At 42.6% G+C, this 64,825-nt stretch overlaps 1 protein-coding gene across 13 annotated transcripts; it reads left to right on the forward strand.

Moving 5' to 3' along the window:
- Nucleotides 1-18,817: 18,817 nt before the first annotated feature.
- On the forward strand, nucleotides 18,818-48,627 carry LOC307121108 (complement factor H-like). 13 transcript variants are annotated; one of them, XM_079808536.1, is made up of 17 exons: nucleotides 18,818-18,883; nucleotides 19,363-19,492; nucleotides 19,674-19,841; nucleotides 19,927-20,032; nucleotides 20,113-20,189; nucleotides 23,649-23,831; nucleotides 23,942-24,109; nucleotides 30,593-30,787; nucleotides 30,866-31,042; nucleotides 31,129-31,299; nucleotides 31,434-31,607; nucleotides 31,682-31,837; nucleotides 31,960-32,139; nucleotides 33,210-33,353; nucleotides 40,817-40,946; nucleotides 47,769-47,808; nucleotides 47,981-48,627. In XM_079808536.1, the coding sequence occupies exons 2-16, from the start codon at nucleotides 19,420-19,422 to the stop codon at nucleotides 47,782-47,784; spliced, it is 2,118 nt and encodes a 705-aa protein (XP_079664662.1). In that variant the 5' UTR covers nucleotides 18,818-18,883; nucleotides 19,363-19,419; the 3' UTR covers nucleotides 47,785-47,808; nucleotides 47,981-48,627. The 13 variants fall into 13 exon arrangements, 9 of the variants coding, with proteins under 9 accessions (XP_079664662.1, XP_079664663.1, XP_079664658.1 ...); XR_013815928.1 differs by lacking the exon at nucleotides 18,818-18,883 and having other exon boundaries at nucleotides 18,887-19,492; nucleotides 31,960-32,144; nucleotides 33,206-33,277; nucleotides 47,981-48,621; XR_013815929.1 differs by lacking the exon at nucleotides 18,818-18,883 and having other exon boundaries at nucleotides 18,887-19,492; nucleotides 33,210-33,277; nucleotides 47,981-48,621.
- Nucleotides 48,628-64,825: the final 16,198 nt, after the last annotated feature.

The raw sequence follows: 64,825 nt of genomic DNA on the forward strand, positions 1-64,825 counted from the left end.
TGTGTTCCGAGGATGAACGGAGGTCTTACGGGTGTGGAACAACATTGGGGTGAGTCATTAATGGAAGAAATTTCATTTTCGGGTGAACTAACCCTTTAAGGTGATGTTTTACCATTTTAATAGTAATTGTGATTATAATTAATATGCATAATAAATTAAATGGCCTAGAAATAATGCCATACATGCGTGAAATGTTTAAATTGAGTGATGTTTTTCTATTTTAAAAGTGAATTATTGTAATTGCATTCAATGTAAACAAATGACATGAGCTAATAAATTCCATTAGTGAAATACTGTATTGTCTTGCCAGTTTATATACATGAGTCATGACACTTTTAGTTATTTACATGTGGCTAGGACAACATCCACTCAATCAAAATATGACTAAATAACAAATTACATTAGCAATTAAAATTAAAACTGGGACACAGCAAAGCGTTCTGCAAGATAACCCTGGAGTAGATTCAACTTTAGTTTCATCATGGTCATCAATATTTGATCCATTACGTATATCTTAAAGTTTGCTTTATAGAACTGTTCCAGAAATTTAACATGATCAAAAAAGGCAATGAGAGACAGGCCTGTGTACAACACACAGCTAGTGTCATTCTTCAGGATGGCATGGGCAAGGGGTTCTTCTCCACCACATTGTGTTTCTCTGTCGCATACATCTTTCAACTTTTCTCTTAATGTGTATGTGTGATCCATCAGTGCCTGAACCTCCCACTGAGTGTCAGCATCTTTATGCATAGGTGACTCTGACTGTGGAATGGTCTGGTCAGCCTCCTCATCACAGTGGCGGTCATCTGCCAAACACAAGCCCACAACCAGTTTAGCAAACAACATAAAACATACCTAGACTACTTTAAACTACGTTAGCACCAAGCTAATATAGCAACACCTGTATTAGTGCTCATTCAAATAATTATATTGCATTTATTGCTTCCAATTTTTACTAGCAGGGATGGAAAAAAAATACAAATATATTAAATGACAATATACTGTTGTCAGTGATATACATACAGTTCCTTTAACATTGCCTTGCGTGGCAATTGAAAATCCGTTATCTTACCTGTCTCTGCTAACCTCTTGACAAGTCTCCTTGGATTATTTATCGGGACTTCGTAGCCCAGCCACTTTTCTGGTATCGGATGGTCTTCTGTTGGTCTTGTGTGCACGAAATGAAAAGAACAAACATACGGTCGCTTCGGTGGTTTCTTCAAATTTAAAGCTTTTAACCACAGGCGAAGGGATTCCTCATTCTTCGGCGGGGGGTAAAGGTCGTAGGGCGCTTCGCATCCACAATCAGCTCTCGTACGCGTTTGATGAACAAAACACTCCTGCTCCAAGTAAATCTTTCTTTTGTACCTTTCTTTTGTACCAGTTATTATGACAACCTCTAACTGCACAAACAATCCCGGTCTTCCTCGAAGCCATAACGACGAGTTAGTTGTTACGAACGAACACTTGTTCTACGATGAAAGGTGGGTTAGCTAGGAAGTGCCAGACCGGAAGTGCCAGACCGGAAGTCTCGGACAAAAAAACGTCAAGTGGCCGTGTCCGTATTTCCGTTAAAAATAAGGTGAATAAAATGGTAAAAGGGAAATATATCTTTATGATATAACAAAAAAAGCTTTGAATCTTTACTCGTATAACGATTCGTATTCTTAAAAAAAGATTTCATGACGGATTCATAAATATTTGACGTTTTTTAGCTGTAAAAATGTTTTAATGCTACATTTCAATGTTGCTGAAGTCCATATTCTAAGTTTTAGCACTTCTCCAAACGTACAAAAACATTTGTTTTGCTTCTTTGAAAGTTACGTATTACAGTTGTTTACAATCACTTAGTTACTATTTTCAGAACCTTGATGCCATTTTTCACAACTCTAGACACAAAACTCACAACGGTTATCACTTGTAACACAGGCTATCTAATGTTCAAAACATTACATTGTGCATTCACATATTTAAAGAAATCTTGCACTTGCACAATCATTGGTTCAAAAAACAAATTTACTGTGAAATACCATTGAAACATAACTATAGATCACCCACACAGAAGCAACTGATAGTTTCACTGTGTTATTGTTCGTACAATCATTAAATATTGTAGAACAAAATAAGTGATACAGGTTTCATTATGGTACTACATGTACAGTAAATCTCTGTAAAAGTACTGCAGTAGTAGAGAGAATACTACAGACACAGTGGAATCATTGAACAAAGTTTTTAATATATTGATGCAAAACTACAGTACAATCACAACATAGGTTTATTTATAAAACTAATCATCAAAAATAATTATCTATGAAATAGAAAAGAAAAGACAGTACTGTAAAACATCAAATGTAGTGTTCTTGCTTGCTTGTACTAGAAACAAAACATGAGTGATTACTGTACTTCTGCATTGTCATCAACTCTGTGTTGTGGATTTGGCCACAGGTTCTCATCTACATCACAATGGATGTTTTCATTAGCCAAACATCTTGGGAAAAACCTTCGGGCATGGCGAATCCAGGCCTGACACTGGTCTGCTGTAATGTCATTGCAGGCTTCATCCATGGCCTGGAGAAGAGTGACTTGTTCATGAGGGTGCCTATCATGAACCTTCCATCTCCATGCGGAGAAAAATTCCTCAATCGGGTTAAGGAAGGGAGAGTATGGGGGTAAATACAGGGTGGTAAATTGTGCATGGGCCTGAAACCATGCTTGCACCACATGAGCATGATGGAACCTGACATTGTCCCACACAATGACATAGGTCACACCTTCAGCTCTACAAACCTGATCGAGCTCATCAAGAAAGGTGACAAGGAGAGCTGCATTATATGGTCCAAAATGAGGTCTGCGTCCCACCACACCATCTTCTGATATAGCCGCACACATGGTGATGTTGGCCCCACGTTGTCCAGGTACTTGGATGGTTGCCCGCTGGCCAATGAAATTCCGACCTCTCCTCCTTGTCTTGGCCAGATTAAAACCTGCCTCATCCAAATATATGAATTTGTGATGGTCGTCATCAGCATCCAGCTCCATCACCCTCTAAAAATACATTTTGGAAAGAGATTTAGAGATACTGTACAAGGTAGAATTTTGGGGAAATGTTTTTACAACAGCCATCTTGAAACTGAACTCACCTGAACATACTCAGTCCTCATTTGCTTCACTCTGTCTGCATTTCTTTCGAAAGGCACATGATATAGTTGTTTTATAGATACCTGGTGCCTTTTCAGTATGCCTGCAATAGTCGGCAAACTTATGGATCCCACATTGTTGAACATGTCTTCATTGTCCAAGATATGCTGGCGAATTTCTGTAAGGCGAATATCATTTCTGGCCCGAACCAAATCGACCACAGCCTGCTTCTGTTGGTCAGTTAGAATTTTGCCTCTGCCTCCACTATTTGGCCTGGTCTCAATTCTACAGGGAAAATTAGAGTAAGAAGACACTTGGTCACATCACCTATTCTGTGATACACGTTGGTATGCAGTCATTTGACAATTGAGAGTAGCATAATGTTTAGTGCATGCTGATAACTTACCGGTTCTCATTGCGGAATGTTCTGATTATTGAGGCCACGGTTGACCTTCTGAGGTTTGGTTGAATCATTGCAGCCGCCTCAGTCATTGTCATGCCATGATTTATGACATGGTCTACAACTATTGCCCGAATTTCATTGGACACTCTATGCTGTTGCTGCCGCTGTCTTGGTCCGTGGTCTTGTCCTCTACCACGTTCCCCCACACCTCTCAAACGAGGCCCACGACCACCTCTCAAAAGGGGTGCCTGTCCTCTACCACGTTCCCCCACACCTCTCAAACGAGGCCCACGACCACCTCTCAGAAGGGGTGCCTGTCCCCTGCCATTCCTTTGACCAACACGTCTTCCTCGTCTTCCTCCCACCACTGCTTGACCTCCATTGTGACCTGGATCACCTGCTGGCTCCATGTTACATATCACTACGCTCTTGCAATTGGATCCCAATCAACTCTTTATATACTCATTCCACAAAGTGCACTCAATCATTAGTAACGAGTTGGCAGAATTGGACAAGCAATTACAAGGGCCTGAATACAGTGCAGTGCTGTCAATACTGTAAATAGTCTGAAAAGGTGTAACAGTATTTGGGACCATAGACACAGTGTCTGATGAAGCATTATGATACAGTAAAATATTACTGTAGGCTACATCCATGGGTATTGTAGTCTAATTGGTTCATGCTTCACACTTATTAGTGACAAGGAATCTCGTTATCTTGAAACTTTCATGATTGAACAAACATTGAACAAACTGTTCATGATTTACTGTAAACATGGAAGATTGTTTGTCTGTTTCCATACAACTATGCATTAAGAGTAATGCAACAGTTACTTATCATTTTGAGCAGTTGTATCAATTGATAGTTAGATCATTGTAAGGAAATGAATAGACACTCATTTGAAATGTAATGTGTGAATTGCCTTTTGAAATAGTAGTAATTTGATAGGTGATTTTTGTTGAATGAACAAATGATCTAAGTTTTATGTGTATTGTATCCAAGCAATTGAGAAAAGGGTTAGAGTTTTGAAAAATGTGCATTTTGATCATTGGTTGTGAGTTTTGTGTCTAGAGTTGTGAAAAATGGCATCAAGGTTCTGAAAATAGTAACTAAGTGATTGTAAAAAACTGTAATACACGTATTAAAAATGAGAGGGACTCTGGGTTTTCCGTTTCAGAATGGGAGATCCAGTATGTTAAACCCGAGAAAGCAGGGTAAGTCAAGTCTGTTTCTGAAAGAGAGGTTACTTATTCTCAAAGTCAGTTACTAGGGTAACTTACTCTGTGAACCTAACCTGGGGTGCGTTTCCCAAAAGCATCGTTAGCCAACTATGGTCGCAAGTTCCGTCGTAATCAACGTAGTTCAACCAGTCGGTGTTTCCCAAAACCATCGTTCCAACGAACATTCGCAAACAACGAGTAAACCCAAAGTTTCTTTGAGGGTGCTTTCACACTAGCAGTTTTGGTGCGCACCTGGGTTCGATTGACGTCAGAGTTCGGTACGTTTGGATGATGTGAACACGGTCTTCCGAACTCGGGTGCGCACCCGCGAACCGTACCAGAGTCTGCTTAAAAAGGGTGGTCTGGGCTACGGTTCATGTGAACTCCGGTACGGTTCGCTGCTGATGTGAACGCAATCGTACTAAATCGCGGAAGTGAACCGCTATTAATGACGTATGATTTGATAAAAATGTGTGTTTGTGTGTGTTTCACTCATTTTCCTGACGAGTGTGACTGACATACTGCAAGCAGAGAGCTGTAAACCTCATTTCTGCTCGTCTTCAGCATTCTTTAGAGCATTGCAGTACATTTGTGGCAAATGGACGCAAGTGCCATTACGTACTGAAGCTTTAGAAACAAAACCAACGGTTTAAAAACAAAAATATAAAAGTGAGGTGAGCAACGCTATGCATTTTGCCGCCTTCACACTCGCTGTCGTTACTAAGCAACCGGGTAAACAGCTGCTGCTTTGATGAAGCAAACGCACCCCGGTTCGGATCCAAATAATATAATATGAACACAGTCCAGCGGGGGCAGGGGGAGGGGGGAGCAATCGAACTCGGGTTCGGTCCAGGCAATCGAACCAAGTGTGAAAGCACCCTGAGTCTCCTCCCTCCTTTTAAAGCACCAGCGGCTGCACAAATGCTTTTAATACTGCATATTTTTTCTTACCCTATTGGCAGATAATTCGCAAAATAAGAAAAAATGCACTTAAATTAGCTTTTTTTTTCTTTTCAGGAAACAAGGCTAAATACTTATGTAATTTCTTATGTGGAAATGCACATTGATTTAAGAATCTTTATAGATAGGAAAGCAAGGAAAGCATTTTTTGCAGAGCAGGTATGTTCATTCACTGCAAATATTTTCATCAAGAGGACACCGTCAAAATGTCAAAAATAGCATCCTGTAGAGGAGGCTGCAATAATTTGTAGGGAGTTACATTCATGTAGGAAGAGGATTTTTGCTTGCTATATCCACATGCATATTTCTTTGAGTAGTACCTGTTTTAATGATATAATATAAGGGATGCAGAGCATATTAGTAAGGCCACTGTATGCAGAGAAGTAAGGAAAGTTTGCCTCACTCACATGAGCTCTTTTTGAATATGTTTGTTTCCTGGGCAAAAACCCATGAGAGCATCAAAGAGGAGTTCCCCTTCGAGGGAACTCGAACTGCGTCATCGTGACGACACTTTGGGGAACGCCCCTCGCGTAAAGCGTCTGAAGAAACAGTAGAATCAGCCCAGTCCGATTGGTGTTGCGTGATGACGTAGTATGTGACGGCATACCCGGAAGACACAAAGAGACGTCTAAACACAACAGAGATAGCTTTTTTGCTCTTCAGCGTTAGCGCTCTGTGTTACCAGTCTGAGAGTATTTGGTGTTGTTATCTACCAACGTTGTTTTCACAAGCATTCAGGGCTCGCGAATTCCGTGGCTGGTCTATCATGGACTTGCAGATGGGTCTGTCAAGGGAACTTGAGAGTGCTGAGGCATCTTCTCCTTCCCAGTGACAGCTCCATTGTTCTCCTTCCCCGTGTGGAAGCCCGCGCTGCGGCTTCTTCCCCCGGGGTGGAGGACCCGATTCGTGAGCTGTCTGATTCTGAGGAATTAGATGGGCTCCGTATCAAGGCTCGCCTTTCCTAATGCAGATTCAACCTCGCGTTGCCGAGGCGGCGCGCAGATTTGGGTCTGCTATTAGAGTGATACAACGTGACACGGTGAGAAGGCATGTGATACTGTGGGTGCGAGGCATGCAGTCAGCTCCTGAGGGGGCGGGCTGTTTTCATTGAGAAATGCACCTGTTTGGCTTTCTTCTCGAGGGATGAAAGCCAATTGTATTATAACGGCTTGAACCACGTTGCTGAGGCAACATGTGGTTTACGAGTCGTAAATGATACAATAAAACAGTATCGTCTGATGATTATGGCTGCATTTAATTCTAAGGAATTAAATAAATGTGATCTGACTATAAGGAGTTAGATATTCAGCCTGTCATTCAGACCATGTTTCACCGTATTATGGCTGCATTTAATTCCGAGGAATTAAATTAAAATATTATCTGACTTTGAGGAGTTAGATGTATTTTTTACTCAGCCTATCATTCAGACCAGGTTGCACGGGTTGGGTGATTATGATGACATTTAATTCTGAGGAATTGAGTGTCATGTTATCTGACTTTGATAAGTTAGATACTTTAATCAGTCTGTCGCCTAAGCGTGTTTGACTTGTCTAGATATTCATCTAAGATTGGAGGTTGCGGCCCTGTCGAGCTGCTCCCTTAGATGAGGCCCCTACTGGCCAGCCCCCTCTCCCGGGTAGGAGCGATCGAGGTCGCCTCCCCTGTGGAGCTATTGGGAATCGATGTTGTGCTCCCACCGTCTAGTACGCTTCGGGCCACATCGTTTCTCAGCACATGCGCGCTGCACCAGCCGCCTCTAGCAAGACCTGCGGCGGTCCAGTAAACGCGTACGCACACCGAAAATCTTCCTCGACTTCGCCCTGCCGGTTAGCCACTTCAGGGGGTCGGGGAGGAGGCTCGGTTGACACCCGAGGCCGGCCTCGAGAGGCTGGTCCCCTTAGCAGATTATCTCGGCACATGGTTATGCCTCCGAATATATCTGCATGGGCCCTGCGTACTGTGGAACGGGGTTACAGGCCGCAGTTCAATTCCCTCCCTCGAAGTTCAACGGGGTGGTCTGGACTGTGGTCGGCCCAGAGCAGGTGCGGGTTATGGAACAGGAAGTACACTCCCTGTTGGTTAAGGAGGCTTTGAACGTATTCCTCCACCAGTCAGGGAGTCCGGGTTCTACAGCTGGTACTACACCATGTCCTGATACGATCCGACAACATGTCGGCAGTATCGTATCCAAACCACCAGGGGGGCCTGAGGTCGCGCCCTCTTTGCAGACTGGCGCATCAGGTTCTCCTGTGGTCCCAGGGGAGGTTGTCATTCCTCAGGGCGATGTACATCCCCGGGGGCCAAAACTAGGGAGCAGACATCCTGTCGAGGCAGGGGCTGAGGCCCGGGGAATGGCGACTCCACCCCAAGGTGGTGGAGGCTATGTGTGTACGCTTTTCCCCCGATTACTCTGCTCCCGGGAGTTCTGGAGCGTGTCCGCCGGGAGGGCATCAGCCTTCTCTTAGTAGCACCCCGGTGACCCACTCGAGTATGGTTCTCCGACATCATCTACCTGCGGGACGGTCCCCCATGGCAGGTCTCTCTGAGGAGGGACCTGCTATCTCAGGCCGAGGGCACGATTTAAGCCTACCCCCGGCCAGAGATGTGGGGTCTCTGGGTCTGGCCCTTGAGGGGGCCCAGTACCTAGTAGAGGGCCTGTCGGCGGGTGTCGTAAAGACCCTACTCAGCTCCAGAGCTCCTTCCACCAGGAAGTTGTACAGCCTGAAGTGGAATGTATTTTCCGGCGTAGAGAGCGGGAGGTGAACCCAGTTATCTGCCCGGTGGCTTCAGTGCTGGAGTTCCTTCAAGACCGCTTCTCCGCCGGTCTTTCCCTGTCCACACTTTAGGCGTATGTGGTTGCCATTGGGGCTTTCCACGTACCTTTAAGTGATGGGCCGTTGGGAAGGCACCATCACCATGGTTGTACGATTCCTCCGTGGGGCTTGGAGGATGAGGCCTGCGGCTCATTCCAGGGTCCCAACCTGGGACCTGGCGGTGGTGCTCGAGGGTTTGGCTAAGGCCCCCTTTGAGCCACTGGAGTCGGCTGAGGCGAGAATACTGACCTTCAAGGTTGCCTTTCTCCTTGCCATCACTTCTCTGAGGAGAGTGGGGACCTCCAGGCCTTGGCTATCACGCCAACTTGCCTGGAGTTTGACCCTGACATGGTGAAGGCCATCTTGCATCCCAGTCAGGGCTACATGCCCAAGGTGCCATCTAAATGTGGCATGGTCAGTGGTTCTCCAGGCGTTCCATCCTCCACCTCACGTGACGGCGGAAGAGAGTAGACTTCACCTTCTCTGCCCCGTGCGGGCATTGAGGATTTACTTGGAAAAGTCTGCTCAGTGGAGAAAGTCAGACCAGTTGTTGGTGTGTTTGGTTCACCCAAGAAGGGGCTGCCTGCATCAAAACAGACAATCAGTAACTGGATTGTCCAGGCTATAGCCACGGCTTATTAGGTGCGCAACTTGCCTTCACCGTTAGCCGTGAAGGCCCATTCTACCAGGAGCATGGCCTCCTCGGTGGCCCTCCTTTCTGGGGCCTCTATGCAAGAGAACTGCGAGGCGGCTGGGTGGGCCACCCCGCACACACCTTCATTCGTTACTACAGTCTGCATCTCCCTGAGACGCCTGGCGCTAGAGTGCTCGCCCCCTAGTTGTGCCTGGTATCCAGCTTCACACTGGGTTGGGTATGATTGGTGCGGGATAGTTGGTACTCGTTCCCCAAAGTGTCTTCACGATGACACGGTTCGAGTTCCCTCGAAGGGGAACGTCTCGGGTTATGACTTGTTATAACTATATATATATATTGACTTATAACCCTTGTTCCCCGAGAAGGGGAACGAGACACTGCGTCTCGTGTCCACCCAATCATCAGAGCGCTTGCTTCATCGCAAAGAACGCTATCTCTGTTGTGTTCAGACGTCTCTTTGTATCTTCCGGGTATGCCGTCACATACTACGTCATCACTCAACACCAATCGGATTGGGCTGATTTTACTGTTCAGACGCTTTATGCGAGGGGCATTCCCCAAAGTGTCATCACGATGACACAGTGTCTCGTTCCCCTTCTTGGGGAACAAGGGTTATAGTCATAACCCGAGACGTTTCACAGGATTGCAGGTCAGTGGTGTAAAATGGTAAATTAATTTATATAGCGCTTTAAACAGACCCATGGCCATCCAAGGCACCATCCAGCTCGGTTAGGTGTCTTGCTCATGGACACGTTGACATTTGGTCAGGTGGAACCAGAGATTGAACCACCAAGCTTCTGGTTTATAGACAACCTGAACCACTGAGCCACTGCCGTCCTACACTGAAATCAGGCAACCTCTGGAAGTGACCTAATAATTAGAATTTCCTTTAGGATTTCCACTGTTGTTGGATGCATTGATACTATATTCCCATCTTCTCACCTTCCGAAAATTAAACAGATTAAGTAAGGGAAGGGTATATAAATATATGCCATACACCACAGGTGTTGAATAAACAAATTAATTCGCAATTTATTTTGTCATCTTTATTTGTTAAATACAAAAGCAAGAGGTTTTTTTTTTTCTGTTGGATTGTAATATTCTTCTGTCAGTGGTGGTAGTGCAGGTGCTCCCACCTCTGCCTTCTTGCTGTTGGCTGAGAAGAAGTTAAATATTAATTTCATTACCCTAATTCAGAAATGTAACGGGTAGGATTAGAGAACATTACGTGAAAAGAGCATTAGACTATGTGTAAAAAGCTGCTGCATATTGAAAAAGACTGAATGATATTTATTTAACATGTCAAATGTTTGTAAAGTCTTAACCTACACCCATGAACCTTTTATGTTTAAAGTTTTACCTGTTTGAATTATATTTTTAAACTTCATTTTTTGCTGCTACCACATTCTCTCTTTTTTTGCCTGTAGGATACCATGAAATTGAATATTAGTTCAATTACTTACCGTTCTGCCAGTTTTCACCTCTGGTATTATAACAGTTGTGGTGCAACGGATCACAAAACTCACGGTTCGGATCGCACTACGGATCATGAGTCACGGATCGGATCATTTTTCGGATCAGAATAAAAGGGGGATGAGACTATTTTTATTTACTTTCCATTTATTACATGAAAACTTTTGGTGTGAACATAACCTATATGTTTTATAGGTTAACAAGGAACTTTTGGTGTTAACATAACCTATATGGTTTATAGGTTAACAAGGAATTTTTGGTGTTAACATAACCTATATGGTTTATAGGTTAACAAAGAACTTTTGGTGTTAACATATCCTATATGGTTTATAGGTTAACAAGGAACTTTTGGTGTTAACATAACCTATATGGTTTATAAGTTAACAAGGAACGTTTGGTGTTAAAAAAAATAAAATAAATAAATAACTTTGTTTTTCCACCTCCAAGAAAGGACAGGTGCTCTCCATTATTTCTCCTTGTTTACTTAAAGACCGTTTTCCTTGCTTTACTCGAGGCAAAAAGCCATGTGTTGACTTTAAAACCGAGTAGACTTTACATTATATGCATCTGTGGTGGAATTACTAGATTTTCGCATCGATACATGTTTGTTTTAATGCGGATGCGCTGTCACTTTAATTCAGCACCAGCACATCAAACAATAGACTGTGCGGAAATGATCGCAGCACAGCTGTACGTTATGGCCACGCGCTCCTGGAACGCACTGACGGGCCGAAGCCCTGTGCAGTGTGAAAACTGTACCCGTTAACAAGGGTACGGAAAAAATATGCACCGCATACGCATTGCAAACGGAGTGTGAAACGGGCGTCAGCAGGTGCCATGCTCGATGAATGCGCCACTTTCATACGGCTTTCTCGTGCCACAGTGCCTACATAATGTTACAGTTTTGTCCACACCCTTCTTCCGTCATCATTATATTTTACGGGGAAGCCAAAATGTTCCCATACACGCGATTTGAATGATGTGGGAGGATTTTCAAGTATTTCAGCTTCTCTGCCACTGTTGACTGATTAACATGCCCTGTTCACATGAACACATTTGTTTCTCTGAAACTCAGCATCGAGTTTAAAGGAACGAGATCACTTAAAAAGCAATATCGGCAGAAAAACTGTATTTTAGTCTGCGATTGCTAAACAATTCAGATTAATCCACAAGTTTAAAAAAAAAGCACAATAAATCCGCGGGTCACGTGCGTGCCGAACCGTGGGATCACGGATCAACTGCGATCCGTTACACCCCTATATAACAGTGATTAAGAATTAAACTTGACCCGGAAGTATGCAGACGTCTTTTTGTTGGGTGCTGTCGCCATGGTGAATCGTAAATTCGGAGCTCCATTGGTCATGGCTTTTCATAGTTGTGGTACACGCGCTTAAAGGAACACTCCACTTTTTAAAAAAATAGGCTCATTTTCCAACTCCCCTAGACATAAACAGTTAAGTTTTACCGTTTTCGAATACATTCAGCCAACCTCTGGGTGTGATGGTAGCGCTTTTAGCATAGCTTAGCATAGATCATTGAATTTTCTAGCCCGATATGGCTAGGAACTATACTCTCATTCCTGCGTAATAATCAAGGAACTTTGAGCCGTACCATGGGTGCAGCAGACGCAATGATATTACGATATTACGCAGACAGGAGGTGGAGTCCACATGACTTCAGGATTTAGAAGGGCGATCTTGGCAGAACGAGAAATCTGGAGGGCTGGTCTCGACGGGGCGAGACTCTGGAACGTGGACAGGAGACATTACAGGACGGGAGAAGAAGTCCACTCTGGACTCCGGACGGCAGAAGAAGTCCTCTCTGGACTCTCGTTGTTCTCGACGACTCCCACGTTGAGGGAGGATCCGCACACCCATAATTGGTGTAATCGATGAAAGGAAGGTGATTCTCCCCCAACAGCAGCATCTGGCTGAGTATATTGTCCATCCCGCTCCAGAAATGCTGTTTCAGAGTTTCACCGTCCCAGCGCGCCTCATGATAGAGTTCCAGGTAATCCTCCACATAATCCTCCACATAATCCTCCAGCGACCGGTCGTTTTGTGAAACATAGTCCTCTTTATCCATTCTTGGGTCTTGCATTCTGTCACAGTTGGTGTGACTGTTATAAACCACACGACTCACAAACAGTCTTTTAATTGAAGAATCAAACTAGGGGACACGTAGGAGATAACTTGGAGAAAAAATACACAAACCACAATACCTTTACTGCTTCTCAATAACATCAATGCAAGATAAAGAACAGACTGAAACTCAGGGAATTTATACATGGCAAACAATAATGAGACTAATGAGACTAATTAACTTCACACAGCTGAACAGAACTTAACTAACAAGGGTAACCAAGGAAACACAGGAGTGGCAGGAAAATTAACAAAGGAACATGTGACACGGAAACAGGATGACAACACAAACAGACCAGCATGTGACATACAAATATAAAGAAAAAAAAACACTTAGCAGAGGAGGGTTGGAAATACTGTTGTTTTTATATATAAAAATATATGTTTTTAGTTGGGATTTGAATGAGGATATAGTAGCACTGTCGCGCAGAGTAAGAAAGAGAGAATTCCAGAGTTTCGGGGCCTCAGCACTAAATGATCTACCACCCATAGTAGAAAGACGGAAATGAGATACAGTAGTCTTAAGTCAGATGACCAGAGAGAAAGAGGAGGAGAATAATACACTCTAAAAACATTTACTATGATTTACTCAATTTTTTTGGTGAAACATTTTTACACTAATAAAATTGAGTACATTTTAAAGCAGTGTAATCAATTACATACACCGTATAAGTTGAACAAATGCAAGTAAAAAAATTAAGTAGATCTGAGTAACTACATTTGGCACATTTACAAATAAAATTGAGTAGAAGAAATTTTCTTCTAGAAGAACTAATATTTATGAGTAATATTAACTGTTTTTATTCATAGTAATATTAACTCTCATAGTATAACTTTAATATTAACTTTAATTTCCTCTAAACCTTTGTAAAATACTCCACACAACCACACTTATACATGACATTGGCCATTATTGTCGATGAGTGCAATACAGCATATATTACAGTTTTGACATGTCTACAATATTGGCAACATTTAAACTCATGTAACAAACATTTTAGAAGTAAAAATTAAACATTTAAGTGTAATTCAAGTGTAATCAACCTGTCTGTTCTCCCATTTCCACCGTATCAGCGCTGTTTCTCAAGCCTGAAATGGACTTGCGGTCCGCGGGTGGACTTTGAACTTCAGACCGCCGTCCTGCGTTTCACTAGTAGCTCAAAGATGCTGCAACGCGCCTGACTCCATAACCTGCCAATAAACAAACAGTGCACAGTTTTAAGAACATTTCATCATCCAAATTAATCATATTCATTATCTTAAGGAATAAAGTCGTGTGTTTGGCTTCAAAGACAGATGCCACACCCGTTTAGGTGACTCACATTGCATCCCTGTATGTTGTTTTGCATTAAATAAAATTATTTTAAGCACAGTAATGATTTTATAGATAAAATAAAACACACAAACCTGAATTTCACCGAGGAAATGTTCCAATTCTGCGACGCCGAGAAGAACGAACTGCTCTGGAGACTGAAGAGAATTCAAACATCCTGCGCTCAATCAACCGTCGAGCTGTCGTCACGTCAAGGGGCGGGGGAGGGGTGCAGTGTTATAATCGAGTAAAGTTACTCAATTTCTTCAGTGTGTGTTAGAGATTAATAATCTTGATTTGAATTAAGTAATATTTGTGGTTCTTGAAACAGATCGATTTAATTCTCCTTGCTCAAATATTTTGATGGAAATTTCACAAATATATTAAGTATATTTTAAATAAATAATTGGTTATTCGAACACTAAATTATTTTAGTGAAAAAAAACTTACATATAACTGTAAATTTGAGACAAAATTAACTGTTTTTTAGTCAATTATTTTGGTATGTTCAACTCAAAACATCAAGTAAATTATATTTAGAGATTTTATTAAGTTAATAAAGTTAACTATTACTGTGATATTTACTAAGCCACTGAATTTTTTTTTAGAGTGTAGTGCAGAAGTTCAGATAAATAATGGGGAGCAAGTCCATGCAGACATTTAAAAGATAACAATAGAATGTTATACTGAATGCGGACAGAAACAGGTAGCCAATGTAGATTATAGAGCAATGGGGTAATGTGATCAGATTTCTTGACTTGATTTCTTGATATAGAAAAGGAACTGGCCCCCAGGTGTGTCCAGAACATCGAATCTGGCCCCCTTTTAAAAAATTCTGGACATCCCTGGTACAAACAATTGTGGAGCACTCTTGGAGAATGCGTTTAATTGTCATTTTAACTGATGGAAACAGGGCATAAAAGTGGACTTCAAAGAAATTGTATCCATATTCTCTGTAGGACAGCATTGGTATTAAAAGCTATGGGTTTTTTTTTGTTTGTTTTTTTTGTTTGTTTTTTGTTTTATGAGAGCTTATAAGAAAACTGTTGTCCGATCAGTTAGAAAACACATATGTCGTTAGTGTCAAAATCTTATGATCAGTTATAGTCGACGTCAAGCTTAAAACGTCATGGCAGAGCATTAAAGTCGACACGTCCCCTACAGCCTACTATACTCATGTTGTGTTGCAAGGTTGGTTGTTTTGTACATTGTAATGGACAAGAATTTTCTTAGCAGAAGCTTAAGAATAATAGGGTACAACGGGGCTAAAGGCTCCATGGGGTAAAAGGCTCCTTTGATTTTATTTTCCTCTAAACCACTAGATGGTACAAAAACTTGCCTCAGCACTTTCCAAAACATCAGCTTTTCAAGATACTCCTTGAAATGTAGTGATCTTTGACGCAATCGCAGGCAGTTGATTCTGTGCAAATTTGATCTGATATTTGATGTTTTTAAAAATGTTGTATACGTAAGTAGCAAATAAGACTCGCTAAAATTATTAAATATATTTTGAGACAAAGGTTTAATGATTTTGAGGTATTTAAAGGTGCATTATGTAAAACATTTTCAGTAAAATATCCAAAAACCACAAGGCCAGTGTTATATATTTTGTTCAGTTGAGTATTTACAACCTCCCAAATCTTTCCAACTACTTGTAAATCTTGAGAAAATTGCTATTTTAACCAAGGAACCGGGGCGTGTGAGGGAGTCGGCTGTCAATTGTGTCATATCTGCGTTACCCTCGTTTTCCGGTTTTATTTTGCAGAAACGCTTTACTCTGACTGCAGTGTGCAACAAGTGTCATGGCAGCCGCCGAGCGAACGCACAGAGTAACGCTATAACATAATTTTCAACACACTCAGATGTATCTACTATGATAAACAGAGCTGCGTTACCTCATACTCATGACTGTGGCATAATAAAAATCACGCTGCTCGCGAGGCGTGTGTGTGTTCATTTTATTAACAATCGCTCCAGCGGCCTTATTCAGCTCCCACAACGCTCGGTCCTGCTCTGCTTCATACTACAGTAACGTTAATAATCACATCCATGAACATGATTTCTGCCCGAGTCCTATCCCGATTCCAGATTCTGCACTCAAACTTGGCGTCATCAAACTACGTCTTTGTTTTGAATAGACGACCTCTGGTGGATGGAAAAATTACATAGTGCACCTTTAAAGCAACAGTTTTTCAACAGCGGAAGTAAATGTAAAAGTATGGTATTTGGGGTAAAAGGCACCCTGCTGTTGGGGCTAAAGGCTCCATATTTAACATGATAATAAACAGCTGGCTGACTGTTCCATTAGTTGACATGACGTAGTTAGATTCAGATTGTAAAAATCCTAAGCCGGTCCAAGGCATAAGCGAACTAAGCGGCTGCTTAGCCACCAGGGGGCCCCCAAGAGCACATTAAATTACTTTTTGCTGAATGTTATTTTATGATGATTGAAATCGCGAAAATGGCCATGAACAATTACTAAATAAACAGCAAAATGTTAAGTTTTCTAATATATGCACGGATTGATTCTGACAGCACTGCACAAGCTCACGGCACCATCGGCCGGACACTATTCGCTTGTTAGCCAGGGTTCAAAGTCCAAAGTGCAAAAAAAATCGGCACTAAAACGGTAACCTTTTTATGAATGGATAGATTTGAGAATGCACTGTGGTTTGGTGCGAATATCTTGTCTGACGTGCTACATGTTTTGTACAGCATATAGCTTCCAGTTTCTCAGTAAATGTTTTTCTGCAAGTGTTATATCCAGGCCCGGTTCTACGGGGGTGCTATGCACCCTCAAACGCAAGCAAAAGCACCCTCAGTTGATACTGTAATAATATTGGCGAAACTAGCAGATTCAAATGCATCTCTTTACAGCATGTGTTTGTAGAGGACATTATTTAGCGAATTTCTCTGAAAACAGTTTTAAGTCTGGATATTCTTATGAAATACAAGACATTCTTATGAAAGTATTGTTACACGTCTTTTTTACATTTACATATTGTCCCAAAATCCTTTAATATGCAAATTAGATACAGTGTATAGATGCATTGCCTAGAATGGGAATGGCATTTATGGCCATGTTTACACACATATTGCATAAAGTAAAATGGTATATCAAATTATTCTGTATCTTTCATAAAATTGAGAATCATCTACAAAGTTTGGATAAAACAAACTTGAAGCATAAAAATTGATTGGTGAATAAAAACAAAAATCCCATTGTTTGTCTATTCATGTCTTTTAATTTTCTCAATAAAGGGGTTCTGGTGTCCTCTACAGAGCAGAGGATATAGCATATAACATAGGAATTAAAAAAAAAAACATGAGTTTTTTATGCTCCAAACAATAATGAACAGGGAAAAACAAATCTAAATTCACAAAAACTTTTTTTCTGGTTCTCTGGTTAATAGACAATTTGTAGCAAAATATTTTTGAAATTCCTATTATTGGTAAATGACTTGTAAATAAATAATCATACATTTCTCACTGTACACTGGTTGAGCCGTTGCTTAGCTTATCTGCACTTTACTAGAGCACCCTCAGTGATTTGATTCTGGAACCGGGCCTGGTTATATCGTCCCCTTGGAATTATAAGTTGTGTAGCCATTTTGGAAGTTTTTATTTAGTTTTAGTTAATTTTGTCTAATTATATTTTTTTTTTTTCGCCAAAAAGAATGGTCACTCTGTTTAATGTTTGAAAGAATTCAACATTTCTTTATTTTCTTTTTTCCTTGAGTTAAACAGTTGAGTTTTACCGTTTTCGAATCCATTCAGCCGATCTCCGGGTCTGGCAGTAGCACTTTTAGCATAGCGAGATCGGCTGAATGGATTCGAAAACTGTAAAACTCAACTGTTTAACTCTAGGGGAGTTGGAAAATGAGCCTATTTTCAAAAAAAAGTGGAGTGTTCCTTTAAGAGCTAGGACACTTGACTACAAAATCATATGGATACCATGTAAAATGTACATTATCTAAATGAATCTCATTTATAGATACCTATATGTGACATTACAAAACATACAGAGAATTCATGACCGCTGCTCACTTCTATCCAACATTTTACATATTAACCAAGGGTTCAGGGTTTGGTGGGTTAATAACTGTCTGTTGTGATGAAATTGCTGACAATCTTGTTGTTTGTCGCGGTCAATACACCAGAAAAGCATGGTGTATGTTTAAGATAATAAATTATTGCAAAAATTTAAACTTCACACAGGGATCACTTTGTGGTGCAATTGATCAACAGATTCTGAAAGTAGATATTAAGCAGCTATCTATTGTTTTGAGAGGAGAACCAAGCTTTTTCATTTAGTGAATTGTGTCGATTTCATTTAGACATTTATGTAATGCTTATTGCTGTAAAATAATCTATTCAAATCCGAATTTTTAGTATTTAGACGTTTCTCAAATTCTGGGAACAGGGTTGCAAAAACAACAAACCTCAGAAAAAAACTTCTTATAATATTTAGTTTGACATTTATGTTAAGAGTCAGCATTTTCTGAAGGTTAAGCACTCGTTTTTTCAATATTTCTTGAAAAAAGACAAAAAAATAAAAAAGTTTGTGGTCCTATGTCGAACACATTCATTGTGTGCCAAGAATCTGTTATCACGACAAATGTGCAAATAAAGACCTTCGAGTTAAACAATTCAGTGTTTACCAAAAGTCCAGTATGTAAGATCCAGTAAATGACATCCAGCTATTTTTTTTCAGTGAGAGATAAGGAGGATCATCTAGGTCATAAGAGACAACAACAATTTAAGCACAGTCAGTCTTTAAGTGTCAAACTTAATACTTTAAGTGTTAAACTCTTCTTCTGCATCTTTTCTTCCCCATTTCAATAGGCTGCTCAATTCTTTGCAATGGCAGTTACAGATATATGTTGCAATGACTGTACTTTTGCAATGTTTAAAAGTTCAATAGTGTTGTGAATATGCTTCAATTTCACTCATTTATAATGCTCTATGGGACAGATTCATTCATCACATACTAGATGATTTGATAAGCATGAGCCAGTGAAAAGCATTAACAGGATTAAGCTACAGAGTTCAGAAGTGAAAATGGCAATTATTTTGGAACCTTCCCTTCTCTGGAGTAACTTTTATTTCGGTGTCTAAATGGCAAATACGAATTGATTTTTTGTTTATTTACAGGAAATATTGCTTGTGCACAGAGTGGTCCGGTGTAAAAAAAGAAAAACCTCTTTTTGACTTTGGTAAATGATTGACATGTTGATCCCTGAGCAGGCAAGAGTATCAGAGACGGACCAACAACAAAAAAGGCACTTGTGAATTGAGCTCATAATGAGAGTTCCTGTAAAACTCCTCGGCTTCGTCTTTTGGTTGTTTTTCTTTCATCGTGGCCAATGTCAACAAGGCAAGTAATTGTCATTGTTGTTATTTATCTGAATGTGTTTTCATTTAGATTTTATTGACTTGAATATAAATGTTATATTGTATGCACTCCCTGAACTGCAGTTTTAGAGTGTTGACTAGTTGTGCATGTACTTCAGCATTTAATGTTACGTCTTTGTGTAACGTTTGTTTGTGCTTCTCAGAATGTGGTCGAGAGGGAATTAAACATGAAAACACAGAACAAGCTGCGAAAGCTTCATACAAGGATGGTGAAACAGTGAAAGTGAACTGCATGACAGGTTTTACTGGCATGTATAAACTAAAGTGTGAAAACGGAATCTGGAGGACAACCTTTAGTCGACAATGTGCAAGTAAGAATGTCGTCCATTCCACATCAGTTTATTGGTTATTAAATCAATGTCATTATGCAGTGTAAAACTTGTTTGATTTCTGCAGAGAGAAAATGCAGTCACCCAGGGGACACACCAAATGGTGATTTTAAACTTACAGAGGGGTCGGAGTTTGTTTTTGGAGCAACAGTGATGTATACTTGCAAGAAAGGGTAACTTTTGCTTTTTTATTCTCTTTTCCATTGTAAACGCATCCTTTTCAGTTTAACACTCCTTGCACTTGTGTTCACAGGTTTGAAATGACAAGCAGAATCAATCAGCGTACCTGCAGAGCTCAAGGATGGGATAATACTCTCCCTGTTTGTGAAGGTACACTTTCTTGGATACTTTGGTTTTGATTTATTTTCTCTCAGTCATATACTTCAGAATTATAGTGACTCACAACCCGTTCTCACTCCCAAGGTGTCAAAATCTGAAGCATGGTCAAATGCTTTCCGCGTCACAATGAAGACGCAAAAGGCACCCCTAGGTATAATTTATACGACACACAGGGTGCTTTATTGATTTCAATGAGAAACCTTTGGTGTCAAACACCGGCGCGTCAGGCATGGAAACGTTATCGTCATGATGAAATTATATATCGGGTTATGATTTTGCCATCAGGGGCGTCGGACTGGGCATAAAACCAGTACTGATTACCAGGGCCCCCAAGGGGAGAGAGGGCCCTTGAAAAGTCTGGAATATTTTTTATTCTAATTGCCTATTCACACCAAGTACAAATAGCGTGCATTGTTGGAAAGTGCTATTCGCACTAGTTCCGCCTAACAATACAATAAAAAAACAGGTGCATATCAACATCTTCAGTGGTACAATCAGTAGAGCAGGGCTCAAGGATCTTGATTTTGACGTGATTGACCTGCAGGATCGAATCCGCCTTTTGCAGAGCTTGCTCTTATCCCTTTTTGAATAAAAATTAAGAAAATTTTCTAAAAGTGGAAATAAAGTTTATCTTTTTTAGTTCTACGCACCTGAAGGAAAATAAATGTTTTCCAACTAAGAGCGCAACAACTTTCTTTGATTAATAAAGTATCTAACGAAATGTTTAATAATAATGAAAGCATTTATTGGGTAGTGTATGTTCGCATCGCATAAGTTTCCATGCAGTCAACTCCCTCCGTGTCCAATAAAAACAATCCAGATCTGTCTTCTTCATGAAAAATCTTCCTTTAATCTCGATCCGTTAATAAATCAAGCAAATACAATAAAAGAAACAAATATTATCTTAAATGCAGTAAAAAAAACGGTGCCACTCCACTCCTTTTCCTACAAAATACGAACCACCGCATGAATTACAGTCGCAATTCTTAAAGGGCCAGTGTACAATTTTAACATGCAACATATTTCAATGTAAAATTAGAGAATAATTATCTAAATAGTACACACAAATAAATCAACTTTACAATCTAAACACAAATACTTAAAGACTGAAATGCACCACATAATTTGCAATATTTACAAAATAAGGCTCCTACAGGTAGGGTGACCACCATCAAACAAACCAAATGTGGGACGTGTTACCAACACTAAAACGTAACCTGAAACTGTTGTATAATCTTAAATTCAACATCACTGAGCCCAAAGACAGCAGGCATCATGCAGATAACTACTTTTGAAACAGTTCTGACCAAGTGCAACTAAAATCCAACAAAATAAATAATGAAACAAATAAAACAACATTAAATTAGTTAATCTTATATATTAATTTATATACAGAACTATCTATTCCCTTTCTGACAGGGAACACATGTAACGAATCAACGCTCCACATTTTGATTGACAGCCGTCACAACCTACTAGTGACCGTGTTTACTCCTTTCTTTTCAACCATTGGATATGGTTTAAAAAGCGGCTTTTGTATTTGTGTAAGGCGGGATGTTACTTCTGACGAAGCGCTGTTAAATATAGGCCTAGGTGAAAAACGATGCCGAAAAAATAATAAATAAAATGCTTTCATAAAAAGGCAAAAGAACGCATGCATGTTTTCTCAATATGATCATTAAAAATCAACAGACTGGTGAAAATGCGGGACATTTTCTCAATATGCGACATGCGGGACAAGGGGTGAAAATGCTGTGCGGTACAACGCAAAGCGGGACAGGTGGTCACCCTACCTACAGGTAGGGTTAGGGATAGGTGTAGGGAGGGCTTTTATTGTCCGATTAAGGCTGCATCCATTTAATAATTGTAATAAATATAATAATTTACCTGCTAGATTTACACTTATTATTACTGAATCCTGTTAATGTACAACAATACTGAGGTGCAAATAGTATCTGTCAAAAAGTATAAATTACATGTTATTACTATTTACACATATTGCAAAGAACTGCTACTTTATATGGTGTAAATAGAATCTATTTTCATTTAGTAAAGCTATTTCACTTCGTAAATAGCATCTACAGCAATTTTATTTTGGGAACATGGGGACCCATCAAGATTGCCAATGCATAGGGCCCGGGATCTTGTGCTACGCCCCTGTTTGCCATTATGACATGTTGGAATGTGATTCTCAATTTAATCAGCCAACATAATTGTATTTACATTTATTTATACTATTTAGACACGTTTGAACATGTAACCCAACCCCATCCCTAAACCTAGCCATTTGATATATGAATATAACAGGCAGATACGACTGCATGCACCATTTATTCACAAAGTACAAATATTCCAACTGTTGCGGCACCAAACGATTGATTTGTGTGAAGAAAATCCCCAGCGATCAGCGTCTCCATCCACCGAAGATCATGCACACAAAAATTGCAACAAACATTAAATCAGCTGTGATAGTGAAATGGCATTGGCTGTCGTATGTCTCGTGACCAATTGTGTCATTACATCAGCTTTGATTGTAAAATGTTATTGGCTCTCGTGTTTCTTGCGACCAATTGCGTCATGCTGAAGAGTCGGGTGTATCATTTGAATGAGATATGAATGAGTGCGTTCATGGAGCGGCAGGGTCATTATTTCATCGATTAAGACATTAATATCAACTCTGTTCTTCACATGAAGATATCGTATGACTTCAGAAGACTTGGAATGCAACATGAGTTAATACTTTTATACTGTTTTGGTCTGTTTTTGCAATAAATACCTGTGACTGTACTTTTATTCGGCTGTTACGCGTTTAATATTGTTTAGAAGTGGGTAGGTTTAGGGTAGGAGTTGGGTTAGTTGCTCCAAAAATATAAAAGTAGGGGCGAGCAGGGGCGAAAATAAAATTTTTCAGAAAAACATAATTTTAAAAGAGAATGTTTTAGACATGATATATACTTGCCATACTCGAAAACTGCATTTCGGAGCTAACCGCGGGAAATGATGATGAAATCACATGATATTTGGCATATCCGTCAAGGGTTGTGTGCTGAACCTGCCGTCGTAGCTTGCAAATGTAGTCAGGGCTCTGAGAAAATTGCTTACTTTCGCCCCACGTTACTTTCGCCCTGGTTTTCCCCTAGCCTATAAACATTCATAAAATCATGTCTGCTTTTACAAATGCAAAGAATTAAACGCATCTTGATCTAACGCATTGGGCAGAAAACTGAAATCAATGGAGTACCTTGCGCGTCAATATAGTGACGCCTGGGTGCCTTTAGCGTCTTCATTGTGGCACAAAAGGCACTTGACCATGCTTCATATTTTGATGCCTTGAGAGTGAGAATGGGTTGTGACTCATGATGACAAAAGAATTATAACTAAAATAATTTGTTGAGTGATTGGTTTGTTGGTTGTTTTATTTTTTATTTATTGTTATATTTTATTGCCTAGCTGTGAAATGTCAACCCATCAACACAGAAAGAGGTGTGACTGCATCAGGCAACACGGAGGAGGGAAGTTATGGTGATGTTATTCACTTTGAGTGTGACTCTTCTAACCAAAAGTTAGACGGGAGTAGTGACATTTACTGCACAGAGACGGGCAAATGGAGTGAATCTGTTCCAACGTGCAAAGGTTCATGCCATTGTTCAATTTATTGTTTGTCCGTATTGTCACCCAATGATCACAGATTTCTGTCAAATTTACCAATTCAACTATTCCTCTTTTCCTTGCTTTTCACACAGAGATAACCTGCCCAGCACCTGACATACTGAATGGTTATGTTGATGAGCAAGTGCAAGTGTATCAGAAAGATGCCATATTAAAATACAAATGTTTAGAAGGGTTCAAGCCTAGAGAGGGAAGCCCCAAATGTGCTAAATTTGGCTGGACTCTGAACCCAGAATGTGAAGGTAATGCAGCACTGTTACATATTCAAATAAGAAATTATAAAATCCTTATATCTATATAGCTTTTATTATACAAAAAAAAACACTGTAGTGTCACACTGAAACATTCTAAAATTAGATAGTCATTAACCTTGAATTCAAAAACAAAATTGCATGTATGTAGGAATTGAAAGATGTATTTCCCATAAATTCAAGAAAATATTAGCTTTTTTATTTATAAGCTTTCCCTATACAAATTAGTTTTTTCCTCGTTTCAAGAAATATCTGCGTACACACAAGAGATCAATGAAAACAACTCAAAACGATGTAGTATACATGCCAGACCAGTATGTGGCGCTGTAATTCTGCCACAGAAATACACTAAAACGGAGAAGAAGAGTTGTAGCTAGAAGGGGTACAGCAATGGTAGGAAGTGACATAGATATACATAATAAAGGCTAGATGTCTTACGGCGGAGTCTCTAACGTCATCACCTGCGGCCATTTTGTCACAGGCAAGCTTTCTGACTGGCTCTGTGGTACCTGATGTAAGGTGAGTGATCTGAACGATCACAAATACTCTTATCTCGCTGAAATCTTGACAGATTTACAAATTGTTTGGTTTCTTACAAACATTATTAACGTGGCTATAATTCTGGATGCTTGAACAAATTATGAATAATTATTCATAAGTATGCAGTGTCATAACTACATATCTGACGTTTATAACAAACCAAACAGTTTGAAAATCGGTAGAAAATTGAGCAGATTATGGTTATTTAAAAAGTACATGCACCATAAAAACACAATGTTACGAGTGAGCGAGCTGCCTGTGACAAGATGGCCACCAGGTGCAGACGTCGACCTCCATTGGCCAGCAATGCGGACGAGACATCTAGCCTTTATTATGTATATCTATGGGAAGTGAGGCAAAATCTCACAATAAAATAAAAATAAATAAATTTGCTACTTACCAGATGTGTTTTATTAACGCCTACACCCTAAACCTACCCTTACAATAATGTAAATACAGTAATTAAATGACGCAATATTGATGTGCGCATGCCCAGTGCCCGTAGTTATATCCCTTTCAAGTGTTTTCCACACGGGACATGGTATGATGACATCACCGTTTCACAAAATATACGGATTGGCTGTAGCCTACACACGAAAACGCAAGGGTGTCGTTTTCCGATTTATCCACTCTGGGACCCGGTTTCAAAAAATATCGGATTCATGCTCCCAAAACGCCTTCCAGAGCAGGTTATGTTCCAGGGTTAGTTTGCTTAAGAGGTATTCAGATGTGTTTTATATAATTAATATAGTTATTAATATAACCAAATTTGTTTCAGTTATATAATATACAATATTATATATTAATTCTAAAGAATTAGAATTAAAACAATATATAACAAGGTAATGTTTAAATGTTAATTCAATTCAAATATATTTATTATTTATTTTATTGTTATCTCACACATGGATCCAATTAATTAGCATCAAACAAACAATATAATCCTTATTCTCAGTGAATAAAGAATACTTATTAAATGAAGACATTAAAAAAATTATTGCATAACCACCATATAGGTGGCGATGTGCACTCAAGCCCCGTTCACACCGCCAGCGACACGCAGCGACAAAGCGGCACGATCCCATTCATTTCAATGGAGCACTGGCGACTTCCGGCGACACGAGCAACTGTGACCGTTGGCGACAGAATGTGGGCGTGTCAAGCGACGCGAGACAATCGACAAAAGTTCAGAAAAATACAACTTTATGCAAATGAGAAGCAATTTTCGCGAGCGACAACCAATAGGAGTGAAGTCAGTGGAGTGCACGTGATCCGTCTGCTGTACTGCTACTGTGGTGTCGTGTTAAGATGGAGGAGATGTTGATTTTAGCTTTTAGCAATTTCCCTCTTCTTTACGATATGTCTCTGTGTACATACCTGTCTATGGTACATACAGAGACACATTTTAAAAAAAATGATGCATGGAAGGAGGAGGGTGATCTACTAATTACGTTTATAGGCAACTCGCGAGCCCCTTCTTTGAGGTCGATATGCACCCTCGATGCACACTTCTGCCGAGCCCGCACTGGTGCGGGTTACACAACGGACTTCTTCCCGGCAGTCAACGCGGCATTACGTCGTGAAAGTGCGGACTCAGAGGAAGACCGTGAGGTTTTAGGGTGCCATTTGGGACAGGGCCTGAGTGTCTGTTTCCATGGTGAATCATTGATTCATCGCTCTGTTGAGAATGCCTTGTGTGTTAACCGGGAACATAGGCCCTGTCCCAAATGGCACACTTCATGTGCACTTTCGGTCTTGTGGACTTACAATGGCCTTTGCGTGCTCGTGTCTGTTAAGTCAACGAGACCGCGGGTTGTCCCATTTGTCATTTTAGGTTTCAGAAGGGTGCTTGCGAGCGCCCCCTTTGAGGTCGATGTGCGCCCTCGATTCGCACTTCTGCCGAGCCCGCACTGGTGCGGGTTATGGGGCTTTCGCACAGGATGCAGAATGCGCTGCACTGGCCACTGGGTTTAGCATAGCCCTTCATATACAAAGCGATTTGCGCTTCGCTGCCCAGACCAAAGTAGGTGGAGTTTTCAAAACTGTTCATCCATTATGCTTTCCGTGCTTATTTCGATGCACCGTTTCTATTGGCCGCGCGGGTAATCGTCACAGAGCGCAGTGGCAAAAGTTGAAATATTTTGAACTTTGACCGCGGCGTGTGCGCAAGCTCGTCAATGGTGCGCTCCGCTGCACGTGCGCTTTGGTAGACGCAGAAACAAACCGTCCTTGCGCGGTGCAAGCCATTGAAATGAATGGATTTCTAAGTGTAGCTGTGCCGTTGCCGCATTCTGTGTTAAAGGCCCATTACGCTGCGGACTTCTTCCCGGCAGTCAAAGCGGCATTATGTCGTGAAAGTGCGGACTCAGAGGAAGACCATGAGGGTTTAGGATGCCATTTAGGACAGGGCCATACTCTGAGCTGTCTGAACTTACTCCCGGGGTCCGTTCTTCATACCTCGTAACTCAGTTAGCTTCGAAGTTCATCCTGGACTTGCTGTCATAGCAACAGGTCCGTAAGCTTAAAGCCCCGGGTATACTTCACTTACCGCGCCCGGACGCGTCACGCACGCAGCCCTGTCCGCGCGTCTTTCAAAGTATACTACACAACGGAAGCGCGCGGTACATTTTTTTTCTTTGCTCTACCAGACATCGGAGGGCAGCACTGAGTCCTGTCATCAACTGGACATTCGCTGGGCATGATCGGAGAAGAACTGTAGTGCATCCACCATTGCAACATAGTTTGGAAGAAACACTGAAGTAGTGTTAATTTCGTCAGACGAGACGAGACTAAATATGTTCGTTAACGACCTTTTTTTCCATGACGAAGACGAGACGATGACGAGACTGCACCAATGTCCAAAAACACTGACTAAGACTAAATTAACATGCATTATTGTTGATGAAAAAGGACGAGACTAAAATTTTTTGCATAAAATAAAAACTAAGATAAAATCTCTCTTCATTTTCGTCTACAATTGTCTCTACTTTTACATCATGAGATGAATATTCAGCTGTTCAAAATATTCAGAAAGAGTTCCCGCTGTTGCTGGAGTACAGGTCTCTCTCAGACTCCGCCTGTCATCTCGCGGCCGCGCGCGTGTGGTCACGTGGTTCCCGGAGCGCTCAATACCTCTAGCGCTGTGTCAGTATATTTGAATGGCTTAAGCCGCGTAAGTTACACAACAGCTTCACTTTACAGGTGTTTGCAGCAATTTTTTGTAAACAGTACAGCATAGTGTGCGTCAGCCACATTTACAGTATCATTTTATTATGGAGAGTGGTAGAGATCAACATTGTTAACATTAATATTAATGTTTTTCTTGTATTTAGCCCTCAGGTATTCCTTACTAATTAAGTCACACTTGTACTCATTGATGGTCAAATGTGACCATACACCTTAACTATTTCAAAAATAAATAGCCTATATTTTAATTCAATAATATTTATTGAATATTTTGAGGAGATATTTTGGTACTAAATACTATTTGTGCAATACTTATGGTCCATTAATGATCACTTAAAATATTTTTCTTCTAATATTTTTCTTATTTATATTACAATTAGTGTATTAATTAAGGTTAAAATAGAGAATTCCACTGCAAAGAGGCAAATTAGAGTCATTTTGTGGCTGGAAAAATAAAAAAATTCACTTGTAATGCCATTACCCACTGGGTGCCTGTATGGCTCTTTAATACATACACAGATCATAACTGCTTACTTATTTGTGAAATTTTGAAATGTTAATAATAGTGAATAGTAAAGAATGCAAGCAAATATAATATAACCCCAAAAAAGTGTAAAAAACATATTTTCCCTTATACTAGGCTATGTATGTACAGTAGGCTATATACATGAATTCATACTGAATCAAGATCGAACTCGATATTTGTGCCCATCGTCTCATAAGCTAATGCTGATCTACGCTGTAAATCAACCAGTTAGCTATGGTGTTGTGGCACAAACATTATGCAGGTTGTATGTATACGTCTACTTTATGTAACTTATTTTGCCACAAAATATATTGAGTTTTCCTTTGACTAAAGCTAGACTAAAATGACTAGACTTTTGGTCGACTAAAACTTGACTAAGATACCTTGAGTTGTCTTTTGACTAAAACTAGACTAAAATTACGAGACTTTTAGTCGACTAAAACTTGACTAACAAAAAAAGATATGTGAATGACTAAATATGACTAAAACTAACAAGGACATTTGGCACAAGACTAAGACTAAGACTAAATTAAAAATAGGTGACAAAATTAACACTACACTGAAGAATCAAAAATTCTCTCTTTTTTGTTCAAGCGTGTTGTTTTTAAACCGGTCTTTGCACACTCTTCTTCGACGGCTGAACACTGTGTATATGCTAGTGCGTATTGCCACCTAGTGGACTCTTCTGTACTGCTGGCGCATGCGCTGTTGCACACGGACCGTCCGCGCGGTCTCGAAATTTGGGCTGCACGCGGACGGGGTGTGCGGCCGGCCGCGAGCCCTCCGAATGACGAAAATTACGTCATGCGGGCGGTGCACCAACGCGGACGGCCAAAGTATACCCGGGTCTTTAACCTGCTTATTTCATATAAACAGGATTAGATTGCAACTTTTTATTCGGTGTTGATACTTAAAATTTGTGCCAACCACTGCTACTTTACAAGAGTTACTTACTGAACCAGGGGCAATAATAATTTTATAATAATAACAATAATAATATAAAAATGTATTTGAAAATGATATTATAATGTTGTGTATAATACTATAGACACAGCCCCTTGATTGAGAGATTTATTGTTGATATGACTCTATAATGTTAATTGCAGTCTTACACATGCTGTACAGTTCCTCTGAGCCGTGTATTAATTTGAGTGATGACGGATATTATGGGAGTGGCTTGATGCAGCACAGGATGCAGATAACTTGCTCCTAAGAAACTTTAATTAATGCTGTCACGTAACAAATCTGTTTAAAATTTAATTAAAGATTAAATGAAATTGAAGTTGAAATATGCGCAGGCTGTAGCTCAAACACTAGAGCGTGGCACTAGCAATGCCAAGGTCATGGGTTCGATTCCCTGGGAAAGCAAGAACTGACAAAATATAACAAAAATGTGTACCTTGAATGCAATGTAAGTCGCTTTGGATAAAAGCGTCTTCCAAATGCGTAAATGTAAATGTAAAATGTAAATAAAAATGTAAAGGGTCTACAAGTACTATAAAATCGTGAATATAAATAATTGGGAACAGAAAGGTCCAGAAATTTGTGGGGGTTTTTTGTGTAATTTGTCAAGATTTTTGCCAGGTGGCTTTTTAAATTATATGATGTCATTACGTTGTCTTGACGCCAGCCAATCGCTGCTTTACTGATCGTGGTTTCGAGTATCGATGCATCTGCCCTCTTCAGTGAACACAAGAACGCACAGTAATCTTAGATATTTTAATCCAGATATTTGAATCCAATCTGCAAATTCGTTTGAAGAACCAAATTAGCCAGAGATCAGTTATCACGATTAAAAGATCTGGGATCTGTCAAATCATCTCAGATGTATTAAGCGAGGTACGGGGAAAGGCCCCCAGTTTGTTTGTTTGTTTGTTTGTTTGTTTGTTTGTTTGAGGCAGCTAAACATTATTATTATTATTTGGTAACTACAAAATTGGCTAACTTACTTCAATGATTATCAGTTCAACTGATTATTTCGAAATAGTGAGTGTTTTATCATTTGGATTGTCGAGAAGGTAAAGAATTTAAGGGGATACATGCATGCTTTTCATGCTAGCTTGATTTTCAGATAATAGTTTAGCAAATATTTATAAAGGTTCTCAAAATAGAAAATGTGCCTCATAGGGACAACACTCTATTCATGGAAACCTAGCATTTTAGTTTTCACTGTTTCACAATTATTATTATTTTGCTTTATCTTTTAATTATGTATTGTACAGAAATAACTTGTGTGCTGACATCAACCACAATTGGAGTAGAAAAGATCAACCCAGCGGGTAAAACTATTTTTAGAGTTGGAGAAAGAGTGGAGATCACCTGCACTGAAAAATACTGGATCCTTCCAACAAAAAAATCAATCAAATCGTTTACATGTAAAGATGATGGGCAGTGGGATCATAAGCCTGGTTGTGAGGGTAAGATTATAGAGAAACACTTCTGCATTAGAGCTGAACTTACTGCATGTTATTAAAGTATTGTGAATCTTGTTTCAGAAATTAGATGTGAAGATCCACGTGACCAGCATATGTATTGGTCGTACTCTTACTGGGAAGATCGGAAATTGGGAGCAATAAAATCTTACAGATGTGACCGTGGATATGATCAAGTGGACAAAGTGGACAAAGAGGCCACATGCACACGAGACGGATGGACACCAAAACCACTGTGTAGTATGTGCTGATATTAATGTTACAGTCTGTGCAAATGATTTAACATTTAATATGAATTCTAATTAATGATGGATATTTGTTTACAGAAAAAATGTGTGCAGCACCAAACATCCCAAATGCACAGGGAAATTGGAGATCAAACTACAAGATGTATTCAATAATACAATATGAATGTAAAACTGGGTTTGTACCAGATCAGCCTGTACAAATCACCTGTAATTCCCAGAGTAAATGGACAGGCATACAGCGATGCTCTGGTATTTTACAGTTACATTTATTACAGATACTAGAACTTTTTCAATATTCAATCAAATCATTATATATCTTCACAATGATAACTCAAAAAAATGTAATCAGACTTTTGAAAAGTTTTGAAACTGTTTCGCCACAGCAAAGACAAACTTGTGCCCTGATAAATCTGTGGAAAATGGGTTGATATACAACAACTCCAGTGCGAAAGAATTAATTTACTCCTGCAACACGGGTTATAAAACATTCACTGGGAACTGGTGGGATTCAGTGACATGCAGAGAAGGCTCTTGGTCTGAAGAACCTCGGTGCATCCGTGAGTTTTATTACCGTCAGTCTCAGGTGTTAGACGAATGATAGTGTACTGAAATGTGCTCCCTGTCTTTATAGGGGAGGAAGAATGTGGTGCTTTGCCCAGGGTTCCCAATGTTAAACTAACCCTTCGTGATCAAGGAACTGCTGAAGTGGAATGTGCTCCAAGGTTCATATCAACTCCACCCTTCATACAATGTGTCAATGGTACATGGGAGACACCAGTTTGTGCGGGTGAGCTTCTCAATTCTCATTGCATGTTTATGAGGAGCAGCGACAGCATATAGAGGACAATAGAGTCTATCGACAATCTGAGCTCAGTCTTACTGGAGTTCATGAATTCACTTTTTTTTCAGTGGGTGTGCATTGTAACATTCCTCCAAAGGTGAAAAATGCAGTCATAACATCTAAACCTGAAGAATTGTATGTAGATGGATCTAATGTAACATACGCATGTGGAAGATCAATCTCAATTAATGGGAATAGCACAGTTTTCTGCCGCAATGGAACTTGGGAAGAACCGCCAACATGTAAAGGTGAGGTTTTGATTGGTTATGATAACTGTCTTTTAAAACTTCTTACAGATTATAAAACAAAACATTTTGGTAGGTGAAAATCTTACCAAATTGAAGATACTTGGATATTTGAAAATCAAGATGAATAACATCAAGTCCACATAATATGTTGTGGTAGTTATGACAATTATTATTAAATCAGTTTGCTTTGAAGATCCTGTGAAATCAGAAATTGAGTTTTGGCACTTTTGCTCTAGATTAATATTATAATATGATGTTAAACATTATCAGTTTCATTTGCTTTTAAAAATTTACGTTTTTTCTCTTCTGGGAAAACAGCAAAAATATGGGTGACTCATCCTATGCAACAGTTATTGTGTCCAAATGTTTTCTAGAGTCAGAATCAAACGAGTGTTTTAGTGCCATTGTTCTAAATGTCCTTCTCATAAAGATTCTCACCAGCTTGAAGCCAATAGAGAAAGAGGGTTGAGTGGTTTAAAAAATAGTCACGTTAATCCTCAGTGAATTCGCAAAATAAAAGAGATTATAGAAACTTTATAAATAAAGTCACAGACACTAAGTATAATGTACAAACCTGAGTTTATCCAAATAAGGAACATTTAAAAGAATGAATCTGACTCCACTCAGCCTCTCTCCACATATTTATCATAAACCTGTTTGTGAGGGTAAGATAAAAAAACTTTGTCTACTCTTTTTCCAGTAGACAAAATCCATCAAATTGGGTTGAATAATCCTTGCATATTTTTCATATTATAAATTAAGAAATAATACTAGAGCAATAAAACATACAACTAATAAAACATTTTGTATAAATCTTAATGGTTACTACACAATGTAAATATTAAAGCCAAAAAATATGTAACAAAGCAACTTTCATGAAGTAAAATCACTAAAATCCTTCCTTCCACTGGAAACAAAAATAGTCCCCTGACCATGAACAGCAACTGAAGTTACATTATTACACCATTAGATAGCAGTAAAGACTGTCTTAATGAGTGAGTTTTATTACTGTCAGTCTCAGAAAGTGTACTGAAATGTGCTCCCTGTTTTCTGTCTTTATGGGGAGGAAGAATGTGGTGCTTTGCCCAGTGTTCCCAATGTTAAACTAAACCTTCGTGATCAAGAAACTGCTGAAGTGGTATGTGATCCAGAGATCAAAACTCCATACGTCATAAAATGTGTCGGTGGTACATGGGAGACACCAGTTTGTAAAGGTGAGCTTCTCAATTATCATGTTTGTGAGGAGCAGCGAAAGCATATAGTGGACAATATAATAGTGGAATTAATACTAGAGCTTAATAAAACATTTTGTATAAATCTTAATGGTTACTACACAATGCAAATATTAAAACCAAAACATGTAAAATCGCTAAAATCCTTCCTTCCGCTGGGAAAAAAAGTATCTGACCATGAACAGCAACGTCTCGGTTACGTATGGTAACCCTCGTTCCCTGAAGGAGGGAACGGAGACGTACGTCGGTAATAACCGACGAATTGGGATCACTTCAGAGAGCCCCTATCAGCTTCGAGAACTTAAGAACAGGCCAATGAACAATTGGCGTGCGAGATTTGCATCTCGCGCTCCGCCCCGCGCCGCGGGTATAAACAGGAAGCGAGAGCATCGCACTGACGTTTTTCACTGAGGAGCCTAACCAGAGACCGGCCAGGCAGTGATGGAAGGAACTGTGGCGACGGGACGTACGTCTCCGTTCCCTCCTTCAGGGAACGAGGGTTACCATACGTAACCGAGACGTTCCCTTTCAGTCGGTCACTACGACGTACGTCGGTAATAACCGACGAATTGGGATCCCTATGGAAAACGCCACAGTTACTACCACTTCCAGCGCCCAGCGAGAGCCCCTCAGACCCCGTTCTGAAGCGGGCGGGAAGATTCACGCCAGAAGAGTCATACTGCTGTTCCGCAAGACCCATTCAGCAGACTTGATTGGATAACGCTGGGAAAGCGTGCCCGAAGGACGCTGCGGGAGCCACATCATGCCCGGAGGGAGTTACCATGTGGAAAGAATACGTATGGGCTGGCCGTGGGCAGCACAACATACGGAAGTCCCAGGGGAGGCCCCGGCCTAATGCAGGCGGGGGACGACACCGTACTGAGACGGCAGAGAACTCTGCCAAGGGAAAGACACGAGCTCGCCGTAGGGAGCTGTACCGTGGAAATACACGTATGGGACCGCCGTAGGGGTCACGACATACGGAACCCAGCCTGACACAAGTTCCACCAATGCATACGAGTGCCAGACCTGGCGTCGGACGCTCCGCAACATCCGACTGCCGAGGGGTGCGGAGGACTCAACAGGGTTCGCCAATCCTGGGGAACTCGACTGGAGAAATAAGCGCACGTATCCGTTCCAGGGGAAGGGAATGGCGCAGCAAGCCGACACTAGAACGGGCACTTCAGTGAAGCTGACTATGGGAAGCGAGCACACGAGAAGCCACCGGCTCTACACGCAGGCTATAAAACCTAGCGAACGTGTTAGGTGTCGCCCAGCCCGCAGCTCTACAAATGTCTGTCAGCGAGGCGCCACGAGCCAGCGCCCAGGAAGAGGCTACACCCCTGGTGGAGTGAGCTCTAACCCCGAGCGGGCAGGGCACGTCTTGGGATTCATACGCCAAGACGATGGCATCCACTATCCAGTGGGCCATCCTCTGCTTGGAGACAGCCTTTCCCTTCTGCTGTCCTCCATAACAGACGAAGAGCTGCTCTGAGGTCCTGAAGCTTTGCGTTCTGTCCACGTAAGTCCGGAGAGCACGGACGGGACAGAGCAAAGCTAGGGCTGGGTCTGCCTCCTCCGAAGGCAGCGCTTGCAGGCTCACCACTTGGTCCCGGAAGGGAGTAGTGGGAACCTTGGGCACATATCCAGGCCGGGGTCTCAGGGTTACCTGAGAATCACCCGGCCCGAATTCCAGGCACGATTCGTCGACCGAAAATGCCTGCAGGTCCCCTACCCTCTTAACTGAGGCCAATGCAATCAGGAGTATTGTCTTTAGAGACAAGATCTTAAGCTCTACTGACTGTAAAGGCTCGAAGGGCGCCCTCTGAAGTGCGGTCAGCACCAGAGTCAAGTCCCAAGAGGGTATAGAAGAAGGGCGAGGAGGATTTAGTCTCCTCGCTCCCCTTAGGAACCTGACGATCAGATCATGCTTGCCTAAGGACTCACCATTAACGAGGTCATGGCTTGCGGCGATGGCGGCAACATATACCTTGAGGGTGGAGGGAGACAGCCTTCTCTCCAACCCGTCTTGAAGAAAAGATAGCACAGATCCGATCGAACATTTCCGGGGGTCTTCTCGGCGAGAAGAGCACCAGTCGACGAACAGGTTCCACTTCAACGCATAAAGCCGTCTCGTAGAGGGGGCTCTGGCGGAAGCGATGGTGTCGACTACCGCTTGCGGTAGGTCACCTAGAACCTCCGCGTCCCGTCCAGGGACCAGACATGGAGTTTCCAGAGGTCTGGACGCGGGTGCCATAGGGTGCCCCGTCTCTGAGACAGAAGGTCCTGCCTCAGAGGAATGGGCCAAGGAGGTGCTGTCGCGAGGAGCACTAGTTCCGGGAACCACGTCCTGTTGGGCCAGTACGGAGCTACCAAGAGGAGTTGCTCCTCGTCCTCCCTGACCTTGCACAGTGTCTGTGCAAGAAGGCTCACTGGGGGAAACGCATATTTGCGCAGAGCCCGGGGCCAGCTGTGTGCCAGTGCATCCGTGCCGAGGGTCCCCTCGGACAGGGAATAGAACAACTGGCAGTGGGTCGTGTCGTGGGCGGCAAACAGATCGATCTGTGCGGCCCCAAAGCGACTCCAAATCAGCTGGACCGCCTGGGGGTGGAGTCGCCACTCTCCGGGAAGCACTGGCAACCGTGACAGCTCGTCGGCCGCACGGTTGAGCAGGCCCGGAATGTGGATAGCACGAAGGGACCTCAGATGCTTCTGACTCCACAGGAGGAGATGGCGGGCGAGTTGGGACAAACGGCGGGAGCGTAGACCACCTTGTTTGTTGATGTACGCAACGGCCGTCGTGCTGTCCGTCCGGACCAGAACGTGCTTGTCTTTGAGCGACCCTTTGAGGCGGCTGAGAGCAAGACGAACTGCCAGCAACTCTAGGCAATTGATATGCCATTGCAGTTGGGGCCCCGTCCACAGACCCGATACTGCAAGCCCGTTGTACGTGGCACCCCACCCCGTGGGTGAGGCATCCGTGGAGACAACATGATGCCTGGACACTTGTTCTAGAGGCACTCCTGCCCGTAGAAACGAAGGGTCCGACCACGGGGTGAGGGTTTGGCGGCATCTCGGCGTCACTTGGACACGGAGGGACCCGCTGTGCCACGCCCATCTCGGGACTCGGTCGTGTAGCCAGTGCTGAAGCGGTCTCATATGGAGCAGCCCTAGCGGCGTTACTGCGGCTGCTGCTGCCATATGCCCCAGGAGCCTCTGAAAATGTTTCAGTGGAACCGCTGTACTGCGTTTGAGCGTACTCAAGCAGCTCAGCACCGACTGGACGCGCTCCTCTGTGAGGCGCGCAGTCATGGCGACCGAGTCGATCTCCATCCCGAGAAAAGAGATCCTCTGTACGGGACAGAGTTTGCTCTTCTCCCAGTTGACCCGAAGACCCAACTGGCTGAGGTGCCGGAGCACCATGTCCCTGTGTTCGCACAACTGCTCCCGCGACTGGGCAAGAATCAGCCAGTCGTCGAGATAGTTGAGGATGCGAACACCACGCTCTCTCATGGGAGCAATGGCCGCCTCCGCGACTTTCGTGAAGACACGGGGCGACAGGGACAACCCGAAGGGTAGGACTTTGTACTGGTATGCCCGTCCGTCGAAAGCAAAGCGTAGAAACGGTCTGTGTCGAGGGAGAATCGAGACATGAAAGTACGCGTCCTTCAGGTCGATCGCTGCAAACCAATCCTGGGGACGGATGCATCTGAAGATGCGTTTCTGGGTTAACATTCGGAACGGCATCCTGTGGAGGGAGCGGTTCAGGTAACGCAGGTCCAGGATCGGTCGTAACCCGCCACCTTTCTTGGGTACAATGAAGTACGGGCTGTAGAACCCGGACTTCATATCGGCTGGAGGGACCGGCTCTATCGCGTCCTTCGCCAATAGGACAGCGATCTCCGCCTGAAGCACGGGGGCGCCCTCCTTCGGTATAGAAGTGAAGTGGACACCCCTGAACTTCGGGGGACGCCGGGCGAACTGAATCGCATAGCCGAGTCTGATGGTGCGGATGATCCAGCGAGACGGGTCGGGGAGCGCTAGCCAGGCCCCCAGAGACCGAGCAAGCGGGATCATCGGCACCACGGACGTACCCGGAGCGGGGCAGCGCAGCGGAACGCAGGGGCCCCAGGACGACATGGGAGTGGTCCGTGCAGGGGTCTGGGTCTGACACACGACCTGCATCCGCTGAGGGGACGGGCGAGCGTGGGGAGGCACTTTGTGTGCGTCCGCACAACCGACGCCCCCTGTTGGCGAGGAGAGAGGTGTCTGAGGGGTACGAGGCATGGTAGCGTCGCATACCGCCAGACGCGCTCTCTTGGCACCCAGAGATGTTAGAAACTGCTCTTTTATTGAAAATTTGGGTGCCACTGGCACAGAAAATAAAATGGGGTTCCCCCGGCCCTCCACCGGGGGAAGGAGTGGTGCTGCAGCCATCTCCCGAAGAGCAGTTTCCTCCATCTCTGGGCGGCCCGTCTCAGGGTCTCTTCCGACGGCGCTTGCCACCTGGCTTGGCAGCGGCCTGAGCGGGCTGGACGTTCTTCCCGCGACCGGCTCCACGCCCACGACCGGTGGAAGGCTGCTGCTGGGCTGGGGCGGGAGCGGGGGCGGCCGCAGGAGGACGTCCTCGGCGACGGGCAGGCGGAGGCGCTGCAGCCGGCGGCTGGGTGGAGGCAGCAGCGGGCCGCCGGTGCAGGATATGCTTGATGGCCTCCGTCTGCTTCTGGGCGGCCGAGAATTGCTGGGCGAAATTCTCGACCGCGTCGCCGAACAACCCGGCCGACGATATGGGGGAGTCCAGGAACCGGTTCTTGTCAGTCTCCCTCATGTCGGCCAGGTTGAGCCAGAGATGCCGTTCCTGGACCACTAAGGTGGACATCGCCTGACCCACGGAACGGGCGGTAACTTTCGTCGCCCGGAGGGTCAGACCTACCCTCGTGCATGTCCATGAGTGCCTGGGCTTGGTGCACCTGAAGCAACGCCATGGCATGCAAGGCAGACGCGGCCTGTCCGCAGGACCTGTAGGCCTTCGCAGTTAGACTGGACGAAAACCTACAGGCTTTGGACGGGAGACGAGGATCACCACGCCACTCGGAGGCGGTCGCCGGAAGCGGGCTGCATCGCGACGGCACGTTCGACTGGCGGGATCCTCCCGTAACCCTTGGCCTGTCCACCGTCAAGGGTAGTGAGGAGGGAGGAGCCTCCAGGTCTGTTTCTGGCACTGAAGGGTGTCGTCCACGACCTGGAAAGCTCCTCATGCACCTCCGGGAAGAATGGCACTGGGGCGGGACGCTGAGAACCAGCGCGACCCCCCCCCAGGAACCAATCATCCAACCTAGAAGGTTCGGGACGTGGTGGAGGGTTCCACACAAGCCCGACCTTTTCGGCGGCCCGGGAAAGCATAGCCGTCAACTCAGGGTCCGACTCAGACGTTGCCACTCTCCCAGAGGGAGGCAGTACAGCTGAATCCTCATCCTCTGAGGACTGGAACTCCCCCTCCGATGCTGCGATCGACATCTGCTCGTCCGCGGGCGCTCCGAAAGAGATGACTGGGCGCCCGTGGGCGGGACCAGCGATCTCTTCCGGTGGCGCCACCGGCAGCGGTGCTTGAGAGGGTTCAGGGACCTGCGTAGGGACACTAGGCGGGTTTGGCCTGAACGTAATCCTCAGATCACCCCGGCCATCCGTCGAAGTAGGTCTATCCTGGTTAGGGATAGCTCTAGATCGAGGTATGGGGAGGGGGACTCCGCCTTCCCGGAGGTAGGTGAGTCTCGACCTAAGCACCGCAATAGTCATGTTCCCGCAGTGAGAACACGAGCTATTCACAAACGCTGCCTCAGCGTGCTGTAAGCCCAGGCACGTGATGCAGTGAGTGTGGCCGTCAGCGGGCGAGAGGGAACGACCGCATCCAGAAACGCACGGGTGGAATGACATCTTGAAAAAGACGCAGTGTCACACCCGTGTTGCTCTTTTTGTGAGGAAATCGCTCTTTTAAGAGAGTGCTGAAGCACCCAGGGAAACCGCGGCAACACACAGGGGATAGTGCAGCCTGTGTTTGCACTCAGAAGGAACGCCCACCGATACCAACAAGCTGTCTTGCTGTGATAACAGCAGTTGTTCCTCGCAGCTTTGAGTTCGCGGTCCCGCTGGAAAGCGCCGTCACACCAACACACACGATCCTCTTCTCTCTGTTCTTGTCGTAATCTTCGCTGAATAATCAGGAAGCAGTCTGTAGACTTCAAACGCCGGTTAGGCTCCGAAGTGAATGACGTCAGTGCGATGCTCTCGCTTCCTGTTTATACCCGCGGCGCGGGGCGGAGCGCGAGATGCAAATCTCGCACGCCAATTGTTCATTGGCCTGTTCTTAAGTTCTCGAAGCTGATAGGGGCTCTCTGAAGTGATCCCAATTCGTCGGTTATTACCGACGTACGTCGTAGTGACCGACTGAAAGGGAACTGAAGTTACATTATTACACCATTAGATGGCAGTAAAGACTGTCTTAATGAGTGAGTCGGTCAGTAGTAAAGACTTTTATATTGGACTGAAACTTGTGGTGAACACGGAGCAAGACGCAACTGACATATGCTCTGACTAGCGCTGTCAGCCAGGGTTGCCAAGTCTGCGGTTTTCCCGCAGAATTGGGGTACTTTAACACTATTGCCGCGGGCTGTTTTTCATGTCCGCGGGTTGAAGCGACTCCAATTATGTGATATTTAGATATTTTATCAAAAAACATTTGAGAGCATTTGTGCGATAATTGTTGAGGTGTGACCTGTTTTAATTTCTCTACGGAACATTCGCTTATTACTGCACAGTATGTGCCCGCTGTGAGCTGATACAGTGACTGATCCACCGTTCTATAAATAACCAATTACACTTCATCTTTACTCTTAACTTTAAAGCAGACTTTAGGTAACTGCACTCCGTTGTCACGTGACAGGGAGCTAACTAGCAGGCAAAATCACTGTAAAAAAAAATCAGGTCTCTATTTTAAAATTTTCTAGTGACCGATAACATCTAAATTTTTTAGTTGGCCAAATTGAATTTCGGAAAATTTTCAGTTGGAGACCTGAATTTTTTTTACAGTGATGTAAAGAGCTGAAGAAGAGAAATATTTTTTTTGAAGGGGCAAGTGAAAGAACCAGATTAAAACGTCAAAAATAACTAAGCAATCACCAAAACATGAGAATGATTCTTGATTTTGATTTGATTTAATTTAGTGTAAGTGGCGATTGATGGTGGATAATAATTTTTTACTTATTGTTAGTTATATTTTATTGCCTAGCGGTGAAATGTCCAGCCATCCACACAGATAAAGGTGTGACTGCATCAGGCAACAAGGTGGAGGGAAGTTATGCTGGTGTTCCGTATTGTCACCAAATGATCACAGACTTCTGTCAAATTAACCAATTCAACTAAACCTCTTTCCCTTTTGCTTTTCACAGATAAAACCTTCACAAGTTCAAGTCCGAGTCCGAAAGGGGGAAAGTTGGACAATAAGAACTCACACTTGAGTCCGAGTCCGAGTCCGAGTCCGAGTCCGAGTCCTGAGTCGACTCCGCCCATGTCCAGAAAGTAATTAAATTAAAAAAAGATTAGAAATTTATATTAATATTTTAACCTTTCAACCCATTAAACCAATGGCAATATAAAATTTAACAAAAAAACACTTACATCTTGTCATTGCCATTTAACATTTTTATTTTGTCAACAGAACCTCAACTAGTTTCCAATCAAAAATGGCTTCAAATAATAGAATGGACATAGATATATATGTAGAACTTTTATTATTACAAGTGCATGAAAAACACAAATTAACCTGTTTTGTTGTGTTTCAATTATGTAATGCCTCTGGTATCACTAAATGCTAATGTTTAGGGCTGGGCGATACTAAAATCTTATTTCACGAAAATGATATGTTTTCTCAAGATTATTCAAGTTAGAATAAATATAGAAATTGAATAAAACAATTAAATGTAAATTTAAAACAAACTTCACTGTATTACATGTACAGTGATTCTTATTACATTTTTAATTGAAGTTATAAGCAGTAGAGTGAGTGATTTTCTCTTTGTCTTTTGTTGTTTGATTAGCATTACGGCAGCAGGTTTATTGGACTGCTATATTGACGATTAACTTACATTTACTTAAGACTTAACCGACTGTGTTTATATGAATACTCCGTCAGACTTGCATTTTGACATGATGTATGTGAATTTATTTGACAGTCCAAGTGTAAACCATTAGATCATTCGATACTGATGATGCACGATGAAGTGGCCTCATTTCTGTCTACCGCTTTAAGTGTAGGCTATGCACACAAAAATCCGATATATATTTATCGTGATATCACCCAAATCTAAGTTATTTGGATTTAAGTTGATATTAAAAACTAGAATAAGCAGCTTACATTTCTCTAGGTTTTCTTTGAACATGTCGGTAGAAAGTTGTGCCAGATTTCAAAATTTGCAATCCATGAAGTGCTTCTTTTTACCGGATTTCTTGCAAATAAATTCTTTATGATTTTCATAAGCAAACAAATTATTGCTGACTTTAAAGACATTGTCCTAGCCACACATTGCGATCCATGCGTGATGTGTGTTTTGTCTGCCAGCATAAAGCCTTGTTTAAGCCTTGTTTACCTAGGGCCGGATTAACAATTTCCTGTCCCCTGGGCAACAAGACTCGAGGGCCCCATCTGCCCCAAAGCAACAATCGCAAAGTCGCTATCACCAAGAGCATACAGCCTATACTTCTATACTAACAAATCAGGCTTCTGCATGGCTCAGTAGAGATATCAAATGTAAAAAAGGGGCAATAGTAAAAAAAAAAAAAAAAAAAAAATCATAATTTTTGAATGATTTGTGAAGGATCATGTGACACTGACTGGAGACTGGAGTAATGATCATAAATCAGCTTTGATCACAGGAATACATTATATTTTAAAGTACCGTATATTAAAATAGAAAACCATTATTGTAATAATATTTCACAATATTGCTGTTTTTGATCAAATAAATGCAGGCTTGATGAGCATAAGAGACTTCTTTCATAATGCTGCGTAATTATCAAAAATGGTAATATAATGAAGTCGTTTCAAATCACATTTCGCCAGCCTACATAGGCCTGTAGGAGCCGGTGGCACTTGGGCTTCATAATTAGTCAACCAAATAGTAAACGGTGTGTTATAAATACAAGTGAATTTAACACTACTTACCATTAACGTGACTTTTGCTGCTGCATGGTTTTGTGCAGTGCTTTGTTTGTTGTCAGTTAACATCCATTTTGTCAGCGATATTAAATATTGTTTATAAAATGAGACGAACCGCGGGAAATCATTCCACAAACGTTAGTTTGTCCGTCCATGTAATTTTCAACCGATTTATGAATTAGAGCAGAAAATTACCGCTCACTTCACATCGCCCATTGGAATTCTGCCAGATCACGATTGGTTGGTGTATTATACATGACAAACGGGCATTGATGAATTATGTAATATTTAAAAATATATAATAAGTAGATTTTTTTATTAAATAGACACATTTGTTTTGATTATTGATGAAAAAATTCAACCTGATAGCTCGCCCTCGCTCGCTGCGCAGGAAACTACAGACAATGTTTTTGACATGATTTAACAAAATATTTTGATCGAACGGGTTGCAAAAATCTGTATATAATTAGGAAAGTGAGGACTGCGTTTATAACGTGATCCAACATAATATTTGACGGTGCCCAGGGCCCCTGAGATGTCCTGTGCCCCTGGACAAGTGACCAGTTGCCCTAATGGTTAATCCGGCCCTGTGTTTACCCCTTATTTACACTGCACACGTCTGCTGCGCATTACGGCTGCGGTGAGGCTTTTTTCCGTCTTCTACGTGGTGCCAACTCACACCAGGAGCATTTCAGAAGCGAAGCGACAGGTTTCGCGAGACCACGTGATTACACAGTCCTACGTTGTTTTTCTCGATTTTTTTGTGTTCTCACATGAAGTGTTTGTTTTGTCCAGTTTAATTCTGTTTATTGTTGTTTTTTGCTATCCCACATGAAAATATACTACAGTATTTGCTGTGTTAAACTAGTAAATTCTAGTATACTGTAAAGGCCAATTTATTCTTGTGCGTCGAGTGTACACCGTAGCTACACCGTAGGCTGTGTGATGCGCGCGTACCCTACAACATACCCTGACGCGCACCTCTCCAAAAATGTAACAATGCGTCAATTCTACGCGGACCGCAAGCGCCGTGATTGGTCTGCCAGGACCCCTCCCTCAGGTCAATAAAAAAAAAAAAAAAATCTGCCATAGGAGTGTGTGTCCAGAAATGGGATGATAGTTTCATCCTTACATCTGCTATATAATGCAGTATTTTGTAGTCCAGAGATTCTTTATGTTAGTGAATAAAAACATAGATCCGCTGTGTATAGTTTATTTATTTTCTCATTAAAACCAAAGATGTTAATCAGTGATTGTATATCAAGAACAGGGACACATCACAATGGGTGCATTTCGTTTTGTGATTTCAAAGTCTCCGCAACAGCAATCGATTGAAGTGCTAGTCAGTAAACTAGCTGCCGATACTGAAAACCGCGCCACGAGCACTCTGCATGATTTCAAAAACGCATTCCAGCGCAAACACCATACAACAACTCAAGCCGCAAGAAAAGCCGCTATCTGCCGCCATCACTGCTGCTGATACTTCGGGTGCGTCTCAATCAGCTCCCTGGTTCAGTAGTCAGAGCACGGATCAGGTAGTCAGCCCATTGACTTTTGTCCTGATCAGTGCCCTGACTACTGAACCAGGGAGCTGATTGAGAGACATGAAATGTTTCATTTCGAAAGGTTGCGTCCTCCAGAGGTCACATTCGAAGGCTGCATGTGTCATCAAGGTTGTCTCATTTCAGAAAAGTAAGTACGACACTCCGAATGCGACCTGTGTGCATGAGGTGTATCCTTCGCTGCTGCAGATAACCCACAATTCTTTGCGTCGCCATTAACAACCGTCAAGTTTTTTAAATATTATTTTTAAATATTATCTGCCGCCAGCAGATATTTACATGCAAGCAAAGATGTGGTGTTTAAACTTAAGTAGTTTAAAGCTTGTTTTTGTTTTTTTAAGCTGTATCAAATAGATAGTTGTGGTAAACAGGATTACAAGTGTTTAGTGATTTTTAAACGTTTAGAACAGTACTTTGCTGTCAAGGCAAGAAACATTTCATAGTCATTTTCAAGTTAAATAATTTTCATTCATATAACTGGTGTGAGAGCGCAACACCACTGTGAAAGTGTTGGCATAGCAACATGATACTTCCTGCCTGTGTGTCCTACAAAGGACGTCTCATTTAATTCTGATTAAGGACACTCCGTAAACCGCATCCTTCACAGGATGTGTCCTCCAGGAGAGGATGCAGCCTTCAAAATTAAATTAAATGAGACACAGCTAATGTAAACAAGCCGCTTCTTCTTCTGCTTTTGCCTTGATACTGTGGGTTACCATCAACATGCCCGTGGACACTGCCTCCTAGCGGTCTGCATGTGTAATTGTACATTGGACAACAACGCAGAAGTATAAATGAAAACCAACGCGTAACTTGCGGCGTAGAGGATACAGCGTAGGTCCTACGCAGAAGTATAATTCAGCCTTAAATATTATAGTATTTACAACAATTTGTTAATGAATACTAAAGTACACTGTTGTATTAATTACAGGGAACTTATAAACTGTAATAAATACTGTATTAATGATAGTAATGTGAAATACGGAGTCTGCACAGGGTGTTTATTTTGAAATTGACAGGATTTTTGTCTTTTATTTTGTACTGCGCAGCTTCGGCGCGGCATCCGTCAAAAATAGGAGAGGCGCCTATCTTTAGCGAAGCGGTGCAATGAGCCGCTTCTGGGACGCTTCTGAAATGCGCCGTGTAAACACAAGCCTTGACTAGAGTGGCCGCGATCAGCTCCGGTAGCCGCGTTGCAGCTGTAAAGCCTTGTTTAGGCCCGATCACACAGAACGCGTTTTGCAGCGAGAGCCGCCTCTTTTGAATAGATTTCTGTTGCACCCCGGGCGCCTCGCGTTTTAACTGCCTGCTGCACCTGCCGTTTTAGAAGCGCATGAAAAGTTGAAAAAGCGCATAAGCGCAAAAGCGCTCTGAGCGCATGAAGTTGAAAAAAAATCAACTCTGAGCGGAAAAACGCCTGACATCATCGCTTTTTTTTTCTATTGTCCAATTGAATGAATGGAGGCGGGCTTTCCGTTGTGGCAACCGTTACCTTGATTAGACTGACAGCACCGCTTATTCGCGGGTTTCCTAGCAGCATTAAAAAAAAAACACAGCAGCGCACTGCTGTTTTCTAAATGAAAAAACGTTAACCAATAAAGGCAGTGCAGTGCGCCTCGCGTTTTCAAACCTGAAAAACGCGTTCTGTGTGATCGGGGCCTTACACTGTACAGGTCTGCGGCGCGTTACGGCTACGACGTTGCTACCGTAGCTGATCGCGGCCATCTAGTCAATGCTTGTGTTTACACCAGCCGCGCGCCGTGCAGTACAAAATAAAAGACAAAAATCCTGTCAATTTCAAAATAAACACCCCGTGCAGACTCCGTAATTCACATAACTATCATTCCTACAGTATTTATTACAGTTTATAAGTTCATTGTAATTAATACAACAGTATAGGCTACTTTAGCATTCATTAACAAATTGTTGTAAATACTATAATATTTACAGTATACTAGAATTCACTAGTTTACACAGCAAATACTGTAGTATATTTTCATATGGGATAGCAAAAAACAACAATAAACAGAATTAAACTGGACAAAACAAACATTTAATATTAGAACACAAAAAAAATCGACGCAGGACTGTGAAATCACGTGACCTCGCGAAACCTGTCGCTTCGCTTCTGAAATGCTCCTGGTGTGAGTTGGCACCGCGTAGAAGACAGAACAAAACCTCACCGCAGCCGTAATGCGCCGCAGCTTTAACAAGGCTTTAAAGGTCCCCTTCTTCGCGATTCCATTGTTCAAACTTTAGTTAGTGTGTAATGTTGCTGTTAGAGCATAAATAATACCTGTAAAATTATAAAGCTCAAAGTTCAATGCCAAGCGAGATATTTTATTTAACAGAAGTTCCCTTTCAAAGCCTACAGCGAACGGCTGGCTTGGACTACATCCTGGTACTTCCTTCTTTAATTACGTCAGTAGAGCAGTAGAACAGACTAACCTCCGCCCACAAAGAAACGTGAAAAAGGGGGCGCGGTCTTGTTGCTGTCCCACGTGGAGAAGCGGACGGTCGCGTGGAGAAAAGGAACTGTTGCGTTGAGTGTGTTTATCGCCATGTCATCGAGACGCTGTTATTTTCATCCAGGAGTCAAATCACCTTTGTTTGGCTTTCCCAGGGACGCTGTAGAGATTATTGAATGCATACATCTCTCCGTTAAGAGGCGGGACCTTTCCAACGTGCGCTAAGCTGCTGTCAAATTACAACACAGGAACCGCTTTCACGTGCGCTAAGCTGTAGTCGAATCACAGCACAGGAACCGCTTGCACAATCAGAACTCGTTACGTGTTTCTGAAGGAGGGACTTTATAGAACAAGGAAATCACCAGCCGTTTTTAGGACAGTGGAAACAGCGGTATACAGATAAGTAAATAGTGTGAAAAATACTGTGTTTTTTTACACGCGAAACATGAACACATGTTATATTGCACACTGTAAACACAATCAAAGCTTCAAAAAAACACGAAGAACGGGACCTTTAAGATGATGCTACTGCTGCCTGCCAGTGTGGTGCAGTAAAGTGTCAGGCGGGGAGACGTCAATTAATTTCATATCTTGTTTTAAGCCGGTTTTGTTGTTACATGACGCGGACTCGACTGCACTCAGTATATTTTCCGAGTACAAAATGTCCAAGTCCGAGTACAAATTCATCCGAGTGCGTGACAAGTCATTCAAAAAGTGGACTCGAGTTCGAGTCCAAGTTCAAGTACCCGACTCTACCGAATGGTGATGTTATTGCGAGTTTGCAAGTATATCGGAAAGATGCCATATTAAAATACAAATGTTTAAAAGAAGGGTTCAAGCCTGGAGAGGGAATCCCCAGATGTGCTAAATTTGGTTGAACTCTGAACCCAGAATGTGATGGTAATGCACCACTGTTACATATTCATATGGGAAATAATAATAAAATCCTTATATCTATATAGCTTTCATTATGCTAAAAAAACAACAACTCTGTAGTGTCACACTGAAAACATTCTAAAATTAGATAGCCATTAACCTTGAATTCAAAAACTAAATTTCAAGTAGCTATGTAGTTATTGAAAACATTCAGTTAATATTTATATCCTTGATGAAATTTACATTTTTTTATTGATTTTATTTTTATTTATTTTTTCAGTTCAACAAAAGATTAACTGAAAGCTGGAGTAAACATTGAGGTAACAATTATGAAACATTTTGATAATGTACTAACCACATTTGCAAAATTAGAATGGAATAAAGATCCTGTAATGATTATTAGTAGATAAGTGTCTGTGAGATTGTAAACTCATTAAAACATCAATAATTTCCACAAATAACTTTGCATTTATCATAGTTTTCTCTCTTAAGATCTGATGATCCCACAGATGTGAATGAAGATGGACAGACACACTGCTGCAGGAGCAACACACACACACGTTGTGTTTCCATGTTTTATGGGGACTTTCCACAAACATAATGATTTTCATACTGTACAAGCTGTATATTAAATCCCTTAACCCTAGACCTACCCATCACAGAAAACTTTCTGCATTTTTACATTTTCAAAAAACATCATTTAGTTTGATTTATCAGCTGTTTTCCTCATGGGCAGCAAAACATGTTTTTTTTTTATGTTGCCATCTTTGTGGGGACATTTTGTCCTCATAAGGGTTTACCTGGACCACACACACGTAGCCTATATGCAGTTTTTGTGGACTCTTCATAGGCGTAGTGGTTTTTAAACTGTATATTCTATCTCCTTACACTTACCCTACCCCTAAACCTACCCATCAAAACACTGTTTAGTATGTTTTTGAAGCCATCTGGTTTACGAGGACACAGGAAGTTTCTTCATAAAGCATATTAATGTTGTAATACACGTCATTATACAATTTGTGTCCTCATAAACCATACAAGAACGCATACAAACACACATGCTCGCTTGATACTTATGTTACAGAAATGTGTGTTAACACTGCTTCAGAATAAAGCTTAACATTCAAATTATTGCTCTGAGTTTGGTGTTTATTTATTTTTGCATTCAACTACTTTCCCAATTTATTTACATTTTGACGTTTTACTACTTAAAAAAAGGAGGGCTGAATAAGAATGAAAAATCCATTCTAATTTCTAAAGAAATCATTATCATCAGAAAAATTGTGATTGTTTTATTATTTTGATAGCCGTAGTAAGTCACATTTTTCTGCACAAGTGGAAAATGAATGCTTCTGAATTATTGAAAACTATAAGAATCACAGTGCAAAAAGAATTTATGGCAAGAACTTGTTTGAGACGGACGACTTCTCGTCCCTTATGAACACTATCATTTGAGAATAAGGTGTCTAGTGTCACACTATCACTTGAGAATGGAAATAAATCTCTATCGTCTAGCCTGCCAAGCACTCCAGACAATGCCTTGAATTATGCTTTAATCACGGCCCGGAGGATCTCAGACCAAATTCAGAGAATTCCCCGACAAAAGATGGTTTATTTTGATGGTCCCTTTAACACATTCTGTTGACTATAAGTAACATTGCACCTACTAACTCTCATTAGAGAGTTAGTAGAGTATTAGTAGACTGGGTTAGGCAGGGGCGCCGCTAGCAATTTTGGGCCCTATGAAAGAATATAAGGTTGGGCCCCCTACCACACAAAACATATAAGCCAACCTAGCAATCCAAAATCTTTGTCTGCAATTTAATGATATATATGTATATCTGTGTTAAATAGCACAATACCTGATTCTCATCTCCATAACCTTCTCTCTTTCTTCTCTCATTCACCTTATCCTTCCTGACCTGCATATTTCCCAATCCCAAGCTGAGCTTTGGTTGATGCAGTCTTTGCAAACTGATTATTTAACACTTAAACTCTGCGGTGGGTCCGATTTTGCATCATCATAATCATTTTAAAAAATCTCTAAGTTGTGCATCACAAACATAAATATATATGGTATTGTTTGAAAGCTTAGAACCTCAGCTTTCAGGAAAACCCAATCACTTTAGCATTTATGTTACATAGAAGAAGATAATAAGGTCTAAATTCGACCCCCCCGCGACGACCCCCCCCTTGAAAAAATGGTATGAGCGATATTAAATTTAATATTTATATCACATAAACTCACCAAAAATAGACAAGTCATATATCAAATGAAATCTCTCACTCTCCAGAATATCACTGTGCAGTTTATTTCACCGATCCAACAATTTACAGTAACATTATTATCAAAAGATTTGCGAAAACTGAATCGATTCTTTTGAACAAGCAAACACATGAGTCATATTCCTGCTCGGATCACTTACTCCGTGTGGAGCTACTAGCCACAAACGCTATATCAGCTCGTTCCTTAGGTTGTTTTCTTCAAAATGAGAGTATTTTCACATGTCTGTGAGCATGCATGGCCAAATGACACTGTAATATGTCACCGATGTCCAGTTCAAAACATGCGATGCAGACAAATACTCTTATTATCCTTAGTTTGGATCGGCTGTGTTAGCCGCGATTTATGATGACGTCATCACGTATTGCGTGATACGTCAAAAAAGCTGTGTATCTCAGCTTTCTATAGACATGTCGATCATGCTTCTAGACCAATCAGAGCCAGAGATCTCCCTTTACAAAGTTGAGGAGGCGGAGCCTTCTTTTCGATTTCCTAGCGGCTATGGAAAATCAATGGAGAGGAGTAGGAGTGATTATATAGTTTGCACAGATTCATCTCAAAAAAAAATTTTTGGAATGAGATATCAAGAAAATTCTTTTTTCCCCTGTTTACTGACACCTAGTGGAATCAAAAGAAAAATTCTAAAGGGACATAGAAAAAAAAGGTCAATTTTTTTTTATATATATATAAAATATTAATTAAAAACAGTATCAAAAAATGACTTTTTATATGTGTTTATCATAAAATTGTGAATTTATACAATATAATATATGCAATATTCCACCACCGTGTTAAAATTCAGAGTGTTTTCTGTAAAATGAGACCATTTTTATCTATTTACTCCAATGTATGTGGGAAGGGCACTCTTTTAAATTCAGATATGCCAAATCCTCTAAAAAATTCAAAATATGCTGCAGAGTTTAACTGGTTAAAACTTATATCGTAACACAGCTGTTACGTTTAGCTACACATCTTATCTCGCACTTTATGAAGCATTGTGCTGGAATTCACGCTCAGCAGCTGTGAACAAAGCCTGCAGAACGTTTTATATGTTCAGTTGACTATTTTATTTTGATAATCAACAGGCTGCAATGTCAAACTGGCAGTGCTAGAAGTTAGAAACTGACATATTATGCATGTGCGCGAGATGCCGGCACAATCACTTGGATTTTCCCCTCAGCAGTGGAAACAACTTAAAGGGTTAGTAATTTTAGAATGCGGCGACAATAGTTTTTGTGCTCAAAAAAAATCAAAATAACACCTTTATCCAACTTGTTCTTGTCTTCCGTGTGTGCCTCCACAACGCATGTGCAAGAATATGACGTAACGCCAGGGTTCGGGAATCCATGAAATGCACACTTAAGACCCATTTTGAGAACTACGCCGAGACCTAAAGCACGATCAATGTAGAATTCAACAGCTTAGATACGCGCGTCTTCCTCTGCTTGTAAACAAATGGCTTCTGGGTCATGTGTCCGAAAGCCGGATCTGCGTCATATTCTCGCGCATGCGTCGTGGAGGCACACACGGAAGACACGAACAAGTTGGATAAAGGTGTTATTTTGATTTTTTTTTTGCGCACAAAAACTATTGTCGTCGCATCGTAAAATTATTGTAGAGTCACTGTTGTGAGATGGACTTTCTAACGACGTTTTAAGTGCTTTTTATGCGTCTTGGGAGTGTAAATGTACTGAATGCCAATGGAGGCCTATCTGAAGCCTTTCTCAGCCATCAGATTTCAACAAAAATATCTTCATTTGTGTTCCGAATATGAACGGAGGTCTTATGGGTGTCGAACAACATGAGGGTGAGTAATTACAGTTTTTCTCGATTGCTAAGACACATTTCTTGAAAGCTGCTCTCCTTTTTTCTAAACTGTGAACACAAAACCCAATTTTCAAGCTACATTCACAAAACCTCAGACTCTTCTTGCAAAACCAAACTTTCACCTCAAAACAGTTCAATCTGTGCTCAAAACTGAACTATGTTGTCAAATCGTGCCCCGCGTCAATCAAAATAAAAAACACTACTGAACAGTCACTAAACACTACGTAGAAAAATAGAAAACGCAATGCTCAGGACATGAAGCTGGAGAAATAAATGTTTATTGTTCACTGTAGGCTAAATGCATGTTGCAAAACAAAAACAAAAAAACCTGTTCATTTAGCACTTGTACAAAAAGACAAAACAGAAATCTTATGCATTTGCCACTTGTGTACAGTAAGCCCATGTGAAAATAAAGTACAAAAATATACATGGAATACTTGGCCTACGAACAGTTAGACCAACCCTCCATTACAATACTACAGTATATGGTACAGTGATGTACTGAAACATATATTTACTTACAGTATACTGTGGTACAGTATATAGTATGTCATACAGTAATTGCTGTCAACATTTACATACTGTACTATAATGTCAAAAAAAGGTAATTACCTGTTCTCTTGGACACAGTGGACACAGTGAATCTACTGATGTTTGGTTGTACCCTTTGTCCAGCCTCCCTCATGCTCATACCATGGACAAGAACATGGTCAATTACAGTAGCTCTAATTTCATCAGGAATTACTGTTCTTTGTCTTCGCTGATCACCTCGACCACCTTGACCTCCTCTCACACGAACTCTTCCTCTCAGATTTCTATCCATTGTAGGGCCTCACAAACCAGTGCTCTCTGAACTGGCTTACTGTATGTCCCTCACATCATTAGCCACAAGTGTGATCAATTTTGAGTTGTTGTGTTCAAGTGGTGACATCTGTGCTTTAATTGTGTTTGACTTTTGTCACCTGTGCTCACCATTTTGTAGCACGGGTGCATCACAATGAAAATGTGTTGGCAAGTTGTGTCTTAACAGGTGAAAAGTGCTTATGGTTTTGCCAAAAGAGTGATTGATTCAATCAGTGGGTTCAGGCAACTGAGCATTTGGTTCAGACAATAGGGTTTAGTGTTTTAGCAATTGAGAAAAACTGTAATGACAGAATTTTCATTTTTGGGTGAACTAACCCTTTAATACTCTGTTTATGGTCATACAGAAGAGTACATCATTCAAAACAGTTGTGTCTATTTTTATTTGTGTAGATTAAAAATTACTACAAAATGTCATGCCTTTGAAAACTAAAGAAAACAACAGGAAGCACTTTTCTGTCTCCGTCTCCTTTAACATCTTTCTGGCTCACGTGCACAAAAAGGAACAAAAACACAGCAAAAACACAGCAAAAACATGACACAAAGACTGACGTGAGAAATATATCTATCAATAGAAACCTTTAAGTGCCTATACTTTTTGTTGTTGTTGATTATTTGACGTTAAATGCATTATAAAAGTCACATTCACAAAAAACTAAATTACATTATTTTCATTTTCAGTGGTGAAAAACGTAACCTATTGAATAGACTATCAGGTAGTGGTTTGCTATATGCAACTAGCGCTAACATTACAGTAAAGGAAGCTCCGTGAATTTAGCAGAAATGAGCCATAATTTTGTTTTATTTGTTACTCTTTGGTAGATTATACATTTATAATTTCTAACTATTAAAGTAGTACTGTTACACTAATAAACCTGATTTCTGGGGGCCCCAAGAGTGTGTGGGCCCTTAGAATCGTCCTAACTTTCCCCCCCTTAGCGGTGCCCCTGGGGTTAGGGTTAGAATAAGTTGAAATGTAGTTGCAAAGTTACTTATAGTCATAAGAATATCTGTTGGAGGACCATCACAATAAAGAGTTAGCAGATATTAAGCACACAGTCTACTAATACTAATATGAGTTAGTTGACAACATGTAGTTGCAAAGTTACTTATAGTCAACAGAATGTTCAAATGAGACCATCAAAATAAAGTGTTACCATATAGACTAGGAGCATGGCAACCTTGTCATGTTTCATTACATTATTTTTCTTAATTATAATTCAGCAAAAACTCCTCTGTTAAGCAAATTTCTTGATTTCAGCTTGTTACTCAAGTCATGAGGTTATATATACAGCTGTCTAGTTTGGTTATATTCAGACATGATTCAGACACACTTTGGCACAAGTGTTGGAGACATTAAAAAACAAAATCCTTCAGAAGAATTACAGAAGCCAGAACAATATCTGAAACTTATTTTATTATCTGTAACATGGAAAAAAAAAATTCACTCTCATTTATGCCACATGTAACATGAAAAAGGGCAGCTGGTGACAGACAAACAGGAGAAAATGTGTAATTTAATCGTAATAATTTCGAACAATCCACCTTAAATGGTTTGCACAGAAGAGGTCAGATATCAATACATTGCGAAATTGCAGAAGGTCCTACCGAATTATTTTATTTTGTCCAGGGCATTGCTTCATCTACCTTCAAAAACATCAATTCAAGGATATTTGTATGTGATCTTCTCATAAAAGAATGAAATTTGGAATATAATCGCTACATAAAAGAATTGGAATTGAGATGTTTAGTACAAAAAAAGATACAATGTAAACTTAATACACAGAAAATATTTTCCAGATAATAGTTTAAATTCTTTTGGGTTCAGCAGTCATTTATAAATGTAAAATGTTTAATTTTGGCTTTTAATTTTTGGCTTCTTCAGTTGAGGGCATCTCTAGATGAATTCAGGGCCATTCTTTAAGACCCAGTGAAATCAGAATTTGAGCTTTGGCACTTTTAGTACTCTACACATTGGCCTCTCTCCACATATATTTTCTGAAGAAATTTTGGGCACATTTTACATTCAGTCATTACATTATAGAATATTGTATATGGCACTCTTTCTACAACTTTGCATTCTGCATTTACTTGTTCCATTAGCAAAAGTGTCACAAACCACGCAATAATTTTATGACACTGTTGAGAAAGATGTACAATAATTAAATGGGTAACACTTTACAATAAGGTTGTATTAGTTAACATTAGTTAATGCATTAGTTTACATGAACTAACCATGCACAACACCTCTGTTCAGCATTAGTTTATCTTTGTTAACATTAGTTAATAAAAATCCAGCTGTTCATGGTTTGTTCATGTTAGTTCACAGTGCATTTACTAATGTTAACACGATTTTAATAATGCATTAGTAAATGTTGAAATTAACATTAACAAAGATAAATAAATGCTTTATAAGTGCAGTTCATTATTAGTTCATGTTAACTAATGTAGGTAAACTAATGTTAACTAATGAACATTATTGTAAAGTGTTACCATTAAATGTTTTCTTTTCTTTAGGTCAATAAGACATACATTGAAAGAAAGCTGGAGTAAAACACTGAGGTAAAAACTATTTTAATAATGTGGCTAGTACATTATTAAAATAGTTTTTACCTCAGTGTTTTACTCCAGCTTTCTTTGTCTTATTGACCTTATTGACTATATATTATTGATATATTTATATATATATATATATATATATATATATATATATATATATATATATATATATATATATATATATATATATATATATATATATATATATTTATATATATATATATATATATATATATATATATATATATATATATATTTATATATATATATATATATATATATATATATATTTACATTTACATTTACATTTAGTCATTTAGCAGACGCTTTTATCCAAAATATATATATGTGTGAGAAAATGACTGCAGAATTGCAGTTAAAATATGAAATCTGAAATTGTTCGATAGAAGTGGGCACTAATTGAAACATATCTGCTTGAAGGAAATAGATTTGATATATGTTAATGTTCGAACAATGCAGATAATGTACTGGTATGTGGTATATTCTCTGAAGTGCTGTCAGGGGCTTTTTTAACGGGTAAAAATGTCTGTAAATGTTTTAAATATAAACAAACTTCGCCATTTGTGATGCAGCAGCTCTACAATGCATGTTCTGTTTATGTGTTTATTAGGGGTTGAATTCAAATCAAATTCTGTTAAACTGCCCATACTACTTCTGAATAGATTGGTGCAGGTATGACGTCACTTCGTAGGCCAATCGGCAGTTAGCATCGCACTGGTTCCCTCAAGAAAAACCCAATAATAGGAAACACTAAACAGTTTTGATATGACGAGCATCTCAGGTTACTTGCGTAACCTATGTTCTCTGAGTAGGGAACGAGACGCTGAGTCACTTTAATGACGTAATGGGACGCCCTCTGGGTGTGCCGATTGTCTGAAGCCCTTATAGAATCACGCCATCTGCTCCTCAGATTTCTCTGCCGAAAAGGAAGGCCTGTCGGCAGCGCGAGGAGCTTGGCAGCGTACGCAGCGTCTCGTTCCCTACTCAGAGAACATAGGTTACGCAAGTAACCTGAGACGTTCTCTTTCATAGGTTCACTCGACACTGCGTCACTTTAATGACGTAATGGGAACGATATACCAAACACGCCAAGCTAAAGCGCTGCCGTATCTGGCTCAAAAAACACCAGATAACCTGCATGACTAGGTTAAGCAGACAGGACATGCGAACCCGGAGCCATGTCGAGATCCAAACTATAGAATCTCACAAAAGTGTGCGGAGAGGACCAACCTGCCGCCACACAAATATCCTCCAAAAGAGCCCCTCTAAAAAGTGCTTGAGAGGAAGCCACACCTCTGGTAGAATGCGCTCTAATATCAAGAGGTGAAAGTAAACCACGCACCTCATAAGCTAAGGAAATAGCCTCTGTCACCCAATGGGAAACCCTTTGCTTCGAAGCGGCAAGCCCGCGGCGGCCAGCACCGAAGCACACCAACAGCTGGTTAGATTTCCTCCACCCGTCAGAACGGTCAACATAACACTTCAACGCTCGAACTGGGCAGAGCAAATGAAGTTTCTCGTCTTCCTCCGAGCCAAACGGAGGGGGGTGAAAGGAGTGAAGAGTAATAACCTGAGAGCGAAATGACGTGGACAAAACTTTGGGCACATAACCCGGCCTAGGTCTTAAGGTAACCTTGACTAGGCCAGGGGCAAAATCCATACAGGTCCCGTTAAGAGAGCCTGTAGATCGCCCACTCGTTTCAAAGAAGACAGAGCTAACAAAAGAGCAACTTTGAGAGTCAGAATTCGCTCAGGAGCTGACTGCAAAGGCTCAAATGGAGCCAAAGTTAGCCCTTCAAGGACCACGGAGAGGTCCCAAGAGGGAATACCAGGGGAGCGTGCTGGTCTCAGGCGCCTAACCCCTCACATGAAAGATGAAACCAGTCTATGCTTGCCTAGAGGGATTTCGTCCGACTCCCTACCGGCAGCTATAGCTGCGACATAGACCCGAAGGGTGGTGACCGCTGCTCCAGCAGCAAACTTCTCCTGCAGGAACTCCAGAACTGAACCAACCGGGCAGTTAACTGGATCTGCTGCATGAGTCGAGCACCACGACTCAAAGACCCTCCACTTGGAGGAATAGAGCTTCCTTGTGGAGGGGGCTCTCGCATTAGCAATGATCTCCTGAACGTCCGCAGAAAGACCAGCGTTTAGTGTCGTTGGCCCTTGATGGGCCATACCCACAACTTCCAAATCTCCGGGTGAGGGTGCCAAATCCTGCCCTGAAGTTGTGTCAAAAGGTCCTTCCTGACCGGTATCTCCCATGGGGAGGAGTCCAGGAGGAGAACCATCTCCAAGAACTAAGTCTGGGATGGCCAGTGTGGAGCCACCAGCAGGAGGCTGGCCCCACTCTCCCTTACTCTGTACAGAACCGCCGGAATCAGCTTGATGGGCGGGAACGCATAGAGTTTCAGATTGGGCCATGGATGCGCGAACGCATCTATCCCCAACGGGGCCGGAGAGCTCAGAGAAAACCAGAGCCGACACTGGGACGACTCCTTCGAGGCAAAGAGGTCCACTTCCGCTTTCCCGAACATCTCCCAAATCTGTGACACAGTTTGAGGGTTCAGCATCCATTCCCCCGACCGGAGCTTCTGTCTCGACAGATAATCTGCAGCGAGGTTTAAGACTCCGGGTACATGGACTGCTCTCAGGGACAAAAACTTGTCCTGAGACCACAGGAGGAGTCGGCGCGCATGCCTGTCCAGGGTGCGCGACCGTGATCCTCCCTGGCGATTTACGTGAGACACCACTGCCATGTTGTCGGTCCTGACAATGACATGATGCCCCCTGAGTGAGGGGAGATAATGTTGAAGGGCCAGGGATACCGCTCTCAACTCCAGGCAATTTATGTGCCAGGAGAGAACTTCCCCCTCCCAGATCCCCATAGCTGGTCTGCCCTCGAATACCGCACCCCAGCTGGTAAGAGAGGCGTCCGTCGTAACCATTTGGCGACGGAAAACAGCCCCCATCTTGACCCCTTTCTGAAGAAAATGAGGGTCTCGCCACATTGATAGGGCACGAAAGCAGCCGCGTGACACCTTCAATAGGCGAAGGGCCGATCCTGTTGACCGAGCCCCTGAGCGTTTCATCCACCAGAGGAAGGGCCTCATATGGAGCAGTCCCAGGGGAAGCACCGGGGAAGCTGCGGCCATGAGACCCAGGAGCCTGCGACACGTACCCACAGAAACATGATGGCCTAGCCTGAAGCGGACCAAGCATGTTGTGATACTGGAAATCCGAGCAGGGGCCAAACGGGCCTGCATCGGAACGGAATCCAGACGAACACCTAAGAAGGTGGTCTGCTGAGCCGGAGTAAGAACGCTCTTGTCGGTGTTCACTCTCAAGCCAAGAGATTGAACGTGTCGAAGAACGACATCTCTGTGATGACAGGCTAACTCCCTGGAGTGGGCCAGAATGAGCCAGTCGTCCAGGTAATTGAGAATACGGATGCCCTGGAGCCTCAGCGGGGCCAGAGCAGCATCCATACACTTCGTGAATGTCCTTGGTGCCAGGGCAAGGCCGAAGGGAAGGACTTTGTATTGATAAGCCTTCCCTTTGAAGGCGAACCTGAGAAACTTCCTGTGTCGTCTGACAACCTGAATATGGAAGTAAGCATCTCTCAGGTCTATAGTGACAAACCAGTCCTCCGCACGTATCTGAGACAAGATAGTCTTTAGCGTTAGCATCTTGAACTTCCCTTTGTAGAGGGTGAAGTTCAGGCGGCGGAGGTCCAGGATGGGACGCAGACCGCCGTCTTTCTTCGGAACAAGGAAATAACGGCTGAAGAAGCCACATTTCTCCTCTGTTGACGGAACTTCCTCTATTGCCCCCTTTAGGAGGAGAGAAGAGAGCTCTTGTTGTAGCACAGAAGCCTGAGAGGCGCTGTTTACTACCGTTTGAGCGACCCCATCGAAGCGAGGAGGGTTGCGACAGAACTGAAGTGTGTAGCCCGACTAAATCGTGTGGAGGACCCAGGATGATATCCCTGGCAAAAGCTTCCACTCGTGGAAGAAATTTGACAAAGTGGGAGGTATGATGAGGTGCGGTGGACATACCTGAGATAGGGTGTCGAGCTGGACCTCTGAGGGGGGTGTGGCCATCCGCAGAGGAGAGCACGTGGCGTCCTGGTGCGGAGTAGGCAGTGGAAGGCTGGGCCGCTCTGGTTCCCGGAGAAGACCGGATGTGTCTCCGTCTGGACGAGCGGCGGATGGTGAGCCAATCAGACGTGAGGGGAGAAAGCAAACAGCGTCTCCTTCCTTCAGCGCCGGAAAAGGCGAGGATAGAGTCGGTTCTGTATTCCGAAGCGCGCTGGGCGGCGGAAATGACAGAGCTGGATAAGGAGAGCTGGTGGGGGGGCGGGCAGAAACGCTTGCGCGGTCTGACCCAGCCCCGGTCGTGAACTGTAGCTCCCCTTTTTCTGACCAGAGGGTCAGGAGCGACTCGAAGTGGCCGAAGCAGAAGGTTTGCTGGGCCGCTTTGGGTCGATGCGTCTGTGAGGACGTTGACGGGGAAATGGACGACCGCAAGCTCCCCAGACCGTGGTGGGTGGAGGATAACTCTGGTCGCTCCTCCTGGCGGTAAACTCCTTCTGAAAGAGGAGCGATCTCTGGACTGAGAGGGGGAGGGGGAAGGAGCGTCCCTCGCTCTCCTCAGCATGAACTGCTTAAGAGCGGCAGACTGGGATTTTGCAGATCTGAACTTCTCAACCACAGTATTAACCGCCTCCCCAAACAATCCGGACTGAGAAATCGGAGGAAAACTTTTTCCTTATCGCGAATCTCAGTGAGATTGAGCCATAGGTGGCGCTCCGCCGCCACCGCGCCCGCCATAGAGCGTCCTTAACCCAAGATGGCGGCGCGAGTAGTTCGCGAGGCTCTGGGTCTCTCCAGATTCTGCAATTTTGCGGTATTTTTCCTGCTCATCTCGGGTCTGTTCGTTCAGAATAGTTGTGCCTTAACATCGTACACCCGTGGTGAGATTTTGGATATTGGTTTGCGAATTTCCGACAGTTTTATGGACAATCTTCCGACTCCTTCCTGAGATCGCTAGGACACCCGAGGCTATGCACTCTACCCGGCCGGGCGGAAGTGCTCGCAGGCGGCGCCGAGATCGTAAACAAAGGCGGGGTATACGCGGAGGACTGAGAGCTAAGCTAAGGCTAAAGCTAAGGCTAACCCCACATCGGCTCTCTTTACCCAGTATTTTCCTTGCCAATGTACGGTCGCTAGTGAACAAAATGGAGGAGATTCGACTCAGCATCACACACAGCAAGAAACTTTTGAACTGTAATGTCCTAATCTTCACGGAAACCTGGCTAAACGGCGGAATACCGGACACCGCTATTGAGCTAGCGGGATGCCACACGCTCCGGGCGGATAGAACATTAGATGGCTCCGGTAAGACCAGAGGTGGTGGATTGTGCATTTACATTAACAAAGCCTGGTGCACAAACTCTGCTATTGTTGTGAGTCATTGTTCAGCTAACCTCGAGTTTCTCATGGTTAAATGTAGACCGTTTTATCTACCGCGGGAGTTCACTTCCACCATTATAACTGCAGCCTATATTCCCCCGGATGCTGATGCCAAGCTTGCTATGAAAGAACTTCAAGCAGCCATCAGTAAACAACAGACTGATCACCCGGAAGCTGCTTTTATTGTTGCAGGTGACTTTAATCATTCAAATTTAAAGTCAGTGCTACCCAAGTTTCACCAGCATGTTTCCTGCCACACCAGAGGAAACAAAACCTTAGACCATGTTTACACAAACATGGCTGGCGCTTACGTTGCGACACCCCTCCCCCACCTGGGACAGTCAGATCACCTTTCTTTGTTCCTCATCCCCAAATATGCACCCCTCATCAACCGTGTGAAGCCATCAGTGAAGACCATCAAGGTGTGGCCTGCGGGGGTTGATTCCACACTCCAGGAAAGGTTTCTACACACAGACTGGAGTGTGTTTGCTTCTCAAGCCACCAGTGGCGCTCACACGGACATTGACTTCTACACCTCCTCTGTATTGGATCATATCAATACCACCATTGACAGTGTTACAACCCAGAAACAGATCACCACATACCCAAATCAGAAGCCATGGATGAACAGGGAAGTGCGACTCCTGCTGAAGTCACGCAATACTGCCTTCAGATCAGGAGATGCACAAGCCTACAGTACGTCCAGAGCAAACCTGAAGAGGGGGATCAAAAAGGCCAAGCACTGCTACAAGCTAAAGATAGAGGGTCACTTTTCCAACTCTGACCCTCGACGCATGTGGCAGGGCATTCAGGCCATCAGTGACTACAAACCCCCCCACTCCACCCCCGCAGCCACTGATGTCAACTTCCTGAACGAGCTAAATCACTTTTATGCTCGTTTTGAAAGAGACAACAGAGAAACTGCCACCAAGCTCAAACCCTCAGCTGACCCACCAATCACACTCTCCACCACAGATGTCTGCAAGTCACTGAGCCGGATCAGCGCGCACAAGGCTGCTGGACCAGACAACATCCCTGGTCGTGTTCTCAGGGCATGTGCGGAGCAGCTCGCTGAGGTTTTTACAGACATTTTCAACCTGTCTCTTGCCCAAGCAGCTGTACCTTCATGCTTTAAACACACTTCCATTGTGCCAGTGCCAAAACACTCTAACCCGAGGTGCCCTAATGACTACCGCCCTGTAGCACTCACACCCATCGTCATGAAGTGCTTTGAGCGGCTGGTCCTGGAACACCTAAAAGACTCTCTACCATCCACATTGGACTCACACCAGTTTGCCTACCGCAGCAATAGGAGCACAGAGGATGCCGTTTCCATGGCACTGCACTCTGTGCTCACTCACCTGGACAATAAAAACACTTACGCACGCATGCTGTTTGTTGACTTCAGCTCAGCATTCAACACTGTCATCCCAACCAAGTTAATAGCCAAACTTGGAGACCTGGGCATCAACACTTCAATGTGTAACTGGATTTTGGACTTCCTAACTGACAGACCCCAGAATGTTCGTTCAGGATTCACCTGCTCCACATCCATCACTCTTAACACTGGTGTACCACAGGGCTGTGTGCTAAGCCCATTTCTCTACTCCCTCTTCACCGCCGACTGCAAGCCTGTGTATGGATCTAATTCTATCGTCAAGTTTGCGGACGACACAACAGTGATTGGTCTCATCAGCAACAACGATGAGACTGCCTATAGGGAGGAGATCCAGCACCTGGCCACATGGTGTACCAAAAATAACCTGCTCCTCAACACCACCAAAACGAAGGAGCTCATCGTGGACTTCAGGAAGGAGTCAAGAGGCACACACGACACCATCCACATCAATGGAATGGCTGTTGAACGTGTCTCCAGTTTCAAATTCCTGGGGATCCACATCTCGGCGGACATGTCGTGGACGACCAACACCTCCAGCCTGGTCAAGAAGGCTCACCAGCGCCTCTTCTTCCTGAGGACACTGAGGAAGAATCAGCTCTCCTCGGCTATCCTGGTGAACTTCTATCGCTGCGCAATAGAAAGCATCCTGACCAACTGTGTCGCAGTATGGTATGGGAGCTGCTCTGTTGCGGAGCGCAAGGCACTGCAGCGGGTGGTGAAAACTGCCCAGCGCATCACAGGGACTCCACTACCTGCCATCGAGCACATCCAGAGGAAACGCTGTCTGCATCGAGCTCGCAGCATCCTCAAGGACTCCTCTCACCCAGCCCACAGACTGTTTTCTCTCCTGCCCTCCGGCAGGCGTTTCAGGATCCACCGGACCAGGACCAGCAGACTAAAGAACAGTTTTTTTCCCCAGAGCTGTCTCTTTACTGAACTCAAACCCCCGTTGATCCACTTCCCTCATATACTGATAACTCTCCTACCTCACATCCACCTTCACTTTGTTATTTGCACTACCGACTGTTTATTACAGTAACAACTGTTTACTTATGCATTTTGCACTACCACACCGTAACTGGATGATGCTCATTTGCACTGCCGACTGTTATTTACAGTACCAACTGTTTACATCTGTATTTTGCACCATACTTCTAACTGTAATATGCAATCACTTTCCACTGCACTTTTACACTTTTTTTCGGATAGCTTCTGTCCATAATTTACTGAACTACCTTAATCCACTACCATATTCCTCATTTTAGCCTAACATATCATTGTACACATCTATCTGTAAAATTCTGTTTATAGTAATAGCCATCTGTATATTATATTATATTCATAGTACATATCCACCTGTAAATTCTGTTTATAGTAATAACCATCTTTCTATTTATAGATATATTTATATATATTCAGTACATATCCATGTCCTGCACTTATGCAAATGTTGTATATCCTGCACTTGCTGCTATTGCACTTCTGGTTAGACCTAAACTGCATTTCGTTGCCTTGTACTTGTACTTGTGTAATGACAATAAAGTTGAATCTAATCTAATCTAATCTAATCTAATCTACAGCGCGAGCTGTTTGTTTAGTAGCCCGTAACGCCAAATCTGTGGCTTTGCGAAGCTCCTTCACTGCTTCCGGTGTCAAACCGGTGCCCTCGTCCATTTCCTTCAATACATCCGCCTGATAGGCCTGGAGAATGGCCATAGTATGAAGGGCCATGCCAGCTTGACCAGCCACCATGTAGGATTTGCCAATGAGGGCAGAAGTGGTCCTACACGGCTTAGTGGGAAGAAGGGGGCGGGACTTCCACGAGGGAGCTGAAGATGGCGCGAGGTGAGTGGCCAGCGTGTCCTCAACCGCGGGAATCGCGGAATAGCCCTGTTCCTCAAAACCCACGAGGTTGGTGAAATCAGCGGCTGCCGCGTTAGTTAGGCGGGCTGAGAACGGCTGCTTCCAGGATCTGGAAATCTCACTGTGTAGATCACTGAAGAATGGTAGCTTCCTCCGCGAAGGCCTAGAATTAGGGCTGCTGAGGAATCTCTCATCCAACCGAGAAGATTGAGCTTCGCGAGGTTCATCCGGCCACTCGATCGCGAGCTTCTGTGTAGCGCGCGCGAGTACATCCACGAGCTCATCATATGCCGCTGATGGCCGCGCTTCCTGGCCACTTGGCGGGAGAGCGTCGTCAGTATTTGCAGCACCGAAATCCTCGGAGTCGGATGCTGCAGTGAAATGTCATCCTCCAGCCCGAAGGAAACCGCATCGCGTGCCTCCGGGCTGGGACAGAGATAATCATGCGAGTATTCCACAGGCGGAGTCCCGCGCACGTGCTCGGGGGAGAGAGGGAGAGAAAGGGCGATGCCCGTCTGCTCGCACTCCACATCCTCGAGCTCTACATCCGAACCCCAGGTCGCGGATCCAAGAGAGGCCTGCGCGGCCTCGGGAGCGCGACGGGGAAAAACGGATGACTCCCTCTCAAAAACCGCGAGCCTCGAGCGGAGGGTTTTGAGAAGGAGGTTATCGCAGTATTTACAGTTAGAGAACCCCTGAACCGCGTCGCGTGCGTGAGGAAATCCCAGACATTTAACACACTTACTGTGTCGATCGCGATGAAGCGAGTGAGGCAACGTCGGAATTCCATAGCACTTCACCACAAGGAGAACAAAGTTCCACAATCCGCGGTCGTTGAAGTGCTGAGGTATATATCGACTGAATCCTAGAATTTTGGGCCAGAAAAATCGAGAACCGAAGGGCATGAAATGGCCGCTTCGTGAAGGCAGAGAAATCTGAGGAGCAGATGGCGCGCGCGCGCTAATATAGGTGACTACGTCAGGTGGCGCGACGTGCGCGCCATCAGCCAATCAATTGGCGTGATTCTATAAGGGCTTCAGACAATCGGC

The sequence above is a fragment of the Gobio gobio genome, assembly GCF_949357685.1.
Source record: "Gobio gobio genome assembly, chromosome: 24".
Classification (NCBI taxonomy): domain Eukaryota; kingdom Metazoa; phylum Chordata; class Actinopteri; order Cypriniformes; family Gobionidae; genus Gobio; species Gobio gobio.

Bases quoted from the DNA above. Each gene is read 5' to 3' on its own strand.
- LOC307121108 (XM_079808532.1), top strand. From the start codon at position 19,420: ATGAGAGTTCCTGTAAAACTCCTCGGCTTCGTCTTTTGGTTGTTTTTC. The intron at 19,842-19,926 runs GTAAGAATGTCG...TGATTTCTGCAG, and splicing joins CTTTAGTCGACAATGTGCAA to AGAGAAAATGCAGTCACCCA. The intron at 24,110-30,592 runs GTAATGCAGCAC...TGTATTGTACAG, and splicing joins TCTGAACCCAGAATGTGAAG to AAATAACTTGTGTGCTGACA.